Below are 72,089 nucleotides of genomic sequence, written 5' to 3'. Positions count from 1 at the left end.
CACGGCTACAGAAGGCGGGACGCCACAGAGAAGCGAATAATTAGAAAGCAGGGAGGAAAGTGGCTGCCATTCAGTGAAACCCCGCCGGCCAAGCCCGCACTGACCCCCAGGCTGAGTACGGGATTTCAGACGGGGAAGGAAGCGATACAGTCCCGTCCCCCACAATGGAAACTTCACCAAGGCAATCAGCGGCCACCATCTTGGAGAGCTGAAGTATCCACCACCACTCTCCGACAGACTGCAACAATAAAACAGGTCTGTGTCACTCAGCCCATCCCCCATACATCGGGGAATCCGCATTAAACCTCTCCTAGGCTTTCCGGGGGAGGGAGTATCAGAGTGAGCCCACATAAAGACTAGGGGAAAACTAGAGACACCTGACCTTCAACTCCCCCTCCCATCAACAGCCAAAACGAAAACTGTCTAGCCAGCGCTGGGGGAGGGGCAAGCAGAAAAAATCAAAACGATAGAGTGCCAGGGATCCCAATAGCCAATTGTGCGACCCCGGGGATCCGGGCTGACTGATTCGCCCGGCCTTCCCCGCGGCTACAGAAGGCGGGGCGCCGCAGAGAAGTGATTAATTAGCAAGCAGGGAGAAAACTGGCTGCAATTCTGTGGAATCCTGCCGGATGAGCCCGCACTGACCCCCGGGCTGAGTGGGGGTTTTTAGAGGGGGAAGGAAGCGGTACAGTTCTATGCCCCACAACAGAAACAAAACAATAGAGTGCCGGGGTCCCCAATAGACACCCTCCACACCCAACAAACGGCAGGTCCAGAGTACAGTTTGAACTGCCGAGAGCCATCACTCAGGGGAAATCTGGTCTAGCAGGAGAAACCAAGACTAGCAGGAGAAACTAGGGGACTAGAGGCCAGGCCCTCGCGACTGGGCGGCTGGAAACCGCAGGCCCGCCAGCGACAGTTCGCCCACTGCCCGCGTAACTGGGCGGTAGGAGAACGCCCGCCCGCCGACTACCGACCAGACAAAGACACTTCAAAGAAAGAAAACTACAGACCAATATCTCTAATGAACTTGGATGCAAAAATTCTCAATAAAATTCTGGCGAATCGAATACAAAAACATATCAAAAAACTTGTGTACCATGATCAAGTAGGATTCATCCCTAGGATGCAAGGCTGGTTCAATATACGGAAATCAATAAATGCTATTCACCACATCAATAGACTTAAAGACAAGAACCATATGATCATCTCGATAGATGCAGAAAAAGCATTTGACAAAGTACAGCATCACTTTATGTTCAAAACACTAGAAAAACTAGGGATAACAGGAACTTACTTCAACATTGTAAAAGCTATATATGCTAAACCTCAGGCTAGCATCATCCTAAACGGAGAAAAACTGAAGGCATTCCCTCTAAAATCTGGAACAAGACAGGGATGCCCTCTATCACCACTTCTATTCAATTTAGTTCTCAAAGTACTAGCCAGAGCAATTAGACAGACAAAAGAAATTAAAGGCATAAAAATAGGAAAAGAAGAAATTAAATTATCGCTCTTTGCGGATGACATGATAATATACTTAACAGACCCAAAAGGGTCTACAAAGAAGCTGCTAGAGTTAATAAATGAATTCAGCAAAGTGGCAGGTTATAAAATCAACACGCATAAATCAAAGGCATTCCTGTATATCAGCAACAAAACCTCTGAAATGGAAATAAGGAAAACCACTCCATTCACAATATCCTCAAAGAAAATAAGATACTTGGGAATCAACCTAACAAAAGAGGTGAACGATTTATACAATGAAAACTACAGAACCCTAAAGAGAGAGATAGAAGAAGATCTCAGAAGATGGAAAAATGTACCCTGTTCATGGATAGGCAGAACTAACATCATCAAAAGGGTGATATTACCAAAAGTTCTCTACAGGTTTAATGCAATGCCAATCAAAATCCCAATGGCATTTCTTGTAGAAATAGATAAAGCAATCATAAAATTCATATGGAAAAACAAAAGACCCAGAATAGCAAAAGCAATTCTAAGAAGGAAATGTGAATCTGGAGGTATAGCGATACCAGAGTTCAAACTGTACTACAAAGCAATAGTAACAAAAACAGCATGGTACTGGTACCAAAACAAGCAGGTGGACCAATGGTACAGAATAGAAGACACAGAGACTAATCCACAAAGCTACAACTATCTTATATTTGATAAAGGGGCTAAAAACATGCAATGGAGGAAGGATAGCATCTTCAACAAATGGTGCTGGGAAAATTGGAAATCCATATGCAACAAAATGAAATTGAATCCCTTTCTCTCGCCATCCACAAAAGTTAACTCAAAATGGATCAAGGAGCTTGATATCAAATCAGAGACACAGCGTCTGATAGAAGAAAAAGTTGGCTACGATCTACATACTGTGGGGTCGGACTCCAAATTCCTTAATAGGACTCCCATAGCCCAAGAGTTAATAACTAGAATCAACAAATGGGACTTATTAAACTAAAAAGTTTTTTCTCAGCAAGGGAAACAATAAAAGAGGTAAATAGGGAGCCTACATCCTGGGAACAAATTTTTACCCCTCACACCTCAGATAGAGCCCTAATGTCCAGAATGTACAAAGAACTCAAAAAATTAAACAATAAGATAGCAAATAACCCAATCAACAAATGGGCCAAGGACCTGAACAGACACTTCTCAGAGGAGGACATACAATCAATCAACAAGTACATGAAAAAATGCTCACCATCTCTAGCAATCAGAGAAATGCAAATCAAAACCACCCTAAGATACCATCCCACTCCAGTAAGATTGGCAGCCATTATGAAGTCAAACAACAATAAGTGTTGGCGGGGATGTGGGGAAAAGGGTACACTTGTACAATGCTGGTGGGACTGCAAAATGGTGAGGTCAATTTGGAAAGCAGTATGGAGATTCCTGGGAAAGCTGGGAATGGATCCACCATTTGACCGAGCTATGGCCCTTCTCGGACTATTCCCTGAGGACCTTAAAAGAGCTCACTATAGGGATACGGCCACATTAATGATTATAGCGACACAATTCACAATAGCAAGACTGTGGAACTATCCTAGATGCCCTTCAATAGATGAATGGATAAAAAAAATGTGGCATCTATACACAATGGAGTATTTTGCAGCACTAAGAAATGACAAAATCATAGAATTTGCAGGGAAATGGATGGCATTAGAGCAGATTATGCTAAGTGAAGCTAGCCAAGCCCTAAAAAACAAATGCCAAATGTCTGTTTTGATATAAAGAGAGCAACTAAGAACAGAACAGGAAGGAAGAGCATGAGGAAAAGACTAACAGTAAACAAAGACGATTGGGGGGAGAGAAAGGGAGAGAGAAGGGAAAGCATATGGAAATGGTAGGAGACCTTCAATGATACACAAAATTATAAGAGGTTATGAGGGGCAAGGGGAGGGGGAAAAGGGGAGAGAATTGAACAACAGCAGAGGAGATAGAGAGGGAAGATGGGAGGGGAGGGGAGGGGAGATAGTAGGGGATAGGAAAGGTAGCAGAATACAACAGTCACTAATATGCCATTATGTAATAATGTGAGTGTGTAACAGTTGTGATTCTGCAATCTGTATTTGGGGTAAAAATGGGAGTTCAAAACCCAATTGAGTCTAATGTATGAAAGATGATATATCATGAGCTCTGTAATGTTTTGAACAATCAATAAAAAAAAAGAGTCATTGGGATACAGGAAGGTATAGAGGTCCAAACCAAAGGAATGAGCAATCTATTCAATGAAATAATACGAGAAAACTTCCCAGACTCGAAGAATGAGACAGAATCCCAAATCCTAGAAGCCTACAGGATGCCAAATGTGCAAAATCATAAGAGATCCACACCTAGACACATTATAATGAAGATGCCCAGCATACAGAATAAGGAGAGAATTTTAAAAGCTACAAGAGAAAGGAAGCAGATCACATTTAGGGGTAAACCAATCAGGATAACAGCTGATCTTTCAACACAGACTCTGAAAGCTAGAAGATCCCGGAATAACATATTTCAAACACTGAAAGAAAATGGGTTCCAACCAAGAATCGTGTATCCAGCGAAATTAAGCTTCAGGATGGAAGATGAAATTAAAACCTTCCACGATAAACAAAAGTTAAAAGAATTTGCAGCTAGAAAACCATCTCTTCAAAACATCCTTGGCAAAACATTTCAGGAAGAGGAAATGGTAAATAACAATGAAAACCAACAGTGGGAGGTAGGACAGTAAAGGGGGGGAAATAATCAAAGAGGAAAACAAACCATGTTTAGTAACATAAATAAACAAATATGGCTGGAAGGATAACCCATATCTCAATAATAACCCTAAATGTTAATGGCTTAAACTCACCAATTAAGAGACACAGGCTAGTAGAATGTATCACAAAACAAGACCCAACAATATGCTGCCTACAGGAGACGCATTTGATAGGAAAAGATATACATAGACTGAAGGTGAAAGGTTGGGAAAAATCATATCACTCATATGGACTTCGGAAACAAGCAGGAGTGTCCATACTCATATCAAATAAAATAGATTTCAAGCCAAAGTTAATCAAAAGGGATAAAGAGGGACACTACATACTGCTCAAGGGAACCATACACCAACAAGACATAACAGTCATAAATATATATGCCCCAAACAATGGTGCAGCTATGTTCATCAAGCAAACTCTTCTCAAGTTCAAGAGTCTAATAGACCACCATATAATAATCATGGGAGACTTCAACACACCTCTCTCACCACTGGACAGATCTTTCAAACAAAAGCTGAATAAGGAAACTATAGAATTCAATAACACAATTAACAACCTAGACTTAATTGACATATATAGAATATACCACCCAACATCAAGCAGTTACACTTTTTTCTCAGCAGCACATGGATCCTTCTCAAAAATAGATCATATATTATGTCACAGGGCAACTCTTAGACCATATAAAGGAGTAGAGATAATACCATGCGTCTTATCTGATCATAATGGAATGAAACTGAAAATCAACGATAATAGAAGGAAGGAAAAATCATGCATCACTTGGAGAATGAACAATAGGTTACTGAATGATCAATGGGTTATAGAAGACATCAAGGAAGAAATTAAAAAATTCTTAGAGATAAATGAAAACACAGATACAACATATCGGAATCTATGGGACACATTGAAAGCAGTTCTAAGAGGAAAATTCATTGCTTGGAGTTCATTCCTTAAAAAAAGAAAAAACCAACAAATAAATGATCTCATACTTCATCTCAAAATCCTAGAAAAAGAAGAGCAAAACAACAGCAAAAGAAGTAGAAGGCAAGAAATAAGTAAAATCAGAGCTGATTTCAATGAAATTGAAACAAAAGAAACAATTGAAAAAATTGACAAAACTAAAAGTTGGTTCTTTGAAAAAATAAATAAAATCGACAGACCCTTAGCCATGCTAACGAAGAGAAGAGAGAGAACTCAAATTACTAGCATACGGGATGAAAAAGGCAACATCACAACAGACACTTCAGAAATACAGAAGATAATCAGAAATTATTTTGAATCCTTATACTCCAATAAAATAGAAGATAGTGAAGGCATCAATAAATTTCTTAAGTCATATGATCTGCCCAGATTGAGTCAGGAGAATATAGACAACCTAAACAGACCAATATCAATTGAGGAAATAGAAGAAACCATCAAAAGACTACCAACTAAGAAAAGCCCAGTACCGGATGGGTATACAGCGGAGTTTTACAAAACCTTTAAAGAGGAACTAATACCAATAATTTTCAAGCTATTTCAGGAAATAGAAAAAGAGGGAGAACTTCCAAATTCATTCTACGAGGCCAACATCACCCTGATTCCTAAACCAGACAAAGACACTTCAAAGAAAGAAAACTACAGACCAATATCTCTAATGAACCTAGATGCAAAAATTCTCAATAAAATTCTGGCGAATCGGATTCAAAAACATATCAAAAAAATTGTGCACCATGATCAAGTAGGATTCATCCCTGGGAAGCAAGGCTGGTTCAATATACAGAAATCAATAAATGTTATTCACCACATCAATAGACTTAAAATTAAGAACCATATGATCATCTCGATAGATGCAGAAAAAGCATATGACAAAGTACAGCATGCCTTTATGTTCAAAACTCTAGAAAAACTAGGGATAACAGGAACATACCTCAACATTGTAAAAGCAATCTATGCTAAGCCTCAGGCTAGCATCATTCTGAATGGAGGAAAATTGAAGGCATTCCCTCTAAAATCTGGAACAAGACAGGGATGCCCTCTATCACCACTTCTGTTCAACATAGTTCTCGAAACACTGGCCAGAGCAATTAGACAGACGAAAGAAATTAAAGGCATAAAAATAGGAAAAGAAGAACTTAAATTATCACTATTTGCAGATGACATGATTCTATACCTAGCAGACCCAAAAGGGTCTACAAAGAAACTATTAGAGCTAATAAATGAATTTAGCAAAGTGGCAGGATATAAAATCAACATGCATAAATCAAAGGCATTCCTGTATATCAGCGACAAATCCTCTGAAATGGAAATGAGGAAAAACACTCCATTCACAATATCCTCAAAAAAAATAAAATACTTGGGAATCAACCTAACAAAAGAGGTAAAAGACTTATACAATGAAAACTACAGGACCCTAAAGAGAGAAATTGAAGAAGATCTTAGAAGATGGAAAAATATACCCTGTTCATGGATAGGCAGAACTAACATCATCAAAATGGCGATATTACCAAAAGTTCTCTATAGGTTTAATGCAATGCCAATCAAAATCCCAATGGCATTTCTGGTAGAAATAGAGAAAGCAATCATGAAATTCATATGGAAAAATAAAAGATCCAGAATAGCAAAAACAATGCTAAGCAGGAAGTGTGAATCAGGCGGTATAGCGATACCAGACTTCAAACTATACTACAGAGCAATAGTAACAAAAACAGCATGGTACTGGTACCAAAACAGGCGGGTGGACCAATGGTACAGAATAGAGGACACAGAAACCAATCCACAAAACTACAACTATCTTATATTTGATAAAGGGGCTAAAAGCATGCAATGGAGGAAGGATAGCATCTTCAACAAATGGTGCTGGGAAAACTGGAAATCCATATGCATCAAAATGAAACTGAATCCCTTTCTCTCACCATGCACAAAAGTTAACTCAAAATGGATCAAGGAGCTTGATATCAAATCAGAGACACAGCGTCTGATAGAAGAAAAGTTGGCTACGATCTACATACTGTGGGGTCGGGCTCCAAATTCCTCAATAGGACACACATAGCACAAGAGTTATAATCAACAAATGGGACTTACTCAAACTAAAAAGTTTTTTCTCAGCAAAAGAAACAATAAGAGAGGTAGATAGGGAGCCTACATCCTGGGAACAAATCTTTACTCCTCACATTTCAGATAGAGCCCTAATATCCAGAGTATACAAAGAACTCAAAAAATTAGACATAAGATAACAAATAACCCAATCAACAAATGGGCCAAGGACCTGAACAGACACTTCTCAGAGGAGGACATACAATCAATCAACAAGTACATGAAAAAAATGCTCAACATCGCTAGTAGTCAGAGAAATGCAAATCAAAACCACCCTAAGATACCATCTCACTCCAGTAAGATTGGCAGCCCCTATGAAGTCCAACAACAACAAGTGCTGGCGAGGATGTGGGGAAAAGGGTACACTTGTTCATTGTTGGTGGGACTGCAAATTGGTGCAACCAATTTGGAAAGCAGTATGGAGATTTCTTGGAAAGCTGGGAATGGAACCACCATTTGACCCAGCTATTCCCCTTCTTGGTCTATTCCCTAAAGACCTAAAAAGAGCATGCTATAGGGACACTGCTACATCGATGTTCATAGCAGCACAATTCACAATAGCAAGACTGTGGAACCAACCTAGATGCCCTTCAATAGATGAATGGATAAAAAAAATGTGGCATATATACACAATGGAGTATTACTCTGCATTAAAAAATGACAAAATCATAGAATTTGAAGGGAAATGGATGGCATTAGAGCAGATTATGCTAAGTGAAGCCAGCCAATCCCTAAAAAACAAATGCCAAATGCCTTCTTTGATATAAGAAGAGTAACTAAGATCAGAGTAGGGACTAAGAGCATGAGAAGAAGATTAACATTAAACAGGGATGAGAGGTGGGAGGGAAAGCGAGAGAGAATGGAAATTGCATGGAAATGGAAGGAGACCCTCAGAGTTATACAAAATTACATACAAGAGGAAGTGAGGGGAAAGGGAAAAATAATACAAGGGTGAGAAATGAATTACAGTAGAGGGGGTAGAGAGAGAAGAGGGGAGGGGAGGGGAGGGGAGGGGAGGGGAGGGGAGGGGGGATAGTAGAGGATAGGAAAGGCAGCAGAATACAACAGACACTAGTATGGCAATATGTAAATCAATGGAAGTGTAACTGATGTGATTCTGCAATCTGTATACGGGGTAAAAATGGGAGTTCATAACCCACTTGAATCAAAGTGTGAAATATGATATGTCAAGAACTATGTAATGTTTTGAACAACCAACAATAAAAATTTTTTTTTTAAATTTTAAAAAAATAAAAAAACTAATAATAAATGAAAGAAAAACTGCTAGAGCAGAGGAAGGGGAATAGGGGGAGGGAGGAGTGGAGGGAGCACTAAGGACTGAAACAGCAAATTATATTCCATGTATGTATGATTATGTCAAAATGAACCTCAATGTTATATGTAACTATAGCATAATGATAAAAACATGAAAGAATTAAAATAAGAGTTCACCAAAGAGAAGTTTCTCCTACCTATGAGTAACCCAGTGCATACACTGTTCACATCTTGTTTCTTCAGTTGTAGACAAAAAAATACACTGTAGGAGTCACCATCGTGTCCTACGGCTTCAATGGCCCCACCTTGAATGAGTAGGAACAGTAAAATTTCTCAAACCCTTTTGTCTCCTACACTTTTAAACTCCCCCAGACACTTAGGAATTGAGGAACACATTTAGGATCATTCAAGAGTCAAAGAAAAATAACTATGTATGTTAAATATATATTTTATGTGAATGACAACCAATATGCTGCATATCAGAACATGGGAGATGCAAATAAAACATATTTCCAGAGAATGTATAGCCATGTATTCAAATGTAAAGAAAGGGAGAAAGCTACAAAATAATGTGATACCCATTATAAGAACTTAGGCATAGAATGGCAACATCGATGGAAGGGGATCAATCCTTTTTTCCTTAAAAAACAAAAGTGATGCAGATGAGAGGGGTGGGAAAGACACATAAGAAGTTCACAAAGCAAAAAGATTATTCTTCAAAAAGCTGGCATCCCATCCCTGCCTGGGAGGCCAAAGGGGTGGTGCCACCACCACTCCATAGGGTTTGTTGGAGGATATGGTCACAGGGAGGTTGCTTTTTGTCAAATACCAGCATCTTCATTGTAAATGCCAGCCTGTGATGATTTCTGGGTGCCCAGGAATCTGAGATGGCTTAGCTGCCTCCTCTCGCCTTCGCCCTGACACTTGTGGCCGTGAGGCCATGATAGAATGAAAGAAAAATGAGGGTGTAGGGGATTCACCTCACTGGTTGCCTGAAGGGAGCTCACAGGATGAGGAATGTCACTTTTTTTTTTTTTTAGCTGGATGGTATCATCCTAGGAATCATTTTGTTTCTCTTCCTAACTGCATGTATATTATTTTCTTTTGCCTGAAAAACCAACATTGAAAGTAGGTGGAGAAAAAGAAGCCATGGAGAGAACTAGAAGGGTCCAGGGAGCAGGGCCAGGATCCCCTGCACTGTCTGGCCCACTGTGCCCTGAATAAGACAGATGTGCATTCTTAGAGGATCTCCAGCAGCCTTCTGTACCAAGAACACCCCTCTCCCTCCTTACTGTCTTACTTTGTTTGTCTTCTGACTGCAGCATGGACTGCACCATGGGGAAACCCACCCTGATTCCATAATACAAACACCTTGAGAAGAGGAGGAAGTTCCATTCCACACTGACCCTGGCCCAGTAAATAGTTGATTATTGACACAATAATCAATAATTGAAAGAAGAGCTCAAACATCTTCTTGGTTGAAAAATAGTTGTAAACATCTGCTGCAGTCCTGGTGAACTGTTTTTTCTTGCCTTTCCTTTTAAAGGTTTGTCACCTGGTTTCTTCATCTGGGGTCACTATTTGCCTATTTCATTATTCAGCTTCACAAGAAGACAGTTAGGGAAAACTCATTAGCAAAACAAAAAAGTATATTGAAAAAAAAATTATATGTCTGTGGTGAAACCAATCAAGAAAAAGAACAAGCAATAACCAATAAACAGTAATAAGAATGACATCTCAATATACATTACCAGCAGAAATATTTAGTGTTCATAATACAGAATTCATAAATATCAAAATATTTAAAAGTTTTTAAAAAAGAACATCTCTTCAAATAGGATGTTACAAAAAATTTTCTAATAACAAACTTGAAATTTTAGGTTAAATAGATAACCTGCTTAAAAATATAACATCAAAACTAATGCAAGAAGAAATTAAAACCCTGAAAGGCCTATAATAAGAAAATTAAATCAGTACTCCAAAATCTTTCCTCAGAGAAAATTTCAAGCCCAGATGGCCACAACAGTGAGTTCAAGTTAAAAAAAAAAAAGTTTTTAAAGAAATCATTGATTGCTATCTTATGAAAACTCTTCCAGATACTAAAGAGAAAGAAATAAAAAGGGTCAGGCAGGAAGATAAAAGGGAGATCATGAAAGCAGAAGGTACCAGCAGAGTACAGGAAGGGGAACAAGGAGAGAGAGGAAAGGATGGAAAAGGGAGGTACTGGGGAATGAAATTGACCAAATTATATTGTGTACATGTATGAATATGTAACAATGAATTCCACTATTTTAATGCACCAACAAAAAATGTTTAAACTCTTTCAGATAATAAAAGTAAAGAACATTCACAAACCTCCTTATTAAGGAGAGCAAAACCTTCATACCAAAAGCTGACAATGTCATTACACAGAAAGACATTCCAAGGAAATCTCAATGATGAATACAGACTCATAAATCCCAAACAAAATATGCAAAACAAACCCAGCAATGTATAACAAAAGATCATTTTTTATGACCCTGTTAGTTTTTCTCAGTAATTTCCCCAGCAAAGTTGATATAACTTTCAAAAGTTAAAGAAGTTTCTTTTTCAGAAACAATATCTAAAAGCATTGTGTTAGTCAGGCTTCTCTGAGCCATCTTCAATAGCAGGCCTTGACCTTGGTCCCATCCTGTCTTTGGCCTGCATAGGCCAACTCTGGAAAGATTCTGCATAGCCCAGTATAGCCAGAGCCCTCCCACCCTTGATATCTGATCAGTCCCTCATCTCCTACCTATGATGTATAAGTCCTTGGTCTGCGTTTTGCAAGAATCCTATTAAGTCAGTTTAGCAAAAATCTTCCTACCCTTGATGTCTCCTCTTGGTGTTTTACCATCCACAGATTCCTGACCCTGCTGGTTGACTGTAAGTACCCAGTCATCACTGCTGCATTCACAGTTGAATTCAATCTCTCAATCTCTCATTTTAACAATTATTTTATTTAGCAGGTTTCCAAATGGCCCAGTGCTTGAGATATCAATGTAGGTTATGCTACAATAGAGGCCCTAACAAAACTATTTGTCCTGAACCCCAGGTAATAGGTTTATCTTTTTACCAAACAGCTTGGGAAAGCAACAAAAGTCCTCCTGCAACATGTGATGAGGCCAAATTTGAAGGGTCATTCTATGACATTAAAGTTCAAAGGAAGTTGTCTAAAACAAATAAATAACAACAAAGCACAGCGGAATCCATGATGTTTCCACGTGTGCTAAATTGTCTGTCAGGATCAAGCATGCTTCTCCTTATTGAGCATCAGAAAATCATTACAAAATATTGCAGACATAAGAACAAAGTCAGAAAGCTAATTTTTTTTTAATAATGCCATTTTTTTTCCGGGCTGAGGCATTTATTTCAACACAGAAAGACAGATTAATTCATTCTGACCCCTCTGAATTTCAAGACTGATATATGGAAAGTTTCCGACCTGGAGTCGCAGGACCCCTGCTGGGGGAGTGCAGGGTGCCCAGCACAGCTCTCACTGTACTTTAGAAATGAAAAAGAGTTATATTAGAAAAGGTTAAAGAGCTGATCTGGTTGGCAAAAGGCAGACCAGGCTCCCCTGCTGCAGATGACAGGTGGGACAGAGTGGCACCATAGCGAGGCCGGGCGCTACCCTGCACAGCTAGCTGTCCTCCTCATCCTCCATGAGGGCTGGCTTCTTCCTCATGTCCAGTGCAGACACTGGGCCAGGCTCTTAAACCAGTCGCTCACCTGGCCCCGCACACAAATGGAGGGCAGCAGGTGGCAGGAGGCGGTGACGGTGATGCTGTTTCCATGGCAGTCTTCCTGAGGCTTCCATGTATCCAAGGACACCCATGCAGTGTTCCTGGCTTCTGGTGACACCATGATCTTCAGCTCGACCCCTGCAGGGACCACCTTGGGCCAGAAGGACAGCAAGTGTGAGCAGATGGGTGTGAGCATAATGGCCGGCACTTTGGGGTGGATCATGGAGGCTCCCGCTGCAGCTGCATAAACTATGCCGCTGGTCCAGGTGGACACAATCACTGCATTGCCCTGCACCGTGGTCATGAGGTGTCCGTCCAGGTAGACATCCACGTTGGACAGGTATGAGGAGGGACCTCTATCAGTCATCACTTCGTTCAACATCTGGTACTGCATGGGCTACTTCCCAATCTCTGTGTCCAGGCCTGGGGCTGGCAGGCCATTCTCACTGAACGCATTATGGGTGGTCCTCTTCTTGCCTCTGAGCTCCTTCACCACCCTGACCCTCAGTCCACTCCGAAGAACAATAGCTGCATTCCCTACTATCACCTGGGTTACTTGGGACTGAAAGTTCTTGAGGTTGAACAGGGTCAGGAAGCTCAGGGAGCCCAGGTAGAACGCCATGACTGGAGGCACTCTCCCTGGAAGAGCGAGGAGGCACAGAGCAGGATCCCGTCACCCCCAGGCAGATGATGAAGTCGACCTAGTTGGAGATGTCATAATAATCTTCCCAGAAAGTGCAGAACCTCTTCGTCATGGACCCGAAGTTTTGTCACTCACTATAGCAAGGTCTTCCAGCACCTTCTTTTCCATGTACATGATCATGTTGTTCTCTTCCAGGAGGTACACGCACAGCTTTTTGAAGGGCTGCAGCAGACTGGCGTCAGGGACCTTCCTAATGACAAGCATGCACTTTGGAGATTTGCTGCGTGTCAACCTCAGGCTGGCAGGGTCCTGAATGTGCCTGATAGTCTGGGGGGTCTACAGCACACTGGCCTTTGGTCCAAAAGTTGTCAGTGGGCAGGGCTCATGGAGAGAGCATCCTCCTGAACTCCTTGGTGCTGCCCCAGGCAGGCAAGGCCGACAGGCTTCAAGACTTGGTGCTACCCAGAACAGGGTGGCTGTAGCTCCAGGTGTCATCCCCATGTCATGCTGAACAGCAGTACAAGGCCACATCTGGGCCCAACTCCTTACTCACAATCATTTTTTCTGTTCCATTTCCATAGTTGATAAATGAAAACTTCTGCCAGAAAAGCAGACTCCATCCACTGCTGCGCACCCACGGTATGTCTACGTGTTGGGGGCAAGCCCATGGGCCCCACTGTCCTTGGGCAGGTGCCACCGAGCAGCACTTAATAATGCAATTTTTTTTTTAAAGAGAGAGTGAAAGGAGAGAGAGAGAGAGAGAGAGAGAGAGAGAGAGTATTTTTAATATTTATTTTTTAGTTCTCGGCGGACACAACATCTTTGTTGGTATGTGGTGCTGAGGATCGAACCCGGGCCGCACGAATGCAAGGCGAGCGCGCTACCGCTTGAGCCACATCCCCAGCCCCAGCAATTTTTAATTTTAAAAAAAAATCAAAATGCTTCTGGACACAATGGTACATATCTCTAATCTCAGGTAATTGGAGTCTGAGGCAGGAGGATCACAAATTCAAGACCAGCCTGGACAACTTAGCAAGACCCCTTCTCAAAAAATATAAATAAATAAATAAAAAGGGCTGGGGAATGTAGCTCAGAGGTAGAATTATCCTGGTTCAATACCCAGTATCAAAAAAGAAATCTAAATACTTTACATACCAATCAAAATAATTTACCATGTTACAAACAAAAGGACAGATGATTCAACAGATGGAAGAACAAGAATTGATATAACTGAATGTTCAATCATGATAAGCTCTCTTAACAAAAAGAAGACAGGGAGTGACCTCAGCAAGATGGCAGACTAGGACTTCCCAGTACTTTTTTCCTTCTCTGTGTACAAAAGTACAGATAAGAACACCTAAGGAATCAAATGAGAAGTTACGGCACATGCCTGGAGCATAGGAATAAGAAGAGACTCATTAAAGATAGTAGGAAGCACAGATTCACATTATCTGGGTCACTCTTCTCCCACAACCAAGCAGGCCTTGTCCTCCACATGGGGGAAAAGAAAGTTAGCTCATCACTGGACTTTGCCACCATCCCAGCACTAGACCTGCCCTAGTGAACACCAGTGACAGGTCAGCCCCTGTTTCCCCAGGCACAGGGTTATATCCAGGCCAGCAGTAACAACATCCCAACCCCAGACCCATCCTGGGCTTCAGACATAACCCAGGCTCCATCCAGCCCCTATAGAGTCATGCTCCAGGCTCATCCCAGCCATAGGGTGGCTCCTGCAGCCCTAGCCAGGAAGCCCACTGCTGTACCAGGACAACCCTTACAACATCAGGCTTCAGACCAGATCCAGACTCCAGACCCACCCACATAAAAACAGGCACAGGAATTGCCCCAAGAGATTCCAGCATCGTACCAGCCCCTATATCAGCCTATGCCTATACCAGACCAGCCCCAGCAGACTCAGGCTCAAGGCCTGCCTCAGTGTCTGAACAATGCCCATGAATCCAGGTGTCCCTATGGATATAGGCTCTGGGCCCTCATCCTCACTAGGACCCAGTGAACTGGCCAACTGAAATGGACCCTGGTGCTAGGCCTGCCGCCATAAACTCAAGTGCAAGTCTCACCGCACAGACTCAGGCCAGGCCCATCCACCACTGACCAGACACCAGGCCTGAGGACTCCAGCAGCAAGCCCACATTAGACCCTACCATGTAGCCAGCTTAGAATCTGAAGACAGGCTGACTGATAAAGGGCTTTTCTGGCCAAAGTCAACCTGTAAAGACTGAATGAGTAGCTACTTCAACAAATGCACAGACACCGACACAGACTACAGGATCACAAATAACCAAAGATGATGACATCACTAGGGGAACAAAATAAAACATCAGTAACAGACCCTAGAGAAATAGAGAACTTACAACAATTCCAAATAATTATCATAAAGAAGCCCAGTGAACTACAAAAGAACACAGATGGTAACTAAATAACATCAAGAAAATAACACAGGGACAAACTAGAAGTTTAACAAAGAGATAGAAACAAACAACACAACCACTCAATAGCAAGAAAACAAACCAATTTTTAAAATGAGCTAAAGACCTGAATAGATATTTCTCAAAAGAAGACATGCAAATATCCAACAGGTGTGTGAAAAAATGCTCAATATCACTAATCATCAGAGAAATGCAAATTAAAAACAATGTGATATCAACTCCTGTTAAAATGTCTATTATCAAAAAGACAAAAGATAAATGTTGACAAGGATGTGAAGAAGAGGAGATCCTTATTCACTCTTGATGGGAATGTAAATTTATATAGCCATTATGGAAAACAACATGGAGCTTGCTCAAATTTTTAAAAATAGAACTGTGATATGCTCCAGCTTCTGAGGAAATATCCAAAGGAAATGAGTATCCTGAAAAGATACTTGCACTCCCATGTTTATTGCAGAATTATTTGCAAAATACTGAACCCACCTAAGTGTCCATCAACATATAAATGAACAAAGAAAATGTGCACATACACTGGAATATTAATCCACCTTAAAAAGAAGGAAACCGTGCCCATTGTGACAACAGGGATGACTTTAAAGGACACTATGTTAAGTGAAATAAGCCAGGCACAGAAAGATAAGTATTATATGACGTCATGAATAGATGGAACCTAAAAGGCAGGGTGTAGAATGATGGCTTTCAGGGACAAAAGCATGAGAGAAGTGGGGAGATAACAGTAAAAGGGTACAAATGCTCAGTTTCAAGGTGAATATGTCTTGAGGAATTAATGCAGTGCATAGTGACTGCAGTTAATAATTCTGTATTTAGTTACTTGAAATTTCCTAATTGCCCTTACCACACACACACACAAACACAAAGGGTATAGCGATGGATCTGCAATTAATTTGATTAGAAATGACCCCTAAGCAGTGTACAAGTATATCAAATCATCACATTGAACCTTGAATATATGATTTTTAGTAGAAAAAATAAAAATAGAAACAGAAACGTTTACTATTTTTTAAAAAGACTGAATCAAGCTGAGCATGATGACACAAGCCTATAGTCTCAGCTCCTTGTGGCTGAGGTGAGAGGATCACTTGGACCCATGAGTTGGAGACCAGTCTGGGCAACATAAGAGACCCCTCTCAGGGGAAAAAAAGTGAATCTAACAAAAAAAATTTACTGGATTCTTAAATAGGAAAAATTTGATACTTATAAATGATCCTCATAACTGGGTGTATAATAGTCATAAATTGAGGGTCCCTGTTATGAGAGCTTCTTCTCTGAATGGTTTAAATCAGTTCAGTTCAATTGAATTAAATTATTCAACAAATGTGTGTGTGTTCAAGCCATTATTATAGCATTTTTCAATTCTGTTTTGTCTTATTCTGTTTTGTTTTATGGTACTGAGATTTGAACCCAAGGAGCTACATCCCCACTCCTTTTTATTTAATCAGTTATTTTAATTTTGAGACAGGGTCTCACTAAGTTGCTAAGGCTGTCCTGGAACTCAAAATCCTCCTGCCTCAGCCTCCACAGCTGCTGGGATCACAGGCGTGCACCACTGTGTCCAGCTACAATATTATTCTTATTGGCAAAATCCTGGGGTATTCCTTCAACAGGAAATTCAATGAATAATACATTATATCATCGCACAATGATGCATCTCACAATAATGAAAATGAACAAACCACAGCTATATAGAAATATCTGGGTGGATCTCACAAACATAAAATGTTGAACCAAAGAAGTAAGAAAAAAACAGACTACATAGTACGTCATTCCATTTATATAAATTCAAAAGCATAAAAATCTAAAATAAATGTTAAGGAAGGTATAGTGGTTATTTAGCTTATAAAGAAGAGGAGTGATTAGCTGAATGGGACAAAGGACAGCTTCAGGAGCAGGCAGTACTCTACATCTTGATCCAAGAAATGATCACGTGTTGCTTTGTAAAAACTCATTGGAAAATGTGCTTATGTTTTATGCATTTTTCTGTATATGTCTTATAATTCACTGATTTTAAGAAATAGTTTTGAATGTACATAATGAGATATCATCACACCAGCATAATATCTACAGTTCTGATATCCAAAAGACGCTGGCAACACAAAGCTTTTTTAAAAGCCTGCAGCAAACTCATTTAGAAACAAAACCTGATCTAAGTTGATATGATACTTCTAGCCTTTAATAGGCCTACTTAATTTATTAAGTGGTAGACATGCTGTGTGTCTGGTTAACAGAGAGTTCTGTTCAACCTAATGGAAGAATCATAGATGATACACACACATACCATTTAAAATTCAAAAGTCCTGCTGGGTGCAGTTGGTGCATGCCTACAATCCCAGCAACTTGAGAAGGAAGGATTGCAAGCTGGAGTCCAGCCTGGCCCATGTAGTGAGACCTTGTCTGAAAATAGAAAATAAAAAGTGCTGGGGATGTAGCTCATGGGTAAGGCATCGCTGGGTTCAATTTCCAGATTCAAGGAAGGAAGAGAGGAAAGGAAGGAGGGAGAAAGAAAAAAGAGAGAGAGAAAGAAAAATTCCGAAGTCCAGAAACCACAATACAGCTGTCAATGACAGCTTGTGTTGGGACGCCTGAACCAGACGTCAATAAAGAACACTGCTCCACAGCAACGTGCGTTAGCATGAACCGACTTCAAACATATAGTACTGACAAAAATAAGAAAATTATTTAAAATAAAAAAGTTTCACAGAAAGGACAAATACATGCTAAAAAATGCACAGCCATATGAAATAATGGGCATGGTAATTTGTTTCACTACTACATGATAATTTGTTTTACTATCTGTATGTCTCCGGTACCTTGTGCTAAAAACTTTAAATATATACAGTAAAATTTGTTTTAAAAATAAAAATGCATACCCAGATAATATAATATTCAGTTAGATGTGTGTATGTGATAAAAATATAAAGAAAACTAAAGGAATATTCACCATAATGGTTTCCTTTAAGGGGAAAGGAACAGGAATGAGGAATGTTATCAGAGAAAGGCAAAGAAGGGGTTTCTAAGTGATAGAAATCAATCATTCTATCTTACTGAACTTCTGAGAGGTGAGAACATGGACATTCATTTTATTTTCATTCTCTAAGCAGCAAGATATGTTTAGATCTTCTTTCGTATGTAAGGCAGAGTTTACAACAAAGATCAACAAATATATCCATGGATTCCCAGATCAGCACCTGTGCCTTCCATACGTTCTGCATATTGGTAATCCTTTGGCTCCATCAGGTCACAAAAAAAAAGACTGTGACTTCTACAGGACATGTGAAGCTCATGACTATAAACACTCATCTATTTCACTATTACTTTTTACTTGATGTTTTGGCTTAGATGTGAAATGCCCCAAAACTCATGTGTGAGATAATGCAAGAAAGTTCAAAGGTGAAATGATAAAAGAGAGTTGTAACCTAATCAATGGCTTAATTCACTGATATGGATGGCGACTAAAGGCGGGAAGAGTAGAACTGGAGGAAGTCGGTCACTGGGTCATGCCTTTGGGGTTTGTATTTTGTCCCTAATGAGTGGAGCGCTCTCGCTGCTTCCTTGTTGCTGTGTCCTGAGTTGCTGTCCTCGGCCATGCCCTTCTGCCATGAGTTCTGCCTCACCCTGGGGCCAGAGCAAGGGAGTTGGTCATCTATGGACTGAGGCCTCTAAAACCATGAGCGCCAAATAAACTTTTCCTCCTTTACATGGTTCCTGTGAGGTCTTTTGGTCACAGCAGCATAAAAACTGATAAAAACACTGTCTACTTGGAAGGTACTGTGTTTCACGAAGAAGATTGGACTCTACTTAGAAAGTGTGAACTCCAAGACCAGGGCAGGCCCTGTTCAGCGTCAGGGCTAATTATGATGAAAGCAATTTGAATCTCACCCAGGGGAAGCAGCAGGAGCAGTGGCAGCCCTGGCCACTCTGAATGGAGGCATCACTAACACTGCTGAAACTCTGGAGGCCACAGTCCAGAGAGGACATCAGGAAGTTGGACAATTGCCCTATCGTTAACTAGCAGGTCTGGGATTCAGTCCCAGGAGACACAGTGTGCAGAAAGTCAGCAGCTCTTCCTGGACCCTGTGTCTACGGGCACGGACTTCCTGCCCTGAGTCTTCAGAATGTGCAGAAAGGAACTTGTGGCTCCCATGATGCCTTCTTGGAGAGACAAAGAAGCAGAGAACCCAATCTCTTCAGTGATGGGACCAGGGACAGAGCTTGGCCAGAATCTCTGTAAGCATGGAGGCACAAGACTGGAAAGATAGCAGAGTCTACCTAAGGTGCACACACACACACATACTCAAACACACACACACAACCAGTCATTTTCTGACTCTTCTTATCAATGAGGGGCACTTACCTCTAGTGCTCATCAGGCCCTTGATGGTCCAACCTGTGATCATTAAGGAGAACTGGACTCAGAACAACTTCCCCAGGCTGCAGCAATGTCAGAACACAGGACCTGTACAGTAACAAAACCTGAGGACATGAGAACTTTGTAAACTGAACGGCCCTTTGTCAGGAAAGAGCACCTTATTTTCATTTGCCTCATCAACCCTACCACCACAGCATCCGTCGCAACATGAGGCCATGAGTCCCCGGTGGGCATTGTTCCCAGAATCACTCTCAGCCACCACCCTGAGTCAACACCAACACTCTCCCCCTTCACATGCACTTACAATTTACCAAACTCTTTACATCCTTTTTTTTAAACCATCAAATAACTGCTTAAAATGTACTTTTTATCCCCATCACAGTTAATGATATTGGGGATTGAATGATTAAGTCATCTGACGAGTTTGCCCAGGGTTTCCAGACTCCAAAAATGCTTTGCCACTGACAAGTGGGAGTGCAGTCATAATCGCCCAAGGTTAGTGACATTGATGATCATGATGACTCTTCATTTTACGTCACCCAACTCACAAGACCCTCTCCCATCAGGTAGTAACCAGAATCAATGGCCCTCTTCATTTACTATCAACAATGGCAAATATGTAAACAGATGGAGGACACCAGAAAGAGAAGGTGACCTTCTCAAAGTCACAGGGAGAGTAAAAAGTGAGGAAATCCTGTCCCATTCTAGAGGGCACATTATCCTTGTAATCATCACACTAAGCAGGTATGAGATGAGCTGCTGCCACAGCATATTCCATCTCTTCCTCCCGCTAATAATCAGGAACCTTGGAATTGCTCATTTCAACTCTACGTTGTGGTTCACAAAGAAATTTTTCAAGTGATTCCAGCTAGCCTGTGACCCCTCAGTACATCCACCAGGCAGGATGATTATATGCTTCTATTTACCAGAAAAGTGAGGCTCAAAGGGGGCAAACATTTACAAAAGTGAAAAGAGGCGAGTGAGAAACTGAGCTATAAAGCCCACTGTCTACACGAGCGAGGCGCTGTGGGTCCCAGCTCAGGTGCATCATCTGCTACTGCACTGGGAGTAATGATCACTCCCACATTGAAGGAGTGCCTTTCACGTGCTATCTCACGATAACTTCAGTGACTCTATGAAGCTGGTACACACTGCACAGACAAAAAAATGGAAGATCAGGGAGGCAAGAGACAGCCCAAGAAGGACAGAGGAAAAAAGAAAGAGAAAAGATTCCCAGCACTCTAGACCTTAAAGCCCATGATCCTGAAACTGATGTTGCAGATGATACTGTTGATGACAAAAATGAAACAATGTGCCCTATAATGACAAAGGGCTGTTCCATTTATGATGTTCTAACATCCATGTTAATTCATTGGAAAGTTCCTTGAAGACAAAAGGGCAGAGCACTCTCAGTATACCAGGGATTGATCCCAGGGGCACTTAACCATGGAGCCATATCCCTAGTCCTAGTTCCCCCCTCTCCTCTTTTTGTGTATTTTATTTAGAGACAGGGTCTCACTCAGTTGCTTACAGCCTCGCTAAGTTGCTGAGGCTGGCTTTGAACTCATGATCCTCCTGCCTCACCCTTCCAAGCTCCTGGGATTACAAGTGTGCACCATGGTGCCCAGCTTCACTTCCTTTAAATGCACACTCACATATATAGGTGCACCTCGCATCACCCTCTAAATCCTAGAATTACATGAACCCAAAACAAGCTCCACAACATAGAGATTGAAAAAGTTGCTGTAAAATATACAAAGGAATTAAAGCTTAGAGAGGTTCATTCTAGCTGAAATCTACCTCAGCCTCATTCAGAAACATGGGGGTCAACTTGCCTGATCACAGGAACCTAGACACCAACACCCCCAAGGTGATGCCTGATTATCATGGTCCATGGTCCCCAAACTTTTCATGTTTGTATGCATGTAATTATGTCTACTACTGAATCTCAGTGTCCTCTTGAAGGAACAGAGGAAAAAAAATCACAGTTCTTGGACTCTGTGATTTTTAGAACCTACATTTTGTAAACAACACTCTGCTCTATTTTCTCTATCTTGGAAATTAGAAAGCAAACCATCGTCTCTGACTTCCTGCTCCTGGGCTTCTCTGAGTGCCCAGAGCAGCAACCTCTCCTGTTTGGGCTCTTCCTGGGCATGTACCTGGTCACCCTGCTGGACAACCTGCTCATCATCCTGGCCATTGGCTCTGACCCGCACCTCCACACAACCATGTACTTCGTCCTGGCCAACCTGTCCTTCGTCGATACCTGCTTCACCTGCACCATCGTCCCCAAGGTGCTGGTGAACATCCACACGCAGCAGCACACCATCTCCCACACTGGGTGCCTCCTGCAGATGTACTACTTCATGGCACTGGCCCTGCTGGATGACTTCCTGCTGACCGTCATGGCCTATGACTGCTACATGGCCATCTGCCTGCCTCTGCACTACACCACTATCATGTGTCCCCAGCTGCTGGTGGCCACATCCTGGCTCTGCTCCATCCTCCTGGCCTTTTCAGCAGATTTTGGAATGGTGGCATCTGTGATATACACAGTGGTCATCTCTATGCTAAGCCCCTTTATCTACAGCTTGAGGAACAAGGATATAAAATGGGCTTTATGAAGACTACTTTGCTGGAGGAGATGTTCTGCCCCATAGAAAGCCCTTCTGCCTAAGTTCCCAAACTTTTCAACACATTTTCCTCCCTAGACTTACACATTTAATATATGGGGGAAAAATCACATTAAAGCAGATGGATGCTTAACTTGAAATGAAGACTCTGACATTGTAATTGTAAATAGTTAAAGATGTGGCAAATAAACAAATGAAACTGGCCACAGAGATAGCTAAAAGAGACCACTCTCCCTGGGGTGTGGAGCTCCTAGGGGGCTCTGGCCCTGGATAGCCCCCCTAATCGGGCCTTTACCAATGATTCTCTTAGTAATTCTTATAGGTCCTTGCATTTTCAATTGCTTCCAAAATTTCTTGATGAACCAGATAAATATCTTCACCAGTCAACCAACCATATGGTCCTGGGTAGCTACACAAGACTCCAACCTGAAGGATACCCAGAGGATCACAGAATGACCACACCTGGAAACTATTTATAAAAAAAAAAAAAAAAAGCAAAAACTTAAACCCCATGACCACACTTCCCTACCTGGAGACCACCGCCCCTTCCCAGCTGCAAGTAGCTGCAGAAGACTGACCTTCAGCCCTCTGCCATAATAAAACAAAAAGGGGAAAATAATGGGATATTCTAGACATTAGTAACTCCATTTTGGTTCTGGGACTCAGAACCAAAACTTATAAACTGCCAAGAAAAAGAAACTTAAGATACTCTGTTCCCATAACCACCCCACTTCCAAGTTCCCTAAATACAAAAATCTGATGTTACCCAAACACCTGCACCCCAGGTCAATAGCTTGAGGCACTCAAGGTCATTTTCAGCTTGCTCTTGTTCCCTGTTTAAAAAGATATAAAAACCCTATTCAAATAATTCTGGCTGCTGTGCCACTCTCCTGGGCAGCCTCGCAGGCCTTACCTGCTAATAAATTTTGCTTTCTGAGCATGAGACTCTATCTCAAGAAATTTCTTTGAGCATTCTATCCTAACAGTTGGAAATTCCAAGACTAATTAAGAGACATTTAAAAATGCCACTGAAGAAAACTAGAAGAATGGCTTCAGCAAGTTACCTGACATCGGTGGCAGAATATCAATCTGTTGTTCAAGTGCCCACAGAACACTAACAAAGATAGACCACACACAGAGAGTAGCATGGATCAAACCCAAAGCATTAATCTACATAAATAAAATCAGAGACTAGGAGCTGGGGTTGTGGCTCAGCGGTGGCTGAGCGTTTGCCTCGAAGGTGTGAGGAGGTGGGTTCAAGCCTCAGTACCACATAAAAAATAAATAAACAAAATAAAGTTATTTTGTCCATCTACAACTAAAAAAAATATTTTAAAAAAATCAGAGACTAAAGGCTATATGTATGCTCCATTGTGTTATAGCAACACAACACTCACTGAGACACAGTGTATCATTGAACCATCAACTCTCTGTGATGGTTTTCCTCTCTTCTTTACTTTCCCAGCAAACTTTGTTAAGTCATAGGTCTCCAAACCTTGCACACAACTATAGTTTCTGAAAACATAGGTGTATCTGAGAAAGATGGCTCCATCTGACATATAAAATACAGAATTTATTATGCTGAATTTGGTCTTAGGTCATGAAACATTGGATCATAGCCAATTTTTCCCATATGACTCAGGGCATGGAAATCCCATGTGACCAGTCATTCCAAGAGTATACCAACCAGATGGGCTCTGTTTTATTGCACACAGCTATACAGAATTAGTGTGTCTTGGCGAGGGTAGTGCTGCTGGGGATTTGGGGTGTTGTTGTTGTTATGTATTGTAGCAATGGGTATCACATAATAGCACTCATTGCCTTGAATAGATTATATCATTTAGTTCTTTGTTTGTTTTGTTTTTGTTTTTGTTTCATTATCTTTCTTCCTCTGACAAAACATAAGATTCAGATGTCATTGGCTCTTTGTTCAGAATATGGACTGGTTCATTGAAGACACTCCATAAATATTTATTAAGTCAACAATTGAGCTTTTTTCCTTCCTCTGCATCACCCACCACAGCCCATCACCAAGTTCCATTGATTCTACTCCAAAGTATTTATCAAATCCATGCTCTCAAATCCTCTCTCCTTGTACACTGTCATACCTCAGACCAGATCAATGTCATCTCTGTCCTGGACTATGAACAGGCCCCTGACTGGTCTCCCTTAAATCCTTTCTACTCACACCAATCAGAGTGATCACTTGAAAACGTACATTTCATCATGATGTAGCCCTTCCTTAAACCTCTCAGTAGTTATTCATTATTTGGGGGATATAAAAGAAAGACATATATTCCACATGGCCAGAAAGTCTCCCCTATTTTGGCCTCTGCCTCTCTCTGTAGGCACAGTAGCACCCCCTCTCACCACTCTCTGAGCACAAGCCCCATGGGCCTTCTTTCAAGCCTTCAAACGTTCCACTTGCATTCCCACTTCCAGGCCCTTACACATGCCTATCTCTCTCCTGAGATACTTATCTCTCCCCAATATTTTTTGTTTAGTCAACTTTGACCCTTTCTCCCTGCAAGTTTCATGAAAAGGACCATGGCTTTTCCATTCATAATTTTATCCCACACTCTGAAAAGTTCAGAGCATAGCAGAATTAATAAACACTAGTTACAACTAAAGAACACTTTGCTAACCTGAAGGACAGGTTAGCTGTAAGTCACATTATAGAAATTAGGTGATGCCATATCATAACCACCTACTCCCCAGAGCCAGAGTCATTTGGCCCTGACTTTAGGCTCAGCCCCATTCCCATCTCCAAGGAGTGGTTCTTAATCCTACATGGACATTCCAAGTGGTTTTAAATCATGAGAGCTTTAAAAAAAAAATCACTCATGCCTGGACCCATCTCTAGCAATTCTGACTTGATTTCCTGAGGGCTTACTCTATACCTGGCCCTGACCTCAGTTTGCTTCCAGTCTAAGACAACATCATACACAGTCATCTGGGTCCTTGTCTGTCTCTGATTCATGCTGTTGTGTGAGCATCTTCAAGATGTACAGTGGAAAAGAGAAGCTCTGGGGGCCTGGGGCTGTAGCTCAGTGGCAGAGCGTTGCCTAGCATGCATGAGGCACTGAGTTCAATCCTCAGCATCACATAAAAATAAATAAAGGCATTCTGTCCATCTACAACTACAAAAAAAAGAGTATCTCTGCTGCAGAGGCAGGAAGTCTTCCTGCAGAAGGCAATATCTGAGCTTTTCCTAAAGGAAGAGTTTACCAGTAGATGAGGAAGAGGCAAGATATTTCAGGCAAGAGGAAGAGCATAATTTGTTAGAACCACAAGAAAAGTTTAGTTTGTGTAGAAGGGCTTCAAAGATTCTAAATCACAGTGAAATATTTATATACTGAGTTCCAAAGAAAGTGAGCCAAAGGGACCCCTTTCGTGGAGTAATATGTTTGTCTTCCCCACATAGAGCCTGGGGACCCACTCAGTCAAACTTCTCTAATCTCCCCAGGAACTAAAAAAAGTGAGTCATCCTTGGCAATCCCCTGCCACCCACTGTCACAACATCCACAAGGGATATGGAGATTCTCCATGGACTCTGGGATAGCAGAGAGAGAAGGAAGCTTCAGGAGGAAAACAGAAAGCCATTCCCTCAGGGGCCAAGAAGACTTTAAGTCCCCTCTTCCTACCTCCTGGCTGGGGCGCATCCCTGCTCCCTTCTCTGCCATTTTCACCCCCAAAGACTGGACTGAAGATGCTCTGATGAAGAGCTCCCTACCTACCTCCATTTATAGGTATGTCCTTAAAACCCATAACCACACACCATCACAGGGACAGCAGCTGGTGTCTGGGTCAAGGCATATTACATGACTGCCTGCTGGGGAGAAATAGGCTAAGGATTCAGAGTTGTTAAGAAAAGGGCAAGCCACACATTGAGAAATGGCAGGAGGCCACCTTAACCAGACTGGAAGCTCGGCTTGGGAGGGCCAGATCAGCTGTACATCAGAATCACCCAGAAAAAAAAAATTGGGGATGGTGGAGATTGAACCCAAGATACTTTAACACTGAGCCCAACCCCAGTCCTTTTTTTTTTTTAAAGACAGGGACTTGTTATATTGCTTAGGGCCTGCACTAAGTTTCCCAGGCTGCCTCAGCCTTCCAGGGGGAATCAGAGGTGTACACCACCACACAGCTACCTAGAACTTTCTTTTTTCAGTTGCAGATTCCTGAGCCTCACTCTAGATCAATTGTTTAGAATTTCTGGACACTTGTGTAGCAATGTAGCTTTCCACAAAATTCCACCAGTAATTCCAATGACATCAACCCATAGAGTAGAGTGGGAAATGTTGATCTGGTCCAAACTGCTCAATCTATAGATGAGGGGACAAAAAAAAAACTGCAACGAGTAACTTGGTAATTTATTAAGAGGCATATTTATGGTCTCTTTTCAGAGACAGCATTTTTAAGGAAATATAAGGAGATCTGAGCTCAGGTTCCAGATCTACCCCTTCATAGCTGTGTATTCTGGGACAAGTCTCTTCCCTTCTGCAGAACTCAGTTTTCTTACTTTCAAGATGATATATCCCTATCCAGAGAAGGAAAGGGACTTGAGGACACTGGAGAAGAGATCAGATGCACCAGGCGGGGACCCCAGCCATGCTACCTACCAGCCTCCCGAGCTAGAGCAGATCTTTAAGAAGTAGCAGCAGGAGAAGTGAAGGCTGGGAGCCAACACATACTGACCCAGGTGGGACCAGTCTGTTCTCAGTAAGTGTTTTAAGAGCTAGGGAGTCAAGTACATGGATTTGTAACAACAAACCCCACCATTGTGTTCAACTATAATGCACTGATAAATAAATAAATATATATATATATATATATATATATATATATATATATATATATATATATATATAGAGAGAGAGAGAGAGAGAGAGAGAGAGAGAGAGAGAGAAAAGAAAGAAGGTCAGGCATGTGAAGGCAAAGCCTTTCTTCAGTTACAGAAATGGGTTCCATACAGCATTCCCCTCACACATGCTCCTCACATTCCTGAAAGGGAAGAATAATCCAAGGCATAGGGATCAACCATCCCAGTTTGCCAGGAATGGAGGGGTATTTGGAATACAAGACCCCAAGACCCCCAGGGATAAAACTGGGACAGTTCTAGGCAAACTGGGACAGTTGGTCACCCTAATCCAAGCAGGAGGGGTGGATGGATGGAATTTCCTTTGCTGCAGAATGGAATACATAAAAGCCTTTAGCCAGTCACGGTGAATATATGAGGTAGCTGCTTTCATCATTCCAAAAGAATTTACTGAACACCCACTTTGTGCCCAACTGTACCAGATACTTGGAAATAACAGAGAAAGAGACACTACCTCCATTCTCACAGAACTTACAGCTGAAGAGAGGAATACTTCACAACTTTACTGTGATGTTGAACTCTCCAAGTTACCTTCTGCCCACCCTTTCTGCTTAGTTTGCTACCTTTACAACATGCACCAAAGTAAATTCCAGATGCACTAAACATTTAACCATAAAAATGAAACTATGAGCCAGGCAAGGTGGTGCACGACTTTAATCCCAGAGGCTCAGGAGGCTGAGGCAGGAGGATGATGAGTTCACAGTAAACTTAGCAAGTGAGACTTAGTGAGACCCTGTCTCTAAATGAAATACAAAATAGGGCTAGGGATGTGGCTTAGTGGTCAAGTGCCCCTGAGTTCAATCCCTGCCCCCCTCAAAAAAATGGAATTATGAAAGTATTACAAGAAAAACATAGGAGATATTTTTACAATCTTAGAATAGATAGGTACATATGTGCATTGATACATAAATAGATACATAGACTTCAGAAGCTTTAAACCCAGGGACTCAAATATAAATGTGCAATTAAACAAATCAGAAAAGTTGAAAAGATTAGAAAATGAACTTTTATATATAATTGTAATGCACTACTTCAAAATAATAATAATAGAAGAGAAACCATTAGAGTAGAAAAATGTGGCTGGGAGGGAGGAGTAGGTAGGGAAAGAGGAGGTGCTGGGAAATGAGAGTGATCGACTTATGTGCATGTATTAATATGTCACAATGAATCCCACTGTTGTGTATAATCATAATGCACCAATAAAAAAACCATTATGAAAAGAAAGTCAACTTTAGACTAAATAGAGCCAGGAGCCTTAAAGTCCAATCATCTGGTTCCTTTAGCACTGATTAGCACCTGAGAGCAAATCCAGAAATGATTTCTTGTGGAAGCCTGAGTCCTCCTGTTTCCTTGGCAACTCCTACTTGGAACTACACACCCAACCTAGAATTTCAAGTTTTCTTCCCATTGGTAGTAAGACAAGAGAGAGAAAGAGAGAGAGATTAATGGAGAATTATGTTTTACACACACACACACACACACACACACACACACACACACACACACATACACACTCCATAAAATCTACTTAACTGAAGCTTGAGGATCTTTGCATCAAAAATTTCAAAGCAAAAAATAAAAGCCCTGAAAACTTATCATCCCCATTTTACAGATGGAAAAATGGAAAGGCACTCAAAGAAGTTCTACCCCTCACTTTGTAAAGGTGAGTGATGATGGCTTTGTTTTTTTTAATTTATATATAACAGCAGAATGCATTACAATTCTTATTACACATATAGAGCACATTTTTTCATATCTCTGGTTGTATACTTAGTATATTCACATCAATTCATGTCTTCATACATATACTTTGGATAGTAATGATCATCACATTCCACCATCATTAATTACCCCATGCCCCCTCCCTTCTCCTCCCACCCCTCTGCCCTATCTAGAGTTCGTCTATTCCTCCCATGCTCCCCCTCCCTACCCCACTATGGTGATGATGGCTTTCCAGATCGATAGAACGAAACACACAAGGGGTTGTCCATCAACTGGGTTCTGCATGCAGAATTTCATTCAGGCAGTTGACTCTGTTCATGGGCAACCTGAAGTTGAGTGGAGCTAAACCCCCACTGTATTTTCCTACTCCTAGAATTTATCTGACTTCCACCAGTGACCCCAAGTAGGAGAATGAAGAAATCCCTAAACACCTATGTCCCTAAGGGTGGAAGGGTGAACTAGACAAGGTACCTGAACTCAAGATGCTCCATTAGGTGGAGGACAAACACTTAGGTAGGGTTATTATAGGACAATGAAGTGCCACGCAGTGTGATCGAGCAACGAAACATAGTTCTCTAGTCTGAACCCTTTGGCATTTCCCCTTTCCCCTTCCTTCCTTGCTCCAGCCTCTAGTAACCACCTTTATGCTCTCTGTTTCTAAGGGATAACTTTTTAGATTTTGCTAGTGAGTGACTACAGTTTATAATCAACTATTATTATTGTTGTTGTTGTTTTGTATTTTCTTATCAATCTGTATTTTTTTTTTGCAAGTTCTGGATTTGAGCTTTCTCCATATTGATGCATCTAAGTGACTCCTTTCCCATTTAATCCCCATGAGGTAATTGATAAAGATTGGGTATCACTAATGTTTGGCCATTGTGAAGAGTCAAGGAGTGCATGCACCCTTATGTGTGTCTCCCTGTATACACGTTAATGTTTTCAAAAGTAAACACCCATAAGTGGAATTAATATGTGTGATGGAACCCCAAATGTGAGCCCCAAATCAATGTTGAAATCCTAATCTCCCCAATATGTAGCTGGTATTTGGAAAGTGGCCCTTTGAGAAATAATTAAGTTAAATGAAGCCCTTATGTTATGGCGAGATTGCAGTAAATCACCGAGTCGATCTTAAAGCAGGAGTCGGAACCATCCACCAGCTGGCAGGAGGCTGCATGCAGGTTTACACCCTTCAACCCCCTCCCAGGGGGTTGAGGTACACCTTTTATAGTCCAAAACCATATTAATCATAAGTGGCTGTTGCCATGATTCAAAATCATAACCAAACATCATGAAATCTAAAAACATAAGCAGAAGGGGGAGTGGGTCAAAACATCCCTAATTGAGTACAAGTTAAAGAATGGTTACTAATGTCTGGATAATCAATCTCTGACAAGTACATTGTTCAAGAAAAATGAGAACCAAAAAGAGAACAATTTTATATTGTATAAGAATTGCCATTTTGTGTCACCAAACAAGCTATGCTAAGCAACGGTTGATGGGCACAGAGGCGGGGTGTTCCCATGGGAGAAGCATTTCTTACATGATGTGGAGTCTCAGGGTAAAAGGGACTCTGTTTGGTCTTTGCCCATGTACCCTGGCCCATAACACTTAGGGTGGGGGTCCTCATGATAGAATCAGTGCCCTTATTTTTTTTTTTAATTTTCAAATCTTCTTTTAGTTTAATACTTTAAACTTTTAAAAAACTTTAAAAGAAAATTAATAACAGAATCAGTGCCCTTATAAGAAGAGATCAGTGAATGTTCCTTCTCTCTCTCTCTCTCTCTCTCTCCCTTTCTCCCTCCCTCCCTCTCTCCTTCTCTCTCTCTCTCAACCTTCCCTTCCCCTTCCCCCATCTCTCCACTATGTGAAAATACTACAGAAAGGTATCTGTCTGCAATCCAGAGAGACAGCCCTCACCAGAATCCAACTATGCTGATGATCTGATCTCAGACATCTCAATCTCCAGAACTGTGAAAAATAAATGTTTGTTGCTTAAGCCACTGGGCCTATGGCAATTTTCTATAGAAACTCAGGCAGGCTAAGAAACTAGGGAATGCACAGTTACAGAAAATGTCCCAATTTACATTCCATAAGCGTGGACCTCACCAACATGTGGTATCAGTATCCTCAAACTTTTTCATCCAAGCTGTGCTTTGTAGAAAGATTTTCATCATCTTCACCAGAAAGGGATGTCCCAAACTTCTAACCTCTCTTTTTAAATTAGAGCTTAATAATTATACATAGTAGTTGGGTTCATCCCAACAAACTCATACATGCATGGAATTCAATTTTAGTTCATGATCCCCCGTTCCCCTCCCACACATCCAACCTTCTGTTAAAGGGAGAGAGAAAAAGCTGGGCGCAGTGGCTTTATATTACACACCTGTAGACCCAGACACTCCTGCAGGCTGAGGCAGGAGGATCACAAGTTCAAGGCCAGCCTCAGCAACTTAGTCAGCCCCTAAGCAATTAAACCAGACCCTGTCTCAAAAAAATAAAAATAAAAAGTTCTGGGGTTGTAGCTTGGTGGTGAAGCACCCAATCCCTAGTACTGAAAAAAGGTGGGGAGGGGAAGAGACTTCACTCAGCTCCAGGCCCTTTGCTACACACCCATTGCCTCTTAGGCAACAGAGATAGGGGAGCCAAAGTGACTTGCTTGAAGTTACAGCAGGAAGTGACGGAAACTGGACTCAAAACCAATCCTAAATGCTGCTAGTCCATGCTCTTCTCACTGTTTTTACACCCAACTAACATTTACCAAGTATTAATTACACACCAGAGCTTGGAAAATCAAAAATGAATTACAGGCCCATTCTTATCACATAGCAATATTCAATAAATGTTTTTTTTTTAATGATTATTGAAACAAGGAGCTCAAAGCCCCCAGGAGAGCAGACACGTCAAAAACGTTTGGGATTGATTGGTGACATGCTACCATAGATGCGATAGATGCATGTTCCACTGCCGCAGGCACAGATGAGGGGGAAGTTTAGTTTCTTTTGAGGAGATCAGAGAGGACTTCACACTGGAGATAGTCTGTGTCAAACACAAAAAGAAGAAATGGGTTTTTAGAGGGAATAAGTACAAAGTCATGGGAGTGTGAAGCTACATTGCCCTTGGGGGAATTATGCTGATTTTTGCTTGCCTGGGAGTTGCTTCCTTCCTGTATTGAGCCAAAAGCATCTGACTCAATTCAGTTCAGTTCACTGGAACTTCTATAAATGCCTGTTAGGTACCCGGCCCTGTGTGAGATGCTTTACATGCATTATCTCACTAAATCCTTGCAGCTTTCCCCATTGCCCAGATGAGAAAACCAAGGCTCAGAGAGGTGAAGAATCAGCACAGTAAAGGAGTTGACCCTCTCTGTTCTTTCCACACCAAACTCTCCCCCAAGGATACCAAGGCTTTCCTTTCCCAGGTCTTACTCCTATGGGAAAATGTCCTCCCAGAAAATGTTAAAGTCTATAATTAGTTGCCCTTTGGATCAGGTGACTTTTCTGCCCATTCCATTTTCTCTTTTCCTCCCCAGGACACTGGAAAGGAAAATGCAGATATAGTCATAAAATTTTTAATCCTTGGCCAGACACTAAACTAAATGTCATCCTGGTTCATTTAACAAATATTTATTGAGCATCTGCTATGTGCCAGGGAATGTTCTCAGTACTGTGGATACAAAAGTGAGTAAGAGACAGACAGACTCCTGTCTTTGTAAGGGCAAACTTGCAATAACTTCTCAGTGTTCAGAATAAAGGTTTTGAGAAGTTATGTGACTTGTCCAAGGTCTAACAGCGACTTTGTTTCAATTAGGATTGAAACCCAAGTCTACCTGACTTCTGGTGCTTTCTCTTTCCGTGATGGCCTCTCATCTCCCTCTTGCTTTGCCTCTCCTCAAGTCTCTGTCCAGCAGGATGAGCTCAGAGAATGTCACCTGGGCCAGGGTTGCCCCTGTTGAATTCATCCTCCTGGGCCTCACAGATCGCTGGGACCTGCGTGTGACCCTCTTCTTGATCTTCTTGCCCATCTATCTGGTGAGCCTGCTGGGAAACATGGGCCTGGTGCTGCTGATCCATGGGAATGCCCGGCTCCACACCCCTATGTACTTCTTCCTGGCCAACCTCTCCCTTCTGGATGCCTGCTATTCCTCAGCCATTGGCCCCAAGATGTTAGTGGACTTGCTGCTGCCCCATGCCACCATCCCGTATGCAGCCTGTGCCCTCCAGATGTTTATCTTCGCAGGGCTGGCTGATGCAGAGTGCTGCCTGTTGGCCGCCATGGCCTATGACCGCTATGTGGCCATCGGGAACCCGCTTCTCTATACAACGGTTATGTCACCACGTCTGTGCTTGGCCTTGCTGGGGGCATCAGGCCTGGGAGGGGCAGTGAGTGCCTTTATCCACACAACTTTCACCTTCCGCCTGAGCTTCTGCCGCTCCCGGGAGGTCAACAGCTTCTTCTGTGACATCCCTCCACTACTGGCCATCTCATGCGATGACACCAGTCTCAACGAAGTCCTCCTCTTCGCCGTCTGTGGCTTCATCCAGACAGCCACGGTGTTGGCCATCGCTGTGTCTTACGGCTTCATCATGGGGGCTGTGGTCCGCATGCGATCTGCCGAGGGCCGCCGGAGGGCAGCCTCTACCTGTGGCTCCCACCTCACAGCTGTGGTCATGCTTTTTGGGACCCTCATCTTCATGTACCTGCGTCCCAGCTCCAGCTATGCCCTGGACACAGACAAGATGGCATCTGTGTTCTACACCCTTGTCATTCCAGCTCTCAACCCCCTCATCTACAGCCTCCGCAACAAGGAGGTCAAGGAGGCCCTGAGGCGGACCCGGAGTCGATTCTGCTGTCCAGGGAGAGGTACCAGGGACTGGTCCCCGGAGGCTGGTTAAGTCTGACTATGGAAAGACGAGAACACTCTGTCCCATCACCGTGGGTAAAGAAATAGCTGTTCTGATTTGGATGTCTTCTGTCATTGTTTAAGGGATTATCAAGGGGGAAATGGAAGCATCCAGGAGAGAGACAGGAAGCCATGAGTATTCTATGGCTAGCCCTAGAGCCGGAATCAAGACCAGGTTAATGTTTCTATGGAGCTCCCTGAAGGTCCTCAATGTTCAAAATATAAAAGTTCCCAGATGTTACCGGGTAACGTAAAATAGCATTATTTGCCACCTAAAGAAGCTGATTGGAGCTGGGGCTATAGCTCAGGGGTAGAGCACTTGCCTAGTATGTGTGAGTCGCTGTGTTTGATTCTCAGCACTGCATATAAATGAACAAAATAAAGGCCCATCAATGTCTAAAAAAATATTTTTTAGAAAGTTACATTTTTTTAAAAGAAGAAAAAGAAGGAGGAGGAGAAGCTGATCCCCACAAAGGCTAAGGGAGAGCTGTGTGGTCTCCAGTTATTCCTAGATTCTCATGGCCAGTGAGTATGCTCTGAACTCCTTGACCACAGGAAAGCAGCTTCAGAAGCCACTCATGCCAGAGTGAATTGATAAGGCAAACATTCTACCCTTGTGTATTTCACATCTCAGGAAAATGGCTGAGCGGTTGCATGACAAACAGAAGCTCGTTCCTAAAAATCCCTGCACTTGGGTTGGGATTTGGCCAAGGTCACACTAGTTCATGCTCATGGTGGAGGTTAGGATCTGTATTATGAGTATGGTTAGATTAGGGTTGGAATTATGGTTAGGATAGCCTTTATGTATGGCTAACAGTTGAAAAACTGAGGCTTAGGGTTAGATAGAATTAGGCATTAATCAGGTAATTTATGGATGGATTAAAATCATGTAAATTTTATGGTTCAGATTGGTTTATATTAGTAGCAAATATGGGATAAATTTAGGAGACAGAGTTTGGATAAACTTAAGACTAGTTAGAAAAGTTGCAAATATCTTGGGGTTAGAACATAAGACTAATTAAATTGGGGCTGTGAGTTATAGTTCAGTTTGTATTAGATGTCAGTTAAGTGGTGTGTGATTAATGATTGTGATAAATTTGAGTCATGGTCTAATTATTTCAGTTAGGCTGGGGTAAGAACTGGAAGAAAGGCACAAGAATATTTTATGTATTAAACTGGCATGTTTTGGTGACTTAAGACTTAAGGTTATGAAAAATGATTAATGTTTCTTAAAGCCTAAGATATTGGTAATTGGTGGATTTAGTTAAATTTCATTTGGAATTACAAACACACTCAGATTAGCATATGGTTAGGTTAATGCTCTGTGCTAAGATTAAGACATCCAGAGCTGAGGTTGTGATGAGGAAAGGGACACCATCACCCTGACCCTCTTGGGCAACAGTAACTGCAGTGCACCAAGTCGCGGTTTAAAAGTACACCCTTCAGAACCAGTGTTCTTCGGGCCTTCACACACCCATAGTTCACAATTTTTGTAGACTGCCTTTGTCTTTTTGACTCAGTTTCACATGGGCAAATCCAAGGCACTGCAGCTGCCTGGGAAGCACTTCCATGCAGGAGCAAACAGGAGTTATGGGGCAGGAGCTTCCAAAGAGAGGCGGAACACAGCCAACAAAAAATGTCAACTCCTGCCTTATCACCCTTCCAGTTCCCTGATTATGGATGAGGGGGTTCAGGGTGGCAATGTGTGGGACTCAAGCAATACTTCAATATGACCCCAAAAGGCTCCCAATGGAGTCTCTTCCTTGGGCCCCCGTCTGGGCTAGCCTCATCCCTCCACTTTCCTCTTTAAGGAGAAATCAGCCACCTGGCACTTAGATTGCAGAAAGACTACAGGCTTCAACCTGGCTTCCTGGGAAGGTAATGTTCCTTGTTATTGGAACCAGGGTCCTCTCACTTAGTAACTATGGCCTTCTTGGAGATCCCAAGCTAATGGAGAGAAGAATGTAGATGTCTCCTCGAATCTTACAGAACTTCATAGTTTTCCTGAAAGAATGACGACTCATCCCTGTTTGCTCAGAACTATTCCAGTCTTATACTCGAAGTCCCATATCCCAAAATGCCCTCAGTCCTGGGCAAGCCAACACAGTTGATCACCCTATTTCCTGAAGAAACGGTATCTTGAGAGCAGATATACAATATCCCAAACTCAGCACATTTGGACAAAAGTTTGATAAATAAATTTAAACCCCTTCTCCCAATTACAAGCTTCTATCATCTTTTCCCAATTCCCCAACTCCTCCTGCCTCCTGTCACCATAACAATCCATAAGCCACAACAAAGGCTGGAAGTATTATCAGAAGAGTTGACAATGGCAGGACTGGGAACTTAAGATTTGCCCCCAGTTTCTAATGTATGGATTTTCATCCACTCAAAGATCTCCTTTATGGTCTGTGCTTCTTTCTTGGGTTCTCAGGGCATGGAGCACCCACCACAATGAGGAGAGTTTCCAAAGGGGCCGGTGCCCTACATCTTGGCCTACAGGATGTGTTTAGGTGCTTCCAGAGACAATAACTACATGAATCCTAGAAACCAACCGGAGGAAACAAGTTGCGGGCTATTACACTGGGCCTATTTGATAGATAAAAAAACAAGAAAGGAGAGGGGGCAGATTTGAAGTCAGTAACAGGGCCCACCCTGGAGAACAAAGGAAGAGAAACTGTCAGATTGCCATTTCTAAAGTGAGATACCCAGCAGGGCTCATCCAACTCTGATAACAATATCCCTTTTAACCTCCTTCAACACTATTTACTAGAACAGACAGAAGAATAGTGAGTTTGAAGTGGGGAAAGCTGAGGGTCTTATTTGGAGCACTTACTATACCAGAGGAGTTGGGCTCAGCAACGTGAGTGGGAATCGAGAGGAAGGGGCATTATGTTGGGGGCAGGGACAAATGTAAAAGAAAGGCACAGGAGTAAAGTAAGGTCAGGTGGGGAGAAGATTCTAAGAAGACCAATTTAACTGGCTTGAGAGGAGTGTATTGGGAAAGACACAGAGGGAAGTTTGAAGACTGTGGATCTGGGATGAGAAGGGCACCTGCAGCTTGGATATGAGGTAGGGGAATTTGGACTTTACTCCACAGACAATAGGGAATGATTGAATTTCATATTTAGAATCTTTCTTTTATGGTGTCATGGAAAGCCATTCCCATCTGGAATGCTACATGTAGACACAATTCCCTCTTAGCACAAACACAATGAGAAAAACACACCCTCACCCTAGATCCAGGCTCCTATGGGAAACATTCCTGAGCAAAGGGACAGTCTCAGAGGTGTGGCCACCCCCACAGATGCAGATGCAGCTGCACAATTAGACACACTCAAGCTCCTGGACACATATGGTTACACAGGGCCATGCTCTCCCCACACCCAAGCACACACTCTACACACAGCCATGTATATTGCCATAGTCACCAGAGGGACAAACCCTCTCAGACTCCCATACTTCCTATAAGAAGCTGCCAGCCCAGCTAAGGTCACAGGAGGGTTGGCCCCAGAAGCTACTGCTCATCATTCTTCTGGGGGTCCAGAGATCTGCCTCATCCTTCTTTCTCACAGGGAGCAGCAGCTTTGCCACACACATACACAGGGCTTCTGAATGTCCCCTGAGTTGGAAGCAGCACCTATCACCTCATCTCCCACCAAATTGGGCCCAGAGAGAAAGGATAACAAGTCCCAGAGCTGAGCTTCTTCCTACTCTAGAGATGAAGGCTGGGGCTAAGGGGGTTGCCTCTGAGGAGAAGTTAAGTTGCCCCCAAGGTCCCCAGACCCATAAGTGCAGCCAATCATTCCCTCCTCAGACTCTCCAGTGACAAGCTACATCCAGACCCTGCTGCTTCTTCCTCCTGTGATGTGGGAGGGCAGAGGATACACTTGGGGACAAGGGTCAGGCTGCAGAATATGCAGCTGTCCTCCTGTGTGTGACAGTGTGTGTGAGTCCTACGCGTGAGTGTGAGAGCATGTGTTGTTTGTGAGGCTGTGATTGGGCATTGCCGTCACTGCACAATGGTGTCACTGGGAGTGAAAGCAGTGCATATGTGGAAGTGCCCCTCTAGGGTAGCACAACCCTCTGTGATCCATGACGGGCCCAGGTGAGTGTAGCCATATACGTGAAGGTGCAAGACTGCGGACTCTGAAGCTATGCATGAATGTGTGATCAACAAGGAGATTGGGTGTGAATGGGTGTGCATGAACAGGCACCTGGGAGAGTGTTCACAAAGAGTAAGGTGCCAATGAAAATGTACATGATGGTTCACAGCACATATCATCTGTGTATGGTGATACATGCTGCCACGAACAGGTATATATAAAGAATTGTCGCCCTCTAAGAGCTTATGCAATTGCATTTGACTGTGAGTTTACACGTATGCTGATCTGGGTCTTTAAATCTTGTGGTTCTACTTGCCTGCCTATTTGAAAGTGAATGCATATGTTGGTTCCACATTTCTGGTGCGATTGATCATGCCTGTGTATTTGCACGTTTGCACACTTGCTCGGGTGTGTTTGCAACTACATATAAATGTTTCTACAGTCGGCTCAGTATATCTGAATGTTTATTGGGACCAATTTAAACAGGTCGGAATTTCAGTTTCCAAAAGCAGGTTTCTCCTCCATCCTACCCAGTCACCCTTATGTTTTTCACCTCTTGGAAATTTGGAAATAGTTGGGAATTTGTAAAAAGAAGAAAAAAAAGCTTAACAGGGAGACAATGCCAGAATATTCTTCTTAACTGGTAGAGGAAGAAAAGGAGGACCATAGGATAAGGAGGTCTCTATGTGATTGTCTTATTTTTTATAGAGAAAGAGTTAAAATAAGTTAAGAGATCACTCTCCTGCAGAGGTAGTCTCAGCCTAGTCTTCAGCAAACCTGTGTCCCAAATCCTCTCATTTTAAAGCCCCTCTTAAAGGACTTCCCAAAGTGTCTGCAATGAGATTCAGACATGGAAAAAAATAGAAGCATTGGTTCAAGTTGCCTCTGTCCTTAAGAATCAAGCCTCTGTGGATGGGGATGTAGCTCTGGGATAGAGCAAATCACCTAGCATGTATGATGCCCTGGGTTTGATCCTCAGCACTTAAAAAAAAAGAGTTAAGTCTGCACCTCCACAGACATGTCTGTTCCAACAAGTTTCTCCCTAAAGCGTGTACCTTGGCACTTGCAAGATGATCGGTAAGTATTTTAATTTTATGAAAAAAAATTTCCAGGGATATGGGGAATCTTCCAGATTTATTTGCTCATTTTTTTTTCCAGTGAGAATAACAAAGTCATGAAAGTATTAAAGGGAGTGAACTCCCTACCTGTGTCTGCATGACTCTAGAGACCATTCTTTTAACTCCTTTGTCTCATTCCAGTATCATGGCTGGTTTATCAGGATAATGCTTGAATCGTTAACAGCTTCATAGGTATACAATAAACAACTTTAAAAACTTTCATTTCTTTCCTTGATAGTATGATTGGACATTTGTTACTGCATCTGATTTTTTTTCTTTTCCAGTGCTGAGGATGAAACCCTGGGATTCACACATACTAGGCAAGTGCTCTACAACTGAGATATACCCCCAAACCCAGATTTTTTTGTTCTTTTTTTTTTTTAACAGGTCTGAAAATATCTTCTTTCTTTTCTTATACTTGATTAGTATTTTGGTTTAACATAAAATTATAAATTCAAAATCTTGTTTCTCCACAATTTTTCAAATATTTTTTAGTTGGAGATGGACATAATACCTTTATTTTATTTTATTTTATTTTTGTGGTGCTGGACATTGAACCCAGGGCCTTGTGCATGCAAGCACTCTACCAACTGAGCTATATCCCCATCTCTACCTTTATTTTATTTATTTTTATGTGGTACTGAGAATCAAACTCAGTATCTCAAATATACTAGACAAGTGCTCTATCACTGAGCTACAATCACAGCCCCTCTCCATAATTTTAAGATATTATTTAACTGTGTACTACCATCTACAATTGATGAAAAAACTCGTGGCAATCTGATTATCAGAATACCATGGGTGCACTTTACTCTATGCCCTTGGGAAGTATTTGTTATTCTCTTTATCACCAATGTTCTAAAATTCCATTATTTATGTCTAAGAGGTGTGAGCTCATATTCACTTTAATATAACACATGAACCCATAAGATTTGGAGTTTTCCTAAGCTGGGCGTGGTAGCACACACCTGTAATCCCAGAGGTTGGCAAGGTTGATGCAGGAGGATCATGAGTTCAAAGCCAGCCTCAGCAACTTAGGCAAGGCCCTGAGCAACTTAGCAAGAACCTATCTCTAAATAAAATAAAAAGGGCTGGGGACATGACTCTGTGTTTAAGCACTCCTGTCTTCAATCCCTGATACAAAAAAAAAAAAAAATACACACACACACACACACAATTTTTCTAGTATTTCTTTGATATGTTCTTCTCCAGCATCTTGATTCTGGTTTTTTACTGGGGTTTTGTTTGTTCATCTTGCTTTTCACTTTTTCTTTCTTGAAATAAATGCCTATTGGTCAGATATTTCTAAATTAATCCTCTGTTTTATCTTTTGTATTTTGCTTCTTCCCTATTCTATGTCCTTGAACAATATCATTTGTTCTTTTTTTTTTTTCAAATCACAAAATACCAAAGCCAGAAGTGCCCTTGTAGATTACCTAGTTCAACTGCCTTATTTTCATTACTTTATTTTACAGATTGAGACTCTGAGGCCCAGTAAGAAAGAAGTGTCCAGAAGTGTAATGACTTGCCCACAGTCACATCTGTGTGTAGAACCAGAGCTCCCTGACTCCAAATCCATGACTTTCTCACATTCAGCACGCCTTGAACAATAAAGACCCTCACTTTTTCCCTCAGACATTGTGGACATGGCCCAACCGTAAAAAGGAACCCCTAGGTTCCAGGGGAACATCAAGACCAGCCATGGGCGCTGTCAATGAGTCCTCAGAGGGAGCACCATTCATCCTACAAGGACTGACAACAAGCCCAGGACAGAGGTGGCCTTTCTTTGTGCTGTTCTTGTTCTTGTATGTGGCGGGGATCCTGGGTAATGGGCTCATTGTGGCTGCCATCCGGGCCAGCCCAGCCCTTCATGCACCCATGTACTTCCTGCTGGCCCATCTGTCCTTTGCTGACCTCTGCTTTACCTCTGTCACTGTGCCCAAGATGTTGGCCAACTTGTTGTCCTATGACCACTCCATCTCCTTGGCAGGGTGCCTGACCCAGATGTACTTCTTCTTTGCCCTGGGAGTAACTGACAGCTGCCTCCTAGCCGCTATGGCCTATGACCGCTATGTGGCCATTCAGCACCCCCTCCACTATGCCACAAGGATGTCGCGGGCTGTGTGCATGGCCCTGGTGGGGACAGCTTGGCTGGTGTCCCATATCCACTCCCTCCTGCACATTCTGCTCATGGCCCGCCTGTCCTTCTGTGCCTCCCACCAAGTCCCCCACTTCTTCTGTGACCACCAGCCTCTCTTAAGGCTCTCCTGCTCAGATACCCGCCACATCCAACTGCTCATCTTCACCGAAGGTGCCGCGGTGGTGGTCACTCCCTTCCTGCTCATTCTTGCCTCCTATGGGGCCATCGCAGCTGCTGTGCTCCGGCTGCCCTCCGCCTCTGGGAGGATCCGGGCTGTGTCCACTTGTGGCTCCCACCTGACTGTGGTGGGCCTCTTCTATGGGACAGTCATTGCAGTCTACTTCCGGCCCACATCCCGATATAAGGCAGAGCGGGGCCGTGTGGCCACTGTCATGTACACCATAGTCACCCCCATGCTGAACCCTGTCATCTACAGTCTCCGGAATCGCGATGTGCAGGGCGCACTCCGAGCCCTTTTCACTGGGCAAAGGATCTCTGCTGGTGTCTCCTGAAGGTCGGATCACACCAAGAATAGATTTCATCAGCCACAGCGACAACTCATAAACGTAATCCTCTGTTCTCTGCTAACCTTCAAAAATCATAACAATGGTCATCATTTTCTGAACACCTACATGAAGCAGATCCTTGCCTAATCTCACTTTATTACCATGGCAACAGGGAAACAGATATCATCACAAAGTGTTACAGAAGGAAACTGGCGCTCAAAGACAGGAAGCGACTTTCCCAAGTTTACCCAATTCTCAGGGGACAAAATCTGGACACTTTCTGATACATAATGACCTCTTCTAAGAGTCACTCCCAGGCATTTGGACATCTTCTAAAGACTTAGTGTGATCTAGGAAAATACTCAATCCCTGGGACTTGCTCTGTGGGTTAGGGGGACTGGAACTTTATTTTCGATCATATCATTGTGTGTTCTAAAATAAATTGACTTCACAACCATCTGAGACATGAATAAAATTTCCCGTACCCATGTTTGACCCCTCCAGGTGCAGAAGAAGAGTTACTGAAGAAGAAGGTGCAGATGGAAGAGTTACTCATCCTATATGTCAGCACTTCATTTATGTTTACCCACAAAGAGCTTACATACTTTTTTAAAAAAATAAAACATTCCAGTAATTTTAGTCGAGTCAACAATGCAAAAATTTCAATATATAAAATAGAAATTTAATCCTATTAATGATAAATTCCTTTTGTAGTACAGTTTTATTTTTTAAATCACTATTATTTGTTGTAATCAGTAATACATGACAGCAGAATGCTCTTCGATTCATTGTATACAAATGGAGCCCCAAAAGATAAAATGGCCTGGAGACAAATGGCCTAGATAGGTCCTTCTGTCCCTAGAAAGACCACTAAAGAGTCTAGGCCACTAAAGAATTTCCCCTAGATCTTTTTCACATGAAATATAGAGACTAATTTTTTTTTTTTTTTTTTTTGTACTGGGGATTGAACCCAGGGGCACTTATCCACTGAGCCATATCCCCAGCCCATTCATTTTTATATTTTATTTAAAGACAGGGTTTTGCTTAAGAACTGGCTAAATTGCTAAGGCTGGCTTTGGACTTGGAATCCTTCTTCAGGCTCCTCAGCTGCTGGGATTATAAACTAGTGCCAGGGCACCTGTCGAAAAGACTAGCTTTTTAAGAAAAACAAGTGTATGCAAATGACTGAGTCCCTTCCAAACACACTCCTTGGAAAAGCTTATACTCATGCCAGAGAGGCTAGTTCCATTCAAGGGATTTTGCAGTACCCCCCCTCCCACTGCCCCACTTTAGAAAAACCTTTGAGCCACACCAAGAAATCTCCTCTGCCTCTTGTCCTCAAATGACTTCTGACCATTTCAGAATTAATCCAGCCCTCTCTCCTGGCATTGATATTTTCAGTACTTTATTTTATTCAAAACAATGTATAGCAATGTGAACCACTGCATCCCAAAAAATAATAATAATTTCTAATCTTTATAAAGTAAGACGGGCTTCATGTCAAAAGTATAGTGATTGGAACGATTTTAGTAGTGAGAGAGACTCAGATCATAAGTGGTAAAGTGATTACTCCTTTGAAAGGAAACAAAGAAAATTTCTATAGCCTTAGTGTTCTTTCAGGAAAGGGCTTCCACAGGGAAAATGAACCCATTAGAGTTGCAAAATAAAAACATAAAGATTCTCAACGCAGTAAGTAATGTCTGCTTGAACACTCCTAGGAATGGATCGATAATCCAAGCTCTTCAGGCAAGCTGTTAGCTCACGCTGAACCACTGGCGCTTCCTTTAGCTCACCCTAGCCACATCTCCTCTCCTGTTTTCTCCACCCGCTTTTCCTTACTTGTCTATCCTGTTTTCTCCTTTTGGCCCTGTGTTTCTACTTTCTCCCCTCTTTGCTCTTCTTCCTCTCCCTCCCCACTCTCTCTCCTTCACTAATATTTGCTGGGTACAAAGCCCCCCATCGAGGGCACTAGGACCATAGACAGCCTTGGCCCTTGCATACACAACAACAAAGTGGATTATGATCAAAGCCAGAGAGAAGCATGAAGTGCTGTAGGAGCATCAAAGAGGGAGGAGGGACTTGGGATTGAAAGGGGAGGGAGAGTTGAAGAAAACTCATGGAGGAGTATGGAAGATGATATCAGTGACCTCAGTCCCTCACCTGTTCTTGAATCCATGTCCTTGGCCACGTAACTTTGCCCTCCCATTGTGATCAAATAAGTGATTCTTTGGCCACCAGGGTGTTAGGAGCCATGACAGGCAGAACCTGAAAAGTATCCATGATAGTGGGTCATTCACTATGTTTCTTTCGTTGTCTGAGAAGTCCATGTCTAATGTGTCCACTGGTCCCAAGAGGAGGAGAAGAGTCACATGGAACAGGACTGCTCTGGCCAGAGTGACCAGGGCAGAGCCCCCAGCTGACCTGCAGATATAAGAGCAAGCCCAGCCTAGATCAGGGAAGCCCAGCAGTGAAGTTAACTGATTCAAGTTTTAAACCACTGAGTATCAAGGTGTCCACTCTGAAACTCAGGCGGAAATTTGGTCCCCAGCGTATCAAGATTTAAGGAGAGGTTAACAGGTGATTAGATCATTAAAGAGGGATTAATGCCTTTCTCACAGGACTGGGTTGATTTTCAAGATAGTGAGAGAGTTTGAGCTCTCATGGAACTGAATTACTTACCACAAGAGTAGAATGTTATAAAGCATGTATTTTATCTCCTCTGCATGTACCTTCTGGCCCCTCATACTTCTTTCATGTTATAAAGCATCACAAATCCATCACAGATTTGGTCACCTGATATTCGACCTCTTGGAATCCAGAAGTATGAGCCCAAATAAATCCCTTTTTCCTTATAAATTACCTAGTCTCATGTATTCTGTGATAGCAAGAGAAAACACTAAGACTGGGTGGTGTGTTACACAGTAAAAACAAACTGAGGCAGCTCCCTTCACTATTTCTGATATTTGTCTTTTCCTCCAGTGCAGCGTGTCTCTCTCTCTCTCTCTCTCTCTCTCTCTCTCTCTCTCTCTCTCTCTCTCTCTCTCTCTCTCTCTCTCTCCCTTCTAAGTCCTGAAAATTTATCTATCAATATGTACTTTCTTTTTCTGTTTGCTTTGAGGAATTTATATTGGTATTCTGAGCATGTTTCTGCCCTCAAACATATGCTGATCTACTAGGATTCTTTGAGAGTGTGAGTTAGTCATGGACTGGGAGCTCCTAGAAGTTAAGAGTTGGGACTCCCCTTTCCTGTCTCTCAATCAAATCTACTTTCTCATTATAGAGACTCTGAGTCCTCTCTTGGCCGCCTTCTTTGGAGACTTTGAAGTCACTCCCACACGCAGATCCAGACTAAGCTGGGACACTTTCTCTTATGGGGAAGGAAACTGAAACTGGCAGAAGTAGTGGCTGTTAGAAGGAAGGGGTGAACAAAACCAATGGCATGCCCCTCTGTGGGAAAGAGACTTCACACGAACACTCCACTGCCCCTTCTCCTCTTCCAGGACCACAGAACAACCCACAGCTGGCAAAATGAGGACCAAGGTGATCACCACCACACACCCCATGGAATCAAGCAAGCTTTGACCTCAGAAGGCACAATGGCAGACAGAAGGTCAGCACAGGCTGCCTTGGCTTTGCATTCCTTGTACCATTTGTGCTGTTTCATTACCTGGCAGACATCTGAGGGGCAAGCAGTTGCATGAAGAAGAGACAAAAACATAAGGGGCAGGCTTGCTTTATAACAGCCCACTCTTGTGGCAAGTAATCCAGTTCAGGAGAGCTAGCACTCTCTCACTACCTTGAGAATTAACCCAGTCCTGTGAGAAAGGCAGAAATCCCACTTAATGATCTAATCACCTCTTAACACCCGCCCCCCACATACTTGGCCTTCCTTATGCCATCCATAATGTAATACAGTATCCCCAGCTTGGTGAGGTCACTTTCCCACAGCTCCAAGCTAGGAAGTGGTAGGACTGATATTTGAGCACATATCCATCCCTAGGCATAAAAGAGGAATAGTGAACCCACCCCCCACCTCAGCCCATTCTTATTCCAGATCTACTTGCTATGTATTAGAATTTATGAATAATTGAAATGCTCAGATAAAATACATATTCTGTCCCTTACCCCTGAACTCTCATAATCAGTGGATCTGGGTGAGACAGGGACTTGGTTTTTTGGTTTTTGTACTGGGAATTGAACCAAATGTTCAGTCCCCAGTCCTTTAGCACCCAGTCCTTCTTTCTATTTTTCATTTTGAGACAAGGTCTCCTAAGTTGCTGAGGGCTTCACTAAATTGTCCAAGCTGACCTGGAACTTATAATCCTCTTGCCTCAGCCTCCCAGATCATTGGGATTATGGGCATGTGCCACAGCCTCGCTAGGACTACATTTTGAATAAGCATTTTGATGGAAGCCCTAAATCATGTAAAAAAACAAACAACCCAAGATTGCCAAAAGAGAGGTGGTATCCTTGTCTTGGGAAAGGCCAACCTGGCCAGGAAGTATTCAGAGATAACATGAAGGCTGTAGGAAATACATGCCTATGCAAAAGATGGACAGCAAAGTTTCTCATGAGGAGAAGGTTCTGTGACTCTTACCAACTCTCATTTGATTTACAATTGAGATGTTATAGATCTTCTCTTTTGAATTTATAGAAATTACTAGGAACTAGTAACTGACTGCAGGCTGTTATCACAAAATACCATAGACTGGGTGACTTAACCAATAGACACTTACATCTTACAGATCTAGAGACTTGGAAATCTAAAATTAAGGTGCCTACAGATACAGTTGTGGGTGAAGGCCCACATCATGGTCTGCAGCCTTCTTGCTATACCCTCATGTTGTGGAAAGATGAAGCTCTAGCATCTCTTCCTTGTCTTAAAAGAGCACTAATTCAATCCTGGGGGCTCTATCCTCATAACCTCATTCAAACCTGCTTGCCTGCCAAAGACCTCCCCACCTGATACCATCACATTTGGGGTGAGGGCTGCAACATATGAATTTGGAGAGGGAAACATAACATGTGATCCGTAACAATTTAAGCTTTTCTCCATTAGCCCCAGATTGTCGAGGGGAACACTGTGCAAGGGAAAGGGTCTTATCCAATGCAAACTCTGAGTACCCGGCCCTTCTACGTCCTCTGTATGCCCCTGTGGCAGGGTATCTGTCATATTCTCTCAAGTCTGTTTCTGTGTCTTTTCTCTTCTCATCCCACCGACCACCTACCACATGCATCAAACTAAGAATTCCATGGGGGCAGAGAGCATATCTGATTTCTCTTCCACCTCAGAATACCATGCATAGGTCATGACCCTGAGTAAACAAATAGAAAATGTATGCTGAAATCAGGAAATGGGATGAGGGAGGAAGGACTAGGATGGTGAGAGTTGGAGACCTTTCTAGGAGTATCATTTGTAGTAACAAAGCAATGGAAAACAAGGTCACAGGCAAGAATAGCTACATTTCCTGACCACAAACTGCATTAGTCAGCTTGAGCTGTCACAACAAAATACCATGCACCAGGTGGCTTAACAACAGAAAATATTCTCTCAGTTCCTGAAGCTCCAAGTCCAAGATCAAGGTGCCGTCAGGGTTGGTCTCTGGTGAGGGCTCTCTTCCTGGCTTGCAGACTGCCACCTCCTGGAAATGTCCTCACAGAGCCTCTTCCCAAGTTCTGGTGTCTCTTCCTCATCTTATATGGACACCACTAGTCCTTTTGGATTAGGGCTCATCTTTGAAAACTCATTACTTCCTTAGAGACCCTATCTCCAAATATGATCACACTGGGGGTTAGGACATTAAAAGAAAATTTTGAGAGGATGTGATTCATTTCATAACACCAACTATAGTACAGGCAACCCTTATCTATTTCCAACAGCTTTTTGGGTGAACACAATTATTACCTGTTCATAATCAAGACAGCCATGGCAGTAGTAAGATCTTGAGCTCTGAGCTCTGAATTCCTAGTCCCTAGTTCCTTGAGTTAAATGTTTATTAGGTGGCTGGCCTTAGGAAAATTGTTTAAATAAATTATGATAATTTAATCACTCTGGGGGTTTTGTGAGAATTATATAAGAAAATACGTATAAAATACTTTAGAACGATGGCCTGGCACCCAGTAAATCTCAATACGTTTGGGGCATTCTCAGTATTTAAGGCTGAATAGTCATTGAGAATAAATGGTGGGACTGGGATTTGAACCAAAGATTGTGCTCTTAACTAAGGAGATCCACCCCCTGCCGAGTCCTCACTGCACCTGGGGCCTGAGGGGGGCCTACTGTCATCCTCTTTCCTTCTGCAGTCTACGTCTCCCTCCCTCTTAACCGACCAAGGTCTGAAAGTTAAGTGTATGTTCATTCATCAGTTTACACTTTGTTTTCTCCTATACTCATTATTTAAAGTATATGGATTGAATTCTCTCTTGTTCTCAGTCCTAAAGATAACTTCTCTGACATTATTCATATGCAGTGCTAACCATATCACCCTGGGGCCCTAAATCTCTCATCTGTGGCCTGGTTTGCTCAGCAGCAACAAAACTATTCATTTCTGCTCCTCTGCTGCCACCTTGTGCCTATTTGAGCATTTCCACGTTACTTGGCAAGGGTGGTGTGAGTTGGAGACCTTTTGGATTGATCAAGATCAATCTTGATCTAGTTCTGTTTCTTAGTGAGCATAGGTAATGCACCTATGACTAAATATATGAAATATTTATGGGAAAGAGACATAACAAGTGACCTTCTGTCCCATCATGATGAATCCAGCCCACCCATGTTGCTTTGGGATTTTCCCTATATAAGCAACATATATTGATTTTTGACAGGACACAGTCCCTGCCCCACAAGCTTTCATAATCTTTGTGTAATCAAACTTAAAATTCAACTTTGGCAATGCTACATGAAGACAGGGTTACCCAACAAGAAAGGGTGGCAAGATTATTCAAATCACAAAGACTCATATCGTATACTTAGGGGAAAGTTTAAATGTTTCATTAAATTAAATTAAAATGGAGTCAGACTTCAACTCAATAGTACAGCATTTGCTTAGCATGTGCAGGCCCTGGGTTCACTCCTAGCACACACACACAAAATTTTTTTTTAGTTAAAATTATAACATAATGACAATAATTTCTCAAGATTTTTCTTTTTTTTTTTTTAAGAGAGAGAGAGGAGGAGAGAGAATTTAATACTTTTTTCATTTTCGGCAGACACAACATCTTTGTTTGTATGTGGTGCTGAGGATCGAACCCAGGCCGCACGCATGCCAGGTGAGCGCGCTACCGCTTGAGCCACATCCCCAGCCCCAAGATTTTTCTTTACATTAAGTAAAATACCATATGCTTTCCCAATACTTACTCCTTTTTCTCTTGCCCCAGTGTTGTTGGTCTAACAAGTAGGCTATGCAAGTGGAAAAGAAAAGGTGCTGGCAGTACTTGCAGGCTGCAGGCTTTGAACCCTCAATCCTTTTCTTAGTCAATGACATCATAGCCTGGGGGAACATGTGGTGATGTGACTGCTTCTCTCTGAAGAGTCAGCAAAGACTTATTAAAGACTCAGGAGATGTGAGATTTGGGCTGAGTTTTTAAAGATAAAGAGGGTTTTGCCAACTTGTCAAAGGGAATGAGGGAATCTCGAAACATCTATCCCAGCTGCGACCTATGCTGGGTTCACAAAATCTGACTATTACTGTAACTTAAGAAAATGGCGAAGAAATCTCCATACTGCTTTCCATATTGGCTGCACCAATTTGCAGTCCCACCAGCAGTGTATGAGTGTACCTTTTTCCCCACATCCTCGCCAACACTTATTGTTATTTGTCTTCAAAATAGCTGCCATTCTGACTGGAGTGAGATTAAATCTTAGAGTAGTTTTGATTTACATTTCTCTAATTGGTAGCAATGATGAACATTTTTTCATATACTTGTTGGTTGATTGTATATCATCTTCTGAGAAGTGTCTCTTCAGGTCCTTGGCCTATTTATTGGAAAATTGGGAATGGAACCACCATTTGACCCAGCTATCCCTCTCCTCAGCCTATACCCAAAGGACTTAAAAACAGCATACTACAGGGACACAGCCACATCAATGTTTATAGCAGCACATTTCACAATAGCTAAACTGTGGAACCAACCTGGATGCCCTTCAATAGATGAATGGATAAAAAAATGTGGCATATATACACAATGGAATATTACTCAGCAATAAAAGAGAATAAAATCATGGCATTTGCAGGTAAATGGATGGAGTTAGAGAAGATAATGCTAAGTGAAGTTAGCCAATCCCAATAAAACAAATGTCAAATGTTTTCTCTGATATAAGGAAGCTGATTCATAGGGTAGGGAGGGGGAGCGTGGGAGGAATAGACGAACTCTAGAGAAGAAAGAGGGGTAGAAGGGGAGGGAGGGGCAATGAGTTAGAAATGATGGTGGCATGTGATGGACATTATTATCCAAAGTACATGTATGAAGACACGAATTGGTGTGAATATACTTTGTATACAACCAGAGATATGAAAAATTATGCTCTACATGTGTAATAAGAATTGGAATGCATTCCACTGTCATATATAAATTTTAATTTAAAAAAAAGAAAACCGTGAAGAAAGCATGCAAACACACAGAAGTATCTTTTCAAAATCTGGGGATGGCTCTGTGACCTTAGAGGTCCCTGGAAAGAGAGAGAGGGCCACTGGAATTCTTTATTCTTACATAGGGACACACAAGGAGAGGTGCCATGGAACATTCTATCCCAAATAGGGCAAAGGGATAGGATTACAAAAGAACAGAAGGGCTCCCGATAGTAGAGGATGGATAGTCAAGAATAAAAAGACATTTATGAGATACTGTGCTGAGAACTTTGGCTCACTGAACACTTTTTAGCCATCCTGAGACCATTACCATGACCTATGAGACTGTTACCATGATTATCTTCATTTGGGATATCCAAACACTGAGGGACTAAGACATTTACCCATAATTATCCACACAATCAAAAATAAATATTTTTAGTGGGTGTGGCAGTGCACATCTGTAATCCCAATGATTCAGAAGACTGAGAGGAGGATTGCAAGTTCCAAGCCAGCCTCAACAAAACCCTGTCTCAAAAATAAAACTAAAACCATATTATATTGTTATATCATGTGCATGTACAAATATATAACAACAAATCCCACTATTATATATAGTTATAATATACCAATTTAAAAATATTGGAGAAAAAAATCTACTATCACAGGTCCAGAGTGGCTGGAAAGGAAAAAATAAATAAATAAAATAATTTGAAAGGGCTGGGTGTATAGCTCAGTAGTACAGTGCCCCTGGGTTCAATCCCTAATACTGAAGAAATGGGTAAGTAAATAAATTTTGGTTGTGGAGGGAATAGAAGGGGGATACTGGGGATTGAACCCAGGGGTACTTTACTACTAAGCTACATCCCCAGCCTTTTTTATTATTTGAGACATGGTCTCACTAAGTTTATAAGGCTGGCCTCCAACTTCTGATCCTCCTTCCTCAACCTCCTGAGTTGTTAGGATTACAGGGTATGCCACCATGCCCAGGTTGTATTGGCTTTTAAACTGATAAATGTTTTATATGTTCAAAAAAGTTAAATCAAAAAGGATTTTATAAAAAATTAAATTACACTGAAACAAATGAGTCTTCTCTTGCAGCAAATTAATAGCATGATTATATAAAAAGTATTTGAGGGCTAGAGTTGTAGCTCAGTAGTAGAGCACTCACCTAGAACATGCAAGGCCCTGGGTTCAATCCTCAGCACAAAATAAAAAATAAATAAATAAATAAATAAATAAATAAATAAAGGTATTGTGTCCATCTATGACTAAAAACTAAATATTTTTTTAGAAAGTAATTGAACTTATTTTTAACTCAATATACTATATATCTTTAGCAGGTGTGATGGTTACTTTCAGTGTCAATTTGACTGGATTGAGAAATATCTGGAGAGTTGGTAAAGCCTTATTTCTGGGTGTGTGTCCAGAGGACACTGCTGAGTTGGTAGACTGAGAAGATCTGCCGTCCACATTCATTCAGCCAGCCCATGCCCATTTAGAACAAGAGAGTGACTTCCTCTCACTCCCTGAGAGCTGGGACACTTCCTCATGCTGTCTTTTAACACCACAACTCCAGATGTCACTCCTTTGGACTGCTGGACTTACACCAGGAATCCTCTAGGTTAACAGACCCAAATTTGGCCTCAGCTTCCTTGCTGACTGAGCCCGAGACAACTTGTGGGGCTCTCCATAATCCCATGATTCAATTCCCCCAAGAAAACCCCACTTAACACCTGTATCTATTCTGTTGGCTCTGTCTCTCTGAAGAGCACTAACACAGCAGGAAACTTTCAGGTCAAAAATACAATCATGACTGCAAAGGGAAATCTTGGAAACTTTTACCTATAGTAGTTACTGTTAGTGGCATAGGCACAATTATGTAACTAATATGTGTATATTTTATGATAATAAAAGTGAGTAAATAGGGGCTGGGAATGTGGCTCAAGCGGTAGCGCGCTCGTCTGGCATGCGTGCGGCCCGGGTTCGATCCTCAGCACCACATACCAACAAAGATGTTGTGTCCGCCGAGAACTAAGAAATAAATATTAAAAAAATTCTCTCTCTCTCTCTCTCTCTCTCTCTCTCTCTCTCTCTCTCTCCTCTCTCACTCTCTCTTTAAAAAAAAGTGAGTAAATATATACATTGGGAACTGAGTTTCCATTGAGAGTATCAGAATTCTCAAAAAAACTACTGGATCATCTCTAAAGAAAACAGGAATGGTCTTGAAAAGCATCAAAAAGAATTATGGTAATAGACACTAAATTTTTTAATATCTGTAAGTCCACAGTGAAACTCAGAGAGAATGGAAAGTAGAGTTCTTTTCTGCAGAAGATTTGCAGTAAGTATAAAAGAAATAAAATAACTTAAAAATCACATTTAAGCATCCCCAAACATAAATAATTTGATTCAGGCAAGAATTATTAAAAAATTATCAATGGATGCAAAAACTATTAGGGGAAAGTTTGTTGAGAGAAATTAATATTCACCTAGTCTCAAATCATCACATCAAAGATTACTTTCTACCTCTACTGGAGAAAATAAATTTACAGCATAGTGATTTGCCATTGTGTTAGTCAGCTTTGAGTTATTGTAACAAAACCCGTAGTGCGGGGCTGGAGTTGTAGCTCAGTAGTAGAATGCTTGCCTAGCATGTGTGAGGCACTGGGTTAAATTCTCAGCACTGCATACAAATAAATACATAAAATAAAGGCCTATCAACAACTAAAAACATATTTTTAAAAAATACCTGCGGTAATTAACTTTCTAAGAGAAAAATTTTAACTGGGCATGGTGGTGCACACCTGTAATCCCAGCTACTTGGAAGATTGAAGGCCAGCCTGGGCAACTTAGACCTTGTCTCAAAATTAATTTTTAAAAAGGGCTGTGGATGTAACTCAGCTGTAAAGTGCTTGCCTGACATGTATGAGGCCTTGAGTTCAATCCCCAACACCACAAGAGAGAGAGACAGGCAGACAGACACTAAGTTTTATTTTGGCTCATGGTTTGGAAGGTTATGGTCTAAAACTGGGTGGCCTGGATGCTTTGGGCCTCTCAGCAGGGTGACACATTGTGGTGAGAACAGGTGATGGAGCAAACTACTTCAATCACCAGCCAAGAAGCAAAGAGTGGCTCAAAGCCTAGGGTCCTCCAATCCCCTTCAAGGACATGCCCCAAAGACCTAAAGACCTCCGGCTAAGCCCCAAATATTAGAGGTCCACGGCACTTCCCATACCATCATGTTGGGGACCAATTCTTAAACACATGAATTTTTGAAAGACACTAACCTTACTAATCCCAGACTTGAGGCAGTAAGAAGTTCACATTGCCTTTGGTTGTTATTATTGCCCAAAATGAAGAAACAGAATGTGCAACATTCTATAAAACTGTTGGCCTAGGCTCTTTAAAAAGCCACAGAGCCCAGCATGGTGGTGTACATCTATAATCCCACTACTCAGCATACTGGGGTAGGAAGATTGATTACAAGTTGGAAGCCAGCCTTGGTAATATAGAGACTCTGTCTCAAAGTAAAATAAAAAGGGGCTGGGGGTGTAGTTCAGTGGTAGAACACCCCTGGATTCAATGTCCAGCACAAAAGAAAAAAAAAATCCTTGTCAGTGTCAGCCTGAGTCTAAGCCCTTACCCTCTACAACACACACAGGGAGTAAAACAAAGTCCAGGTCTTTGCAGAACTTCCATTTTGGAGGAAAGTGAAGTCTGAAAACTACTAGGACACAGTTTGTGTTTTCAACACTATAACCTAAAGACCTGACCAGAACAATGTAGAGGAAGAAAAGTTTATTTGGGGCTCATGGTTTTAGAGGTCTCAGTCCACAGGCAGCCACCTCTTGCTTTGTGCACAAGGTGAGGCTGAACATTGTGGCAGAGGAAAGCAGCTCAGGACATGACAACCAGGAAGCAGGGATTCCCCTCACCATCTAAAATGCAAAAGGCATACCCTCAATGACCCACCTCCTCCAGTCACCCCCTACCTGCCTACAGTTACCACCCAGTTAATCCCCACCAGGGGATTAATGCATTGATTAGAATGAAGGCTCTCATAACTCATTATTCCACCTCTAAATTTTCTTGCATTGCCTCGCACATGAGCTTTTGGGAGATACTTCATACCTAAACCATAATGATTTATGATAGATAAATATTAGTTCCTCTTTTCTTCCTCCAATTCCATAGCTAAAAAGGAGAATTACATAAGAGGAAGAGAATCAATCTGCATACTACCCTTTCAACTCCTTCTCTCCTTAACTCTTACTCATAAAAGATACCAGTAGCAGGGAACCAGTCGAGAGGGGACAGTCACCAACCCCTTCATCCCTAGGTCAGTGCTCCTCCAACTTAGGCCTCAGAATCGCCTGGAGGGCTTGTCATACAGTTTGCCAGGACACTCAGCATTCCTGATTCAGTAGGTCTGTGAAACCACTGAATTTGCATTTCTCATAACCCCCCACACCCACCCCATGATGCCGATTTCACTAGAGGACCATATATAACAACCACTGTCACATAACAGCTCCACAAACAGGTGACTATTCTCATTATAAACATGAGGAATCTGAGCCTCAGGAAGGCTGTGTTCCTCACCAGAAACTACAGAATGAACAAATGACAGAATCAGAATTCAAACTCAGATCTGCCTGACTCCAAATTCCATGCGGGTTCCACTACATCTGAGTCACAGATGTGATATTTTAGGATTCCCCCATCTCATGTCTGTTCCCTTTATTTTAGAATTTCTATTCCTGAAAGGCAGTCATTGTTGTATGTGTGTTTATTTTCATTTCCAAAGAGAACAGAAGATGGACTATAAAAGCTGTTCTGAAATGTTGCTGTCCATTTGCTCAGTGATTCCTCTTCAAGACGTCTACGAGAATGGCCCAAAACATGGCCTAAAACACAAAGATGATAAGTGCTTTAGCAAAACACTGAGAATTGAAATATCCAGTATAAAAGAACTGGTTAAATAAATTATGGTACATCCAAATGATAGAAATGATGAAGCCATTATAAATTATTTATTTAGAATTTTTATAACATGTCAAAGTATTTATCATATAATATTAAGGCAGAGCATAGAACTAAATTCAAGAAGCTTTCAGTGTTATGAAAAATACTGAAAAAAAAAAAGACTAGAATGAAAAAAACTAGAACACTAGTAACAGTTGTCTCTGCTTCCGATCATTTTCTGAACCTTCCGCACTTTCTACAATGAACTTCCCTAGTCAGAAAAACCACATTCTTTTTGTTGACTAAATGCTTTGAAGACTTTTCCACAGTTAGTCAATTCCTGAATCACGAGGAAAACCAAAACTGTGAATTTTAAAGCTAATATTTAATTCCAGATTACATCTTCCCTGATGCCAGGATATACATTTTAAGTAGGAAACAACTTGAATAACAATCATTTTTTAAATTTTACTTTCACTTGTTCTTTTTTTTAACAACTATTATTATAAATAAACACAAAGACCAGAAAGATAAACCTGTAAAAATAATAACAGAGATTAATTTGGTTAACAGAATTATATGGCTTTTTAAATCTCCTTTGCTTAACAACTCTTATCACATGTTCTACTAAATATCTACTACTTTCATAATAATTTTTAAAAAATGTTTGCTTTTTTGGGGGGGCGGGGAGCTGCGGGGGTACCGGGGATTGAACTCAGGAGCACTCAACCATTGAGCCACATCCCCAACTTTATTTTCTATTTTATTTAGAGACAGGGTCTCACTGAGTTGCTTAGCACTTCACTTTTGCTGAGGCTGGCTTTGAACTCACAATCCTCTTGCCTCAAGCAAATTACAACACATCTATACAATATCATAGCCATTAAAAAAAAAAGTTAAATCTGATATATTATTAGTTGATCATACTATAAAACAGTTATGTTCAGAATGATCCCAATAATTCAAAAACAAATCAATGAAATGTGTAGGTATACACAGAAAATGCTTTAGTAAGAAATATTTATAGTATATCAGAAGATTAATAGTGCTTCACTCTAGATGACAGAATTAAAAATTATTCTAATTTGGGCTGGGGATGTGGCTCAAGCGGTAGCGCGCTTGCCTCGCATGCGTGCGGCCCGGGTTCAATCCTCAGCACCACATACCAACAAAGATGTTGTGTCCGCCGAGAACTAAAAATAAATATTAAAAATTCTCACTCTCTCTCTCTCTCTCCTCTCTCACTCTCTCTTTAAAAAAAAATTATTCTAATTTTTAGATTTTTTTCTGCATTTTGGTCAATTTTCCTCTATTAAATATGAATTATTTTTCAATATGTAAAAAGACCAGTTTATTAAAAAAAAAATCTAGAGTAAATAAAAAGTTACCTTGTTAAATAACAGACACAGAGACAAGAAAAAGCACCTCACTGAAAGTTCTCCAGCTCCACCCAGCTCCAGTGTTTGTAAAGAAGATGCTTGTCTTCCAGCGTGAGGACAGCATTCAGCATAAATCCTTTCTCCTGTTCTATATTTCAGAGTGCTGAGCAGGGCACTGACTCTAGCAGTAGAGGCTACCCCTCCTGACAGGGCAAGCACACATCCTCTAGAACCTGTGTGGGCTGTTTGGGTTTTTGGTTGTTTATTGTGTTTCTATAGTACAAAACAAAGGCCTGGGAGTAGAACCCAGGGCTTTGCACCACTAGGCAAGTGCTCTACCACTAAGCTATATCCCCAGCCTCATCTGGAACCTTTATATAAGACCATGGTAGAGCAGAGCATCTGGGGGAATCTAATTACAAGTAAATATAACTGCATTCATTTGATTAAGGAAATATACTATTTACATTGCAAATAACATACTAACTAGAGAATTCTACTCTCAGACCTGGCAGGACCTCCAAGGTCAACAGGAGACAATTTCCAGGACAGTCTTTAGAATGCTATGTAAATAGTGACTGGAAACAATAACAGAGATGTCATGCTAGAGAATCTTAAGTAAACAGTTCAAAGCCTAGCTTCCTGTTTATGCAATTTAAAGTCACTTTATTGCTAGCCACAAAGTAATTCAGCATTCTGATCTAATCTAAGAATTTCTTGACTTTCTATGATAACTAAAAGGACTACAAAGAACAGCTGAAAAGTCAGAAGACGAAGAAGGAACAAAAATAAACACAGACATGTATCTTCCAGCCCAAACAATGAGAAATCTATGCAACTAGACCATCCGTTCAATCTATTTCCAGATCGCTGTCTTCACTGTGACAGGTGGCAGAGTTACGCACAGATGTCAGCACCAAGACTTCCTTTTCGGGGAGTAATCCAAATTCCTGTAGAAAAGCTTCAAGGTCCACAGCAAAGAAATCTTCCCCCAGCTGGTCAGTGATGCGCACAAAATTGCCAATCAATTCACCCCCCTTGTAGATCAGCAGGGCAGGAAGGGCATTCCGGGTAAACCGACTGCTGGCCCCGATGACCGAGCTCTTCACCCGACAGAATTTGACAGCTGGGTACTCCCCAGCCAGGCAGATCATGCAGCCATTCATGGCTTCAGTCCCTGGAATGCCATCCTCATAAATATGGACCATGATGAGGGTGCTTTTCTGTTCTTTATCAATCATGTCTAAAAACCCTTCTCCACTAGGGATTTCAAAAACCTGTTTGAACTGGGGCCCCTTGTGGAGCTGCTGCCGCATCTCTTCCATCCTCTGTTTCCGGTACTGCTGTAGAAATTCTTCATCATCTTGGTCCTCATTCATCATGGCAAACTCCTTCAGAGTCATCTGTAAGAGACCAGCAGGTAAGCAGACACAAGTGAACACTTTTGATAAATGTTGATGTGCACCTTGTACTTAAGATATATGCAGCACCACACTGAGCACTTTATGTGCATTATGTCTTAATAAGTTGTTGTATTTTAGGAGGGTTTGGGATTGTTTGGGGTTTTTTTGGTTTTTTGTTTTGTTTTGTTTTGTTTCAGAAAAGGAAGTCTTACTATGTCGCCCAGGCCAGCCCGAAATGCCTGAACTCAAGCAATCCTCCCACCTTGGTCTCCCAACAAGCTAGGCCTACTTGTGTGAATGCTACCATGCCTTACAATAATCCCATTGGGAAAGGGATTTTATAATTCTCATTTTACAAATGAGGTTTCAAGACTTATGTTAGCTGCACAATTCACACAAGAAGTATGTGTAAGACCAGGACTCAAACTAGATTTTCAACACCCTGGTTTATATTACACCATACTGCCTCTCAACCCAAGCAGGCAGCATCAGATAGTACCACTTCACTGAGCTATTTTCATTTTGTCAGTCTTGACAGTGGATTGCTTTATTCACTGTTTTGTTTTCATAAAAAAATAACAGGACATTATGTAACTTCAAAAGAACACTTATAATCCCTGCCCTGCACAAAACACGTCTACACACAACAAACACCCACACATTCATATACACTCTAAAATTTTTCTTCTTCTTATCAGTCACATGCTAGATTAGTTCTGCTCTTAAAACAGAAGCCATGGGTGTACCAATTAAGATATAACCTACTCGGTCTCTTAGCTAATGTTAATAATAAATTCTAAGTATCTCTTCAGTTTCTAAATAGTTTTATAAAATTATATATGTGTCATATTTTGCTTAACCACTCCCCTATTTCTGGCATTCAGGCAGTTTCTAGTTCTATTCAACTGTAGGTAATTCAGCAGGACAAAGATAGCCTCTCACTAGCTTGATTCATGTGGTCATGTGATTATGGCTTCGTTCTGGTCCTTCAGCCCAGGATAAGAAAGCAGCCAAGCAAAGCAGGCACACTGCCCAAGGGCCAGCTTATATCACAAGGCATCTTCCTTCTCCTTCCGGGGTGCAGCAAGACTCCCCTGTAACAAACCTTCACTAAGCCTAATCGTGTACAGATTAGGGGGTGGGGAATAGGGCCCACTCTAGGTCAGAACAGACATCATTACTGGGTCATACTTATTAACAATTTTCTTCCCATCACATAGCTCTCCACTCTATCTCAGCCAGCTGTTTCTAACAGACCTATTATGGTCTTTGCCGACTTTCATGCACTGAAATCATCCTTCTGGTCAAGGTGAATGACTCCTGACTTAATGCTCCATGATCCTGGCTTGTGCTTTGGCTTTGGGCCACACCTAACTGATCTTGGGCACTCTTAGACTTTCTTCCATGTATGTGAGTAACAGAGGCCCTTTAATACTGAGAAGGTATTAGGAAATGTCAGGGACCTTGTTCCAAATATCTTCCAGAGGGCCTATCTGCTTCTACTCTAATGCCTCCTCAGAATAAATCCTTACAATAGGCTTCAGATGAAACACAGCAGCATCACAGAAAGAACAAGAAAATTTGAAATAGAATCTTAGTTCCTATGACAGAAAACTAACATTAAATGAGCACTTTTCAGTGGGCCAGTCACTACAATGTGCATTTTATCCACACAGTTCTGGGGTGGGCATGACCTCAATAAACTAATCAAAACCAAACTCAGAAAGGAAGAAATTTATTTCCCCACAATCACTAATGGCAGAGCTGAGAGTCAAACCCCAGGTATGCCTGAGTTATGACATGGCTCTATATTTTCCCCTGTACTGCAAAGCTTCTCAGAGGCAAAACCAACATCCTCTATCTCCCAAATCACCAAGCCCAGTTCTAGTGGCCAGGGCAGCTTCTGAGAAAAGCTTAGGGCTGCTGATTACCTTCCCACTGATCTTTTCCTGGAGGTCCTTCTGTTTCTGTTGCTCCTCTTCTTCATCCAAATGGGACCTGCAGGTCATAGACAGCTTCTTGATCAGCCTTTCCATCTCCCGGCACTGCTCCTCTCTCTGCTCAGTTTCCAATTGCTTGTAGCGGCGCCAGTCATTGATCACACCTTTTGGACCTGAGTGACATGAACATGGATGTGACCAAAAATAATGAGCAAAGAATTATGGAGCAGCTCACATGTGCAGGTGGGAGCTCACATCTGTCTAAAGCTTGCACAACTAACACAGAACCTCCATGTACTATGACTAGTATAGCGACATAGCAGTACCATACAAGGTGCAATCTAACCTTCATTGCTTTCCTAAATATGCATCCTAAACACCCTCTTTCCCATTCTCCGATATCGTCAAAATATTTCAGTCTTTTTTCAGCATTTATAAATCTTTTATGCAACTTCATATTCACTCCACCAAATGCCTTTGAAGAACTCCCATTTGTGATTAAAATATTTCACATCTTCTTAACTCTCTAGTGATTCTGATCAGATTAAAATAGACCATGTTCAGGACTTGGGACAGGTCAGGAAGGAAACTGCTTTTCATATCATATAACATAAAGGTAGCCTTGGTTAAACTCAATACTTTCCTAAAAACCAGGCCTTACTTTGAAAATTGTATAATCATGTTATGGTAAATCATCATTTATTCATTAATTACCTATGCATGACCATGTGGGATGGCAGGAAGCGTGGGTCTGAGCAATATCCAACTTATAACTTAAATTGAACCATTAGTCAGTCCTCTCTGTGGGACCTACTACTGCCCACCTTTCATGTTTGTGAAAATGAGGCACAAGGAAGTTAAAGCAGGAATTGTAGCTCTAGTCTAGCTTCCAGAGTCTTCAGTGTTAACAAGGAATTCTCAACAAACAAAACCTTCTACCATTTTTAGAGTTTAATTGCCATGTCTATGACCAGGGGCTTGATAAGCACATAGCATTTTCAACTGAAATAGCACATAGCCCATGATAGGGCTACCTTCTTACCAACTCTTCAGGAGATCCTTGGAAACATTTTGCTATGAACAAAAATTGTTAACAGTACCCTGTTATTATTATAAAAGTTTTTAAAATTGAACTATAAGGGTTGAGGATAAAACTCAGTTGGTAAAGTGCTTGTCTCACATGCACAAGGCCCTGGGTTTAATCCCCAGCACCACACACACACACACACACACACACACACACACACACAAAATTGAACTATAAAACTTAGAGCTATTTAAAATACTTCCATCCCAAATCATTATTGAAATGCTATAAAAACTAAAATTCTCAAAGCTATATTTTATAAATCGAGAGCAATTTTCTGGATAAATTTAACTGGAGAAAATCTATTGTTATATGAACATGATAATACTTATTCCTTTATCTCCTGACACAAATAATGCATGTGATTAAAACAGCATGATAGAGTATTTTTCTTTAAAACATTTTTCTTGGCTCAAGGAAAAAGGGCAAACTATTGAAATGACATATGGGATGTCTTTGTTTAAAAGATATCAATTTCTGACCACTAAAGGGAAGAAAGGGCAGGAAGAAGCTGCCCAGAGAAGTTCTGGGACTCACAGAGCAGAGATGCCAGGGGCTGGAAGGTGCATGAAACCTCTAGTTCTAACCCAAGTGTCTCTTACTTTTTATTTGTGCTCACTTCACTTTACAAAATTCACTATCAACAGAACCCAGAGATAAGAGCAATTCCACATAAGGCACTATGCTTATATGTAAGTAGTATCCCTGAGATTTCACATCTCCACTCCCTAGATCCCACATGTTTGCTCTCCATGACCTTTAGCTGTGACCAGAAGGAGCTGCTGGGTGTGGAGGCTGCATGGCATGTGGTGAAGCACTCAGCTGCTGTGGGGCCCGCCCTGCCCACTGGCCCAGCTTTTGCTTCCTGCACATGAGATTATGTAGATGAAGCCATAGAACACTCTGGAATCTCCAATGCCTTGCCCAAAGCTGCAACACATCCTCCCCACATACTTCAGGGAGGGGTCTGAAGACCAGGAAAAGGATTCCTTCAGCTCAAAGTGAACCAAGTCTACACTGGCTCAAGGGGAGCATCTCTGCCTATATTCTGTCAAGGGGAGCAAGTCCATGTCTACCTTGGCTTAAGGCAAGTAAGTCCCGGTCTTCCCTGGCTCAAAGTGAGCAAGTATATACAGTGAGCAGTAGAGAGAGGTACAGTGGTATAGGCCTAGGAGAGGATAGAGGATGGCCAGTGAGCTCCAGCCTTTGCCCTGAAGCCAATCTCTAAAACAACCACACACACACACACACACACACACACACACACACACACCCAAAAAAATAAAATAAAATAAATAAAAAATTATATATATATATATATATATATATATATATATATATATATATGTGTGTATATATATATATATATATTAATCTTTGAAACATCAATTTTATTATATAATCTGTGAAAAAAAGGAATTCAGAATAAATTTCTCCCAAAGCATAAGAGAAAGGACAAAGAGCAGAGAAGGAGAAAGTGTCCTAGGGAAAAGTCTCTATGATGTGTTTTGCAGTGGGGGGCAGAATAGACTCCTGGTGGATACAGATAAACTTCAGCCTGGAATCTGTGCAAGAAGCCTGAACCAGTAGGCACACCTCACTCCCACACCATGATGTCAAATCCAAGAGCTCAGGGTCCTCTGGCTGTCATTCAGTTCTGTCTGTCTTGGCTGGGCATTTCCATTGGAGCCACTCTTTTCCTGAACACTAGCAACCAAAGCAAGGTATGCAGCACAGTTGTTGAATGAATTTGGCAATCCTCCTCCTCAGCCTCTTCCAGCCTTTGCTCCTGTCCTGGGATTGCCCTGTGGAGGTGCCTTGGAAGGATGAGCTGCTGGGCACAGGGTCCTGCTGGGAGGCTAGGCTGGGAGGAGGTGTGTCCACATGGAGGATGCAGAGCTGAATGGCAGGCACACTGGCACTTCCAGGACCCTTGTGTGGGGACTGCTTGGTCTCCTCAGGCTGCTGCTGCTCACAGGGCAAGGGAAGGCTCACTGCAATGCTTCTCAAGGCAGACTCTAGGAGGATCCGCAGGGCCTGCCCCCTGGATTCTCTGGCACTGTAGCATGAGGTACACAGCCATGGTGATGTCAAATCTTCAACTTGCCACAGACACTCAGGTATTATAGGGGTGGAAACCCATGTTGATCATGATTTTTGTAATTATGGGATCTGGGAGTTTGGGAGTATCTCACTATAAGGACTAAGTGAAGCAGCTTCCTCACCCTGGCTCAACCATGGGTGCCCCATTACCTCTCTAGGTGGGTGGGCTTCTGCATGGGGTCCACTGTCAGGATTTCATTGATGAGGCTCTGTGTTCCCTTGGAAATCCATGGGGGGAATGTCATACGTTCCCTGTATGATCAGCTTCTTTACCTGCTTATTGCTGCTTGCCTCAAATGGGCATTTCCCTGTGAGCATAACATAGAGAACGACACCCAGGATCCAGACGTCTGGTGGGCAGGGGGTAGTGCTTGTATTCCTTCCCATGGATGACTTCAGGGACAACATATAGGACAGTGTCCCAGAGCCTATTCAGCTTCTTCCCAGCTATGAATCTGGTGCTCAGGCCAAAGTCAATGAGTTTGGTGTTGCCACTGGCATCCACCACCACATTCTCTGGCTTCAGGTCAGGATGCACATTATCCTTGTCCTGGCAGTACTGCATGGCATGGATGATCTGCCTAAATAGTTTGCAAGCCTCCTCCTCCTGCATGCCATCAGCTTTGGGGATGAGGTCCCATAGCTGTCCCCCACCTGCATGCTCCATGATAAGGTAGATATATTCCATGGTCTCGATGCCCTGGAAGAACTGGATCATGTTTCAGTGGTTCAAGGCCACCATCAGATCCAGTTCAGGTAGGAAGGGGAAGTTCGAGGCTACTTTTGCCAGGACCTTCACCACAACCTCTGTCCCAGTGAAGAGATGGCAGGCAAGTTTCACCTGGGCAAAGCCCCCTTCTCCAATGTCCTGCAGGACCATATAATGGTCCATCCATGGAGGCTGGCTCCTAACAGGAGCCCCACCCCTGCAGCACTACATTGCTCTAACTACTCTCACTGCTCATTCCTAAACTGGAACAAGGATGAGAGCTAAAAAATAAATAAATAAATAAGGACCAAAAATAAAATAAAATAAAGCCCAAATCAAAAAACCAATATCCAAAGACCACAGCCACAAGCCACTAACAACCACCAAATGTGCTAAATATCTGGGAGTCCAACAGGTCACCACCAAGAGCTTCCTGTACTTACAGACAAAAAACAAAACAAAGCAAAACAAACAAAACAGCTGCAGCCACCCTCTTATATATCTGCTGTTTGAAATTTCCTCACAATGGCTCCTTGTGAGGTCAGAGTAAGAAATGACCCAATCACACCTGGATATAACCCCCAGAGGTCTTCTCACTTTTGGATCTCCAGGACCTTTTCCACTTTCAAAATAATAAGAAAGGACTCTGAAAGATTATTTGCTTTAGTGGGTTATGGAGACTAATATGTACTTGTTAAGAAATTAAAATTTGGGCTGGGGATGTGGCTCAAGCGGTAGCGCGCTCGCCTGGCATGCGTGCGGCCCGGGTTCGATCCTCAGCACCACATACAAACAAAGATGTTGTGTCCGCCGAGAACTAAAAAATAAATATTAAAAATTCTCTCTCTCTCTCTCTCTCTCCCCCTCCCTCCCCCCTCTCTCGCTCTCTCTTTAAAAAAAAAAAAAAAGAAATTAAAATTTGTAGATTACTTCAGTGGTCTCTTCATTTTGAGTCTGAAAATCTGTAATAACTTTGTGGCTTTGAAAGACCTCATCATATCCACACTCAAGCTCTCTGATCCTTTGCTGCCCTGAACTGAGCAGCTTTCCCCATTGGGCCTTTCCCCCATGATGTACTTGGGCAGAGCAATGGAGTCAGCCATCTGACTGAGACTTCTGGAACTGTGGGCCCCAGAGAAGTTTTTCCTTCTCCAAGTTGTTCTTGTTGGGTGTTTTGATCACAGAGACAACAGAGCTAATGAAATCACAGCCATACATCATTGTACCCAGAGGTATGATGTGCACGTGCACACTCACACAGGAGAGTAGTGCTAGGAGCTAAACCAAGTCTTTGCACAGGCTGGAGAAGCTCTCTTCATGTGCACATCCCATCCCCGGGGTGGGAGCTTCCTGGCCTAACCAGCTGTCAACAATGTCACATTAATGTTGAACTGTCAACAGGAATTTTGGAGGGATACACACATTCAAACCACAGAATGAAATAAACTACAGCCCAGGGAGTTGGTTCCAACTAGATATGCCCTGTACAACCCAAAGGACATTAGATAGAAACTCAGATCTTGATGAAGAAAGAAAAATCCCTGGTAAAGCAAATTCATGACAATTAAAAAAGCTAGTGCTACTGTTGTTTTCTACAAGAAGTAAGAGAATAATGTATCGAAACACCTCAATTTTATTCTACAGTAAAAAAATACCTTATATAACACTATAACATCAGTAACTGAAGGGGAAGGGCTGGAGAGTTATAGCAGCCACATCTGCACACTACTGAAGTCATGTTGCTATAGATTTATATCACAGTGGCATGTCTTTCTCATGTTAAATAGGACCCTCCCCCCATGGGAACCACAAAGAAATTCTAGTAGAGCACACCCAAAATGAGAGGTAAGGGAATCAAAATGTTTCAATACAATCATCAACTAAATAGGAGGGAAGATAATCATATAACAAAGCAAGTCACATTGAATCAAAGCTTGTGCTGCTCTCCTCATAAAGGACACAAGCCATTGGAGCTGGAGTTGCGGCTCAGTGGTACAGAGCTTGCCCGGCACATGTGAAACACTGGGTTCAATCCTCAGCACTACATAAAATTCATAAATACATACAAACATAAATAAATGCATTAAAAAAAAAAAAAAAGAACACAAGCCATGCTGAATCAAGGCCCTCCCAGCTGTCCTTATATAGACACAAGCCACACTGAACCAAGGGCCCAGCCCTGATCTCCTTATAAGGACAGAAACCACACTAAACCAAGGGCCATGATAAACATCAAACTCCAGCACATGTCAAAACTTCCAGGCTATAAGCATTTCTCCAAGCCTATGAACTTTCTGAAGTGAGAATAGGGACTGGATCTTCTTTAATTTTCAATGCCCAGTGCCTGGTATAAAATTTAACACCTAAGAGTTTTTCACTTAATTTTGGTTAATTGTTTCTTTTTGGCTGACTGGGTGGGTGGGTAGATAGATGGACAAATAGACAGATGGACAGATCAATGAGTAGGTGGTGGTATGGATGGATGGCAGGAAGGAAGGAGGAATGGTTAGACGAATGGTTATGATACCAGTCTTGAAAATCAGGATGGGGTCCTTGATCCCCTGGTGTTGAAGATTAAACACCCACGAAATGCCGAGGCAAGCTTCAATAGATGAATGGATAAAAAAAATGTGGCATTTATACACAATGGAGTATTACTCTGCATTAAAAAATGACAAAATCATGGAATTTGCAGGGAAATGGATGGCATTAGAGCAGATTATGCTAAGTGAAGCTAGCCAATCCCTAAAAAACAAATGCCAAATGTCTTCTTTGATATAAGGAGAGCAACTAAGAACAGAGTAGGGAGGAAGAGCATGAGAAGAAGATTAACATTAAACAGGGACGAGAGGTGCGAGGGAAAGGGAGAGAGAAGGGTAATTGCATGGAAATGGAAGGAGACCCTCATTGGTATACAAAATTACATACAAGAGGAAGTAAGGGGAAAGGGAAAAAAAAAACAAGGGGGAGAAATGAATTATAGTAGATGGGGTAGAGAGAGAAGATGGGAGGGGATGGGAGGGGAGGGGGGATAGTGAAGGATAGGAAAGGCAGCAGAATACAACAGACACTAGTATGGCAATATGTAAAACAGTGGATGTGTAACCAATGTGATTCTGCAATCTGTATACGGGGTAAAAACGGGAGTTCATAACCCACTTGAATCAAATGTGTGAAATATGATATGTCAAGAACTATGTAATGTTTTGAACAACCAACAATAAAAAGAAAAAAAAAGAAAAAAGAAATACTGAGGCAAGAGCAAAAGGTAAATTTTATTTAAGAAACAGAACTGGGAGGGGGTGGGGGGGAGACTCCTACAGAGAGGAGGGGACCCAGAGCTGGTGCCCAGGGAAGTGGATATGTCTTGCTCCTTTATAAATTTTAGGTTCCTTTCTTCTCATGCCTACATGACCAAAAGGCAGGAAAAGAGCAGCCCAGGGGCTGATGGCTTGTGTTGGAAAGTACAATCCTTCCCCTCCCCCAGAGGTGTGAGCAACAGGTTGATGGGGAAGTGCTATCTGCTTATTTTTTTCTTTGATAATCAGCTATCTGCCCTTTGCCCCTGACTCAATCAATTGGCAGGCTGGTTAGATGAATGAATGAGAGGATGTAAAGTGTCTAGAGCAGTGCTTGATACATATAATAAATTGCAACTGTATATTTCTGTTGTCTTACAGAATATAAAAACCTTATTTTCATATACTGAAACATTTGTGTCTAAAAATTTCCACTCATTTAACCTATTTTAATACTGTTTTTCTCATGATATAAAAAATATACACATTGTATCATGTTGTGCATAGAACCCAACTACAAATGCATTCTGCATAAAACCTGCTACCTTATGTTACACTGCTAAGCATTAGTCTTTTAAAAAAACAAACAATTATTTGGCACGAACTGAAATAAACAGATAGGCTTTTTCCTCAAGGACATTAACTTTTCCACTACAGGAGTGGGAGGGGCTTCCACTATCATCAAAATCTATTTTGGATACAACTGCTAAAAAACAAACTGCTTCAAAGCTTAGTAGTAAAAAATATCAAATAAATTATGGTGACAGGTTCTGTGAGTCAGAAATTAGGAGAGAGTACAGGGGAAATGGCTTGCTTCTGCTTCATGTTCTCTAGTATCTCATCTAAAAAGACTCAAAATATGAAGAGGACTTGCCAGCTGGGACTAGAATCATTAGGAGTCTCATTAGGAGTCTCATTCACATGTCTGTCAACTGGGCTGAAATGTCTTCGCACTAAGCTCAGCTGGTCTGTCAATCAGAGTGCAAAGATGAGTCCTCTCTATGCATCTGTGCTTCCCCCAAACATGGTATCTCAGGATAGGTAAACATATAACTTGGTAGCTTGTGGCTCCAGTGCAAGGGTTCCAGTAGACAAAACAGAAACCTCATTGCCTGTTATGACCCAGGCTTGGTGGTCACAAAGTATCACCTCCATCACATTTTATTATCTGAAGTAGTTACCAGTCTATCCAGGTTTCCAGGCAGGAGACATAAACCTCACACCTTAATGGGAGGCATGTGAAAGAATTTTATAGCCATTTTTAAAATCCCTCACTCCTGTTAGAAACTGAAGTCTAGAACCCTATGGAAGGCAATTTTATCTTAATTCCTTTCATCACCCTTTAAGACTCTTTTTTTTTTTTTTTTTTTTTTTTTGGACAGATATCATTTACTATTTGTGAGAAACCAGATCTCTAGCCTCCCTAGCATACCTGAATGTGCTGGCAACATGGTGGCAAAAAAAAAAAAAAACTCTACCTTCTTTCCTGAATGCAGTGCTTATCATGTATCATACCAGTGTGAGAGAAGAACCCTTGGCACTGGCTGGATCAGTTGCAGGGAACCTTCTTAATATTCTAAACACTGACAGAACCCATGATCTGTTCAGGGCAAAGCAGTTGGGCACAGAATAACAGGCCACAGTGGGCAAGCTTGCACAAAGCAGAGACCTGCACCAAATTTCCACCTACCCCACAGCACTCCTTCTCTTTTTGTTCTTGTTTTTTTTCTCTTTTTTTTTTTTTTTTTGTACTAGAGATTGAACCCAGGGGAGCTCTACCACTGAGCCACATCTCCAGCCCTTTTTATTTTTTATTTTGAGACAAGGTCTCACTAGGTTGCTTAGGGCCTTGCTAAGCTGCTGAGGCTGGCTTTGAACCTGCAATCCTCTTTCCTCAGCCTCCCAAGCTGCTGGGATTACAGGCATGCACCACTGCGCCCGGAACAGCACTCCTTCTCCTTAGGATCATGTCCACTGACCTTAAAGCTTCTTGCGGAGTGCATCAGTGCCACAGGGCAGAGTGGTCTACACACAAAGAGGTGTGCTACAGCACAGTTCGTAATAAAGGGCCAAGATAATGCCCAACATTAGGAAACAAGTTAAAGAAATTATGAAATAAAGTAACACTGTTCAGGGAAAATAAAGTAACACTCAGAAAGATGAGGCAGTCTATTCCCTGCAATGAAAGATTCTCCAAATATATTAGTTTACATAAAAATGACAAGTCTGGTATAGTAATACTGCCTACAGGCCCAGCTACTCAGGAAGCTGAGGCAGAAGGACTAATTGAGTCCAGGAGTTCATGGACAGCCTGGGCAACAAAGCAAGATTCCATCTCTAGGGGGAAAAAAATGCCTATTTGTCATCTACCAGGATGGCAAAAATCAAAAAATTTGATAACCCAGGAAGAAAAATATAAGAAACATTGTACTGCCAGTTAAATTATAAATTAGTGCCACCTCAACTAACAGAAATTCAACAATATTAAATTAAAAGTGGAGTTGGAGACAGCTCAGTGGTAGTACTTGCCTAGCATTCAAGAGGCCCTGGGTTCAAAGACCAGTACAATCAAAAATGAAAGAAAAGAAAAGAAAGAAAGAAAATATGCCATTTCTAGGAGTTTATATTACAAATATACTCACATCTATGATTTATGCCTATCAAACTATTAATCTGACAAATAGGGTTCAAACCCAGGCCAATCTGTTCATTGTCTGTTGCTCTGCACTGTGTAGTAAAAAGACTACAAGCACACACAATGAATGCCAACACTAGTTATCGATAGAAATGGGATAGTTAGAGAGATCAGGAGAATTCTAAGTGATACATACTTAACAGACATTTTAAAATCTGTTCCCAGAGCTCAAGACTTTCCAGTACCTGTATTAACTGAGATGCCTTCACCTGCCAGCTCAGCCTCCACAGGCATGGAACTGCTGGCTGGGGCACCCCTGCCTCTGTCCTTGTCTTCATGGTCACTGTCCTCATCCTCACTGCTGCTGTAGTAGTACTGCAGTTTCTCCCCCAGCAACTTGTCATCCAGGGTTGTCATGATGCCTGGAAGAAGGCAACATATCAGGCTTTTTGTGGGCTTAAGCATGAAGTTATGAATCTGAAGAATAGGGGACCCACTTGGGCTAAGATCCCATAGGAACCTAAAAATTATTTTTTTTCCTAAATAGAATCTCAACAAATCCCTACCATGACAGTGATAGAATTTATTATGTTCTTTTGTAGAAGGTAAAACTGAGGTTCAGATAAGGGAAGTTACTTTCCCAAGCTTTCCAGAATGTGGTGGAGTAGGCCAGAGGTATGCCTAACTCCTGTAGCCTGAGGGATGAGTTACTGTCTTCTGAATATTGTACTAGTATCTATTGTTCCAAAGTAGAACCTGTGTTTACATTACTGACTTGTGATTTTACCTATGCTTAGTTTCAGTTTGCCTACCAAGTAAATTAGTAATTGAAAACTTCAGTAAGAATCCTCAGGAAATACTTCAAAAGGGATCATAAAAAGTGTGATGCTGGGGACTGAGGTTGTGGCTTAGTGGCAGAGTGCTTCCCTAATAGTGTGAGGCACTGGGTTCCATCCTCAGTGCCACATGAAAATTAATTAAATAAAGATATCATGTCCATTTACAAATATAAATATATATGTATTTTTTTAAAGTATGATGTTGAATCTAAGTCAAGCCGTCTCACTGCAAACTTGGATGGTCTCCAAAGCCCTACTAATTCTGACTAGTTAAAACTAGTGTCGATGCCAAGATTTTAATAAAAACCAAGTATTTAAAGGACCGCAAAGCCAGTGTTCTGCATCACAAGCAGCCAAAGGCATTTTTGGGGAAAGTGCAGTTTAGCCCCTTTACAGGCTTGTTTGAGGATCCAACAGGAATAGTTAAAAAAGGAAAAACAAAAACAAAAACAAAAAACGCCTAACCCTTTAGTATTTCTTCCTCAAAGCATCCCGACATTATGCTGTCTTCATGAAGACTTCTCACAGGGCCTGTTACACTTCATTACAAAATGACTCTCTCCCACAGGCTGAGAGAGCTCTGGAAAGAAGAAACATCCAACAACTAATCCCTATCTCCAACACCCAGCAAAATGCCCCAAAGGATGATGAATCACTGAATCCCGCGACCCCCACAGTCAGACCCGGAGTATGGTGCAAAGGAAGCAAGGCTAATTAAGAGAAAGTGCAGGTTCTAGGGAGGAGCAGAACCAAACTTAAGGTAAGTGGGCAAGCCAGGAATGGGACAAAAAACCGCCTGAGGGTAGAGAGCGACCTAAAGGAGCAGCGCCCGCTCACAACACAGACGGAGGAGGGTGCAGAGGGGAGACGGGACCGTGTACGGGAGGAGGCGAGGGGCGGACCAATGAGACGTGGCGAGGGCGGGGTCAATGGGGAGTCCGGGGTGAGAAGGTGGGGCCAGCAGAGGGGAGCGCAGAAAAGGCGGGGCTGCTGAAAAGAGCGCAAGGGGGCGGAGCCGGTTGAGGGGTGAGCGAAGGAGGCGGGGTCCCCGGAAAGGCGGCAGAGGGGTGCGCCAAGCCTTGGGAGATCCTGGAGAAGGCTGAGGGGAGTTTGGGGTCGGGAGAGAGGTGGAGCAGGGAAGTGGCGGGGTCCGTGGGAGACTCGAAGACAAGGCAGTTTTATCGAGGCTCGCAAACCACCGTTCCACCCATATTCCACGCCCATCGCTTCCTCCCGGCTGACCCCAGTGCATTTACCCGGACTAGCTCAGTCTGGATCCCTTTGGGCTAGCAGCTCCGGGCACCAGAAAGAACTGAGCGCTGACTTA

At 42.0% G+C, this 72,089-nt stretch overlaps 3 protein-coding genes and 1 pseudogene across 4 annotated transcripts in view; 2 read left to right on the top strand and 2 right to left on the bottom strand.

The window, feature by feature from the left end:
• Positions 1-12,255: 12,255 nt before the first annotated feature.
• On the bottom strand, positions 12,256-13,583 carry LOC308640194 (NAD kinase-like; annotated as a pseudogene). The gene has a single exon. The product of its transcript is annotated as an NAD kinase-like (transcript).
• A 19,394-nt stretch (positions 13,584-32,977) lies between these two features.
• On the top strand, positions 32,978-33,961 carry OR5C1 (olfactory receptor family 5 subfamily C member 1; the record flags this gene model as incomplete). Its single annotated transcript, XM_081269651.1, has 1 exon — positions 32,978-33,961. One exon carries the CDS (start codon positions 32,978-32,980, stop codon positions 33,959-33,961), a length of 984 nt encoding a protein of 327 aa, XP_081125777.1.
• A 6,933-nt stretch (positions 33,962-40,894) lies between these two features.
• On the top strand, positions 40,895-41,845 carry OR1K1 (olfactory receptor family 1 subfamily K member 1; the record flags this gene model as incomplete). Its single annotated transcript, XM_081278442.1, has 1 exon — positions 40,895-41,845. One exon carries the CDS (start codon positions 40,895-40,897, stop codon positions 41,843-41,845), a length of 951 nt encoding a protein of 316 aa, XP_081134568.1.
• Positions 41,846-56,632: 14,787 nt separating this feature from the next.
• Positions 56,633-72,089, bottom strand: part of PDCL (phosducin like) — a 15,578-nt gene continuing 121 nt past the window's right edge. The window contains exons 1-4 of the mRNA XM_081282162.1: positions 72,019-72,089; positions 70,169-70,345; positions 60,082-60,263; positions 56,633-58,150 (exon numbers count right to left, since the gene is read on the bottom strand). The exon at positions 72,019-72,089 is cut by the window's right edge and continues 121 nt beyond it. Of these exons, the coding sequence (XP_081138288.1) occupies positions 57,599-58,150; positions 60,082-60,263; positions 70,169-70,340 (906 nt within the window). The 5' untranslated portion in view covers positions 70,341-70,345; positions 72,019-72,089 and the 3' untranslated portion in view covers positions 56,633-57,598. The remainder of the gene's footprint in view (positions 58,151-60,081; positions 60,264-70,168; positions 70,346-72,018) is intronic.

This window comes from Spermophilus citellus, assembly GCF_964194105.1.
Source record: "Spermophilus citellus genome assembly, chromosome: 2".
Lineage (NCBI taxonomy): Eukaryota > Metazoa > Chordata > Mammalia > Rodentia > Sciuridae > Spermophilus > Spermophilus citellus.
This window is presented reverse-complemented; position numbering and strand designations above follow the sequence as displayed.